Below are 72,089 nucleotides of genomic sequence, written 5' to 3' on the forward strand. Positions count from 1 at the left end.
TAGATCATTTCCTGCTTGTATCCATTTCCTAGCATTTCCATTTCAAAGCATAATAATAAGAGAATATATTCCTAGAGAAATGGGAAATCATCTCACAGATAATTTTGTGTGGCACACACAAGATTCTGTGCCACAACTTCTTTGTAGCTCAATAATATTTATCAACCCCTGCAAATTAGGTTTTGTTGTACCAGGAATGCTTCAATTTTCTTTTACTTGCTGTGAATGAAATTGCTATCACCCTCTAAAAGAACAAATAATCTGATTGCTTGAGGAAAAACTACCTGGGAGTTAAGTTATAGCTCTTCTGATTCAGAAGTTTCAGTTTGTGTATTGGAACAGCATCCACACATCCTCTGCTGAGCAAGTGAGGTAGGGCCAGATAATCTCAGGCTGGTCCAAAGACCAATGAAATAAAAGGAAAGCCTGATTTCTCTTTCTGTTAGCCTTGAAAGCAGCCCTCAGGCTTTGAGTCCAACCCAAGTCCAAGCCCAGCTTGTGCTCTCTGCTCTGTCTAACCACAGTGTCTCAGCTCCAGGTACTGCACATGTGAGGCAATGAGGACGGTGCTGAGCTATTGCCCCATACAAACATTGCAAAATAATGTTTGTGCCCAGCTTTCTGCTGGCCTCTGTCCCCTGCTGAATTTCAGCTCTATATTTACATCAGGATCAAAAGCTGAACTCAATACTCAATAAGGAAATACATTTCTTGTTTTCTCAAGCATCTGAATCTCTTAAGATTTTTGACCTGGGTTGAAAAATGAATAAGTAAGGTCAGTGAAATGATGGAAATATCACTTAAGTAAGTTTTATGGTCCAGAATATTGGAACTGGGTGTAAAGAAAAATAAGAACAGAAACAAAAAAAAAACAACAAAAAAACCCAAAAAAACCCCAAACCAAAAAAACAAATAAAAACCCCAAAGGCAAAAAAAAAACCATCCAAAAAAAAGGAAAAATTATTTTCAAAATGGATTGTACTTTATTGCTTGGTTTGCCAGTGGAAAAACAAAAAACAGCTCATCCATTCAAGTGCACGTTATGTACTCATTCTGAGTAGTGTGTGCATGCCAAGAACATTTTCTACTATACAATTCTCTTACTATGTATAACCGTATATTTCATTTTGCCTAGAAATAACCTCACGGCATCACACAGTAGAAAAACAATGGCCAAGAAAATTAACTACCCACAAATCAGCATTGCTGCATGGGTTTGCAAGCCAGCATTTCAGATGATTGGGAAATCCAAGTCTATTTTTAATGTCATATTTGTCCCCCAAACATTGCTTCATCAGCATGATAAATACGCTGTGGCTCAAAAAAAGAAAAAAAAAAAAACCAACCTACCTGGGCAAAACCATGTTTATGTAACTCTACAAGCACCCAGAGCAGAACACGTGAATCCATAAATTCAAACAGAACAGTAATAAACAAACAAATGGGTTGCCTTCAGTGTTTTCACTTATGCTATGCTGTCATATTATCTTCTGGTATTTAGTGCAACTAGAGGACACAGGAATCAAAGCCCTTTAGTTAGTTTGTAAACTCCCACTCATTGCTGCAAGCAATTTTCTTGTCTGCCCAATGTATTTACTTTTTTCTGTAACAAAACACGCTGTTTGGTGAGCTGTTGAGGAGGCAATCTGTACTGCATCTCACTACTAGTGTGTGCAGTGTTTACCCCAGGCTTTCCTAGGAAAGGAAAGCAGGCAATGCTGAGTGAGAAACCTGAAACGTGTTGATCCAAGGTTATATGCTTCATCAGCTTAAACAGCCACCAAAAATAAACCTGGTACCCGAAGCAGCCAGAGGGAGGAAACAGAGCTGGTGAAAGGATGGAGCATGTAATAGAAATGGCTGCACAGAAATGGGGCCTGAGTGCTACCAGGGTGATGAAATCACAGCAAATAGGCACAGACTGAAGCATTTACCTGCTTGCTGTCACCACCATCAGCCTCTTGTCAACTATAATCTGGTTTTGTACAATATTTTGGCTTTTCACACAGAACTTGGCAACCATTATCTATGAGACTTATTTTCTTATTGGATCAAGCTTATGCCAACCATGAGCAGGTTTTATTTATTTTCCTAATTTAGATTTCTAGTAGAGAGGAATTTGGCATCAGTAAGCTTTGATATTTTCTTACTTTGAACAGTCAAACAATCTCTACAGAACCCTCTCCACCAGAGTTCAACAAGGCCACCAACCCTGCACTTCTGCCACTTCATTTCTTCTATTTACCAAACACAGAGAAGAGTGAACTAAATGAATACTCCTTCTCCTTACTTCAAATCTCCTAGAAGAAACTGTACCATCCTAAAATCACAACAGAGGAGCATTTATTCAAAGTCTGTCTGGATATTTTTTAAGCGAAAAAAGAAAGTTTATGAACCAACGCTACTCCTAATACAAGATAATAATAAGTATTTGTCGCTTGCACAAAAGTATATTCAGTTAGAGACAAAACCTCTGGATAGGGAAACATCTTTCTTCACCTTTCTGATACAGTCCTGTAAGTGTCTTCATCAAAGCAGTGGAAAACACCTTAGTGCTATTATTTCTCATTCCCAAACTAGGGTGCTAAAAATATGAATGAGCAAAGGAACAGAGGAAATCACAGAAAATCAACAAAGTTAATCAAAAGTCCATTGGAGAATATTGAAAATTACTTTCTAATCTCTCTCACCCTCCTCTTCACCCAGGCTGGTATCTCCAGTTCTTTTATCTGAAGAAAGCAAGGCTGACTGCTCTGGAGTTTTGACTTTCCTTTGGGAAACCTGGAAGCCCACTGCTCACCTAGTGTGCAGCATATCTGAAACAGTACCACACCTCCCCTTGGTTAGGGAAAACCATGCCAGGGCAACTGCTCACTGTCACCCCTTCTCACCAAAAAAATGAACATCTGTGCAGAAGGCTGCAGGGCTGCCTGATCCTGCCTTTTTATTTTTGTGTGGAAACCACTTCCTAAGGAAAAAAAATATTGCAAGGTGATAATTAAAATGCAGAGTCCCTGCACAGTCAGCATTTTGAGAACAGCCTAAATACTTCTGTAAGAAGATTCCCTTTTTTAAACCTCAACCTTTAAATTGTTAAAAGTTATCACTTTTCTCTTTACAGATTTCTTTTTTTTCCCTTTGCCTTATTTTCTCTTTGCTTCCTTAACAGTAGGCTATGACAATGGTCAAGCATGAAGAAACAAACATTGCCTTTTAATACAGAGCAAGAAACACTGGTGGTATGAGGAAAACAGCACTTCCCTAGAGGTGGTCTGGTTTTTGCACATCTTCTCACTAAGGGAATCTTTTTCCTTGTTCTCTTCTGCTCACATTCATGACCAACTGGCTGGCCAATATTGTTTTAAAAATTGAAGAAACAGTTATGGTATCTTCACAGAAGGTCAGTGGTATTTACAAATGTATCTCATTTTTACTCAGCTTCTGATGAGAAAACCCAGTTATTTCTGAACGCTCCTAGCAGGAAACTTTTCCTGAAAAGAACTAATGTTTTTCTATGTCAAATTTACATTCTTCACTAAGTACAAAACCACATCTAAAACACTGCATTTCTTTTAAATGGAAGGTGAAACTGAGCTGCACTTAGTTATTTTATGACATTGAGAAGTAAGAATAATATAAAAAAAAGATCTGACCACGAATTTATAGCACTTTTCTCCCAGTACATATGTGACTCATAAAGAGCTGAAGTTGCCAAGTCAAACACACAGAAAGTCAGAAATGACAATATACCTGACCTTTCTTTGGTCTCCCTGTGAATATATAATAAAATTATTACACAGTCAGGTTTGGGGCTTTTTTTTTTTTTTTGAGTGGGTCTTTGTCTCATTTTGTGAATTAAAATAAAAAGTGCTCACAAAAATACAGTGCTCAGTTGGCTGTTTTGACTTATTTTCAAGGTGTAATCACAGCCCTTATGTGCTTCACTTTATTCAAAAGCTATTCTCAGGATAGCTCTATTAATTTCCTCAATTTTTTCATGTCATATTTAATACAGTAATATCTTAGTGTTTCCTATGAATTAATTATCTTCATAACAGAGTTTCCATCTTGCAGCTGAAATAATGGTAACAATTTTATTTTTTTAGTTGTGACCCCTGGGAATGAAATTTTCACAGTACCTACATGCCCACAGTACAATCCTATTGCCTTCTCCTACATCCCTAAACACCAGAAATAAGAAACAGCTTTGATAAAGACTGGTTTTAGTGCCTTGCTTGGCACCATCTCCCAGGAATTCTAGAAGAAATGGGCAGAGATCATCCTTTTTTTCCAGCAGTCCTCTGCCTCACTTAATGCATATGATGACATGGATGTTGAATCCACATCCAAAGGCATTAGACCTGCCTAATTTCACAGCTCTGGTGCATCTGAACAGCAGACATATCCTCAGTGCTGACAAGTGCAAGGGAATAGTGACTTAAAAAAACAAACTACATGATCAAAATGCAAATGTGTGACCTGAACTGAAAGTGTGCATGCAGTCTCAAGCTCCACTTTCATAATTACTTGCCTCAAAAATCTTAATAATGTTCTTTTAATGTGGAATTTCACACGCAGTGCACATGGATAATACATTTAGTGGGAAGTCTTGCTGAATCTTGCAGCCTATCACACCTTTTTAACCAAACATGAGAAGCCCAAAACTGGAGTAAAATGTACAATGTAGGCAAAATTATATCCACCAAGCATCAAATTAATCTCTATAATGCCATGATAAGTCACAGTACTAATTCCAATGTTTTCTATTTTCAGAGTCTAAATAACATTTAATTGCGAAAAGTATCCTGTGATAGGATGTAAAATTGTACATTATTTTTATTAACTAGCTATTATTTAAAACCTTCTCTATTAATACAAAATATTATAATATAATATTTATTTAACACAATGCGAACACAATACTCCAAAAATGCACCCAATTAAATGAACGCTGCATTTGTACACTCCCTTCAGCTTAAAGAGTTCTAAGTACTACACAAATATGAATTTGCTCGACCTTCCTGTGAAGTACCCCAGTACTTACTTAAAAATGGAGAAAGGTAGGCTCTACAGAGGCACAATTACATTGGTATAAACCTGACTATCTTGGACTCCAAAAGCAGTAAAAGGAAACTAAAAAAAAAAAATCTTCCTGTGATGAAAAGAAAGGTGCCAAGTGGTTTAAATTTGCAGATGGGGTTCAAAGAGATTTTTGCAATGTCTGTAATATCTAGGCAGCTCTCAATCCCTTGGGAAAGTACAGGAAGATTTCTGTGTTGGAGAGAATAAATATCTCTCAGAACTTCTTCACAGGGAACCTACAACGTGGTGTCCCTGGAGGAGCTGGAGGCTACACACAGCTGCAGTCTGTTCCCACAGAAGCATCCAGGGAGCCCCACATGATGTGTGCTCCCCACTGAAACTATAAGCACGGTTGCTGGAAGTTTCTTGCTATACACAGTAACATGAGTGAACTCATTCCACAGTCGCAGATCCCAAATCTTCTGAATGGCTTAATGTGTGAGCCTAGACCCAAACTGAGTGTTAAAACTTCTCCTGTCTTTGTAACTGGTTTAGCAATACTTTCCCTCCTCTTACTGCAAATACCCCTGCAATTCAGTTGGTTTTAAGCTTGAAGGACAGAACTTAAATCTGTGTTTTTGGGGGGTCTCTGAAAAAGTCTGCTACCTCTGCGTACCTGAAATTTCTTAGGAGGATATGTTAGCTAGTTTTCTTTTACTGACAGTAGAAACTAGTATATGAAAACTAATCCTCACTTCCCAGGACTGCAAGAAAAGTCTAGTTTTCCCAGTGAAATTTTGAAAACAAACCAACCAACCAACTAGCATAGATTTGGGTAAGAATAGCTTAAGATGCATTTATTTAGCCTGGCCAAATGGAAATAACATGTCCAAACGTGACAAATTCTCTTCCAGCTGCAGCAAAAGGGTTTAGGCTGCTGCTCCATCAGTGGTCATTGCTGGCACACACAAAGTGGGTTGGTACTGACCCACTTGTTGTAGTAGTCCATAACTTTTTGTAAATACACTGTGGTATTTTTCAAGCAAGAAGAAAAAAGACGGATATCTAGTCCTTACATCATAATCCCAAAGAAGTGCTGTAAAAGAGTTAACAGCAGGAGCTGAAATTGATTTCCTTCCCATGACTTGACTAGGCCATGCCTTGGCCATGTGACATTACAAACAGCCTTTTTGTATCTGAAACCCCAAAGCATTAGGAGCACGTTTTCTGCTATTCTGAAATATAAGGCTCCCTGTTGACATTGCGATATTGCAGCTGTGAAACCACTGGGCTCTTTCTTCACTAGAGTACAGTGCTAATGATCAAAGATTAAACAGAATATGCTTTAATATCCATAAGAACCTGTAAACAACTAGGAAAAGATGACAAGCCATTTTGTTAGGGAGCATGCTGAGTGTTGCACCAAACTCCAGCTACAAAAATACTGCCCAGTCCAAAGGGAGCTGTAGACACAATGGGACTGACTAGGTAGGTTAGGTATTACCCCACCAGACAGCTTCCCAGATCCTTACTCATTTTTAGAACCAGACTGGGACCAAATGTTCTTAAGCTCTTGGAATTTCTGAAGAAGTGTTTTTTCGATTCCACTGTCCAGCTAGGATGGGAAACAGAAGTGCTGAAAGCTACAGGAAAAATGCTGCTCCAGCCCAGTTTTACAGTCTCAGAAAATCTGGACAGCTTTTATGAACTTTGAATCATTGACTGCAGCTCTTTCTAAACCAAACCTCTGAACTTTTGAAGTCTGGCCAGGGTTCAGATTATTTGTTGACCTTCTCTGTGAGACAGCTCAAACGGGGAACGTGCATGTGTGCACAGCTATGATCTGACACAACATAAATGCACAGAGACCGCTCCCTCCTCACCTGGAGAAGATAGTGGTGGTGGTGTCATTGTGGTCATTTCCTATTCCTCAGGGAACAGCCAGCAGCACACTACATTTGAGCTCAGCAGTTATGGCTACATGAATCCGCCTCCCCTGCCGCTCTCTGCCAAATGGGAGTGAGCACAATCCACGGGGCCTTTGAGTCACAGCCCTGCGATATCTACTGAAAGAGACAAGGTTGGTAAAGGCTTTTCTGCCAGTCTGCTTGCATCAACAGGTTCTGCAAGCCTGGAACAGTTCGTCCTGGACACCCTTGGTCCTGGTGCCTCCAAACACAGCGACAAGAACACTTGAGTTAGGCCAGGCTCAGGGCTGTCCTGCCAGTGAAGCATAACCAACAACACACCACTGTCGGATCATCACCACCTGGTACCTGGCTTCAGGCTTGAGAAACACACTGTGACTTTGAAAACTGGAACAAACAAGCAGCCTAAAACTAAGAATCAAACTTGTACCAAATATTTGCACATCCATGTTTATAAAATGCTCTACTAAGAACTTGATTTTTTATTTAAATATGAAAAGATGGATGAAATAGAAATAATAAAAATAGATAATTTGAGCAGAAATAGTTATTTGCCAAAGTGACCAAAAGGGTAAAATTCAGGGTTTATCTTTTTTTATTCTATTAAACCATGAAGAAATAGCTCAAATAACACTCAAACTGTTGTTCACTTATATTTCTACAATATTCCATTATTTTAATGAAGAGGTCATTGTGCACAGAGTGTAATTACTAGCTCAGGAGAAAATTAGCTATGTTGACTTAATTGATGCTATTTACTTTTGCAGCCCATTGGCAGCCAGCCATTTTCTGTGAATACCAGTTTTCCAATTAATCATGATTTTCCTACAGCTTGCCAGAGTTTTCTGCAATGACAGCTGCTATCTGGGAACAACTATCATATAAGGAAAAGAGCAATCTTTAAATTTAAGAATTGATTGTTTTATCACTCAAAGAAATGTCCTGAGTCATGATCTTCTAAAGCCTCTTTTACTTTCATTGAGTTGATAAGATTTTAGTCAGGAATACATCACACAAGAGCTATCAAATAAACCCTGTCAACCCTTGATAATGGCTCAGGTAGTATCTATTAAGAAATGGAATACATTTCTAATTAGTCCATTTTACAATTGTTCAGCAGGGTCCTGGGAAAAGATCAGCAGATCATGGTGTAGGAGGTGAATGGGAAGAAGTGTAAGAAAAGTGCTGCTTTTCTAAATCCAAGAATTTCTGAGGCCCATGCTTGTTCCTCTCAGACACTGCCGCAGGAATGAATGCTGCCATAGTTTTCTACAGGAAATCCTCAAACCCTCTCATTCTGATGGCATGTTATAATGATCCAGGAAGGCAGTTTTTGCAGAACTGAAAACCAGGAAAAAATACATCGCATTTTGTCTTTGAAGAAATCAGCTGGATGTGGGCTGTCTTTTGACTCACCTTCAGCTTTCTATGTCTGATTTCTGTTCTTGCTGGCTGGCTAAAATCATATTTTAGTACTGTTGTTGTTATTTCGCTGTTTAATGTCTAACAGATGTGAACTGGTTCATCCCACTTCCTGTCACTGCATATACAAAAGTAAATGTCTCTCTTTAGCCCACATACACAGAGATGGAAGCACCACCTTCTGGAGGGCTGGTAAGGCAGAGAAAATGGGTTTACTAATATACAAATATGCATACATTTACATGTTTATACATGCAAACATAAACATATTTGTTTATTCATTAAGAAATGTAAGCTGAGCAATGAATTGATCTCGCAAAGAAATTAAAGACTAAAAATGTATTTTGCAAATGCATGTACTGATTCAGAAGCATTACTTAAGACACCATATGTGTCCTGATCCTTTTGGGAGTTATCCAGCTCAGAGTTTGGGCCTGATGGAATGAGGGTGGAATAAAGATGAAGCCAAGACATTCTCTTTCCATTAGCTGGAAAAACTGACTAAGTGAGGAAAAAAAAACGATGCAAACTGCATAACCTCTCTTAAATTTGCTGCACAGAAACATGTTGTGTGTCAGGCCACAGTAAAATTACTTACTATAACACAGTTAGATCTGGAATTCTTTCTGCAAAAGATTCCCAGTCTAGTCCACTGGATTTTGCTAACCCTTGGTGCTTTAGACACACTCAATTCAATTAGTACTGGAAAAGAACTTGAAACTGGTGCTCAAAATAAAAAAAACAAACAGTATGAATGAACACATCTGTGGCTCTCCACTAACTTGTATATTCTTCTCAAACTTTTCTGCTAGAAGCATGCACATTTCTGTGTTGGCTATATGTTGGCACATATACATAATTCTCTGTAAATATATACGTATTCTCAGATCTATGATAATTGGCAAAAGTTCATGATCTGTTTGAAGTTAAACACAAGCTGTTTAATGCTGTCTCTATTCTAATGCACCAATAAAACCAAATTAGAGAAAAACTATTAAAAAAAAAATCTGTTTTCTGAATATAACCAAACTGCTCCTTAGAGTGCTTACATCACCTCTCTGCTGGAACGCCAGCTGAGATGGAAAGTATGATAAAATCTGTGCTGTGCACACTATTCCCCCGTGTAGTCTGAACTCTGAATGAAGCCTTACAATGAAAATAGTGAAATACTAAGGTAAAGTTTATAAGGTACTGAGTGTGGGTGCAAAGAGAGGCACCTCTCTGTGTTATTAAACACCACTAGCCCTTGAGAAGGGATTTGCAAAGTCACTGAACTGTTCCTGCTTACCTGCAAGTGCTCACATTAATCATGGACCTTTTCCTGTGTTTGCTAAATTATAGTTTTTATTGTTTCTCCCCAGATAATGCAAACTTGCTGAGCATCTTTGACAATGATGTGTCCCAACAAAACTGCTATGGGTTATCCTGTTCCCCTCTCAGGGAAGAGAGGGAAACAGGACAAGAGCTGGCTCCAGAGAAAGTGAGTGATTTTCTGATTAAATGAAGTTACCTTGGAAATGATCACTTGTGAAACCTACTATGTTTAATTTAAAGCTCATGAGGTGTTTGCCAAATCCAGCACATGGTCTTGGGGTCAGAAGTGGAATAAATCATGGAAGATATCAGGAGAAAGTGAATAGGGATAGAGAAGGAAAAACCAGAAGGATCTCTCTTGTCTCTCTCGTGACATCTGATCCAGGACCACACCTGACTCTGCTCAGTTTTGACAGGAAGGCTGTTGTTCCTCCTGCTAGTCCTGAACACCCAGGCCTGCATTTGGGATCCCTGGCTCTCAAGGCAGAGCTTCTGAGACCTCTGCAAGGGATCTTGAAGCCTGAGAGTCTGAGCTTCAACAAAATCTCATCTCTACTCATCACTACTACATTTGTGTGTCTGGGAAGGTGAACTGGAGGAGAGTCAAGTCTCCAGGCAGTCAAATGTAGTGAAGAATGTGGCATAAAAATATGGACAGACTGAAATAAAGAGGAACCCAGCTGGTAGTCTGAGAAACAATACAATACATCTGTCTTAAACTTGTTAAAATTAATTCTTGCAAAACTTTGTTCATCAGTTGAGCCTACTTATTAAGCTAGAAATACCACAGAGCTTGCCCTGCTCCAGGTACTGTACATTGTGTTATGTATCCCTTTACAAAGTCAGTGTAAAATGCATTTATGGATGTGGTGAGGCTTTTCTAGTCTTGTCAGAACATTTATATTACCAAAACACTAACTCAGAGAAATTAAAACATTTCACCTTAGAGAAAACAGTTGTGTTATGCAAGCCCCATAAAAGGAAGGTAGAAAGCAAAGGGCATTTAATTTCTATTTTCTTATTACTAAGCCATTTTCACATTAAAGTAGCTCATCCATGGGCACTCTTAGTCTTCACCCAAATGATTTTCATGATCAAGATCTGTCAGTGGTAATTTAGTTCTGCATTGATTCAGATGTGATTCTTCCCTCAAAACCTAACCAGCATTTTTATATTTCTTGTGACACTCTCCAAATAGGCTCCCATCAGCATATAAGCCACATTTTTCTCTACAATAATGCATGTTTCAATGCAACTGGTTTATATATATCTATATGTGTATATATATATATATCAGCCAATTTAAACATTTAAAACTAGCTACATCCCTTACATTGCATAAGCCTATTTCAGCATCATTATCATGACTTCTTCCACGACCTTGAGGAATTTAGAGATCTGCCAGATGTTCGGTGTCTCAGCTGGAGATACAGGGAGTTCTCCTCAGTGCTAAGGAGTGAAATAAGGAACAGTGGAATTTCAAGCATTTGGCAGTGTGTTTTTTTCTGTATGACACAACACTAATTGAGATAAACAGATGCACTCGAGTAACATCTCTTGCCAGGTTAACTTTCAAAGACTAGTGAGAGAATATTCCATTCAGCAAAACTTTCCAAGCCAATCCTCTCAGCATATGTTTTGTTAGCATCCATGAGACTAAAGAAAAGGCTTTGCTAGTTGAGGGTTGATACAGAGAAATGGTCAAGCACCTTTCTGAGATGGGACCAAAACTGAAATAAGCAAATAGCAATAAAAAAAAATACCATGTAATATGTAACACATTCTCATTTCACTCACCACTTTTTAAGACATACAGAAACATTGTCCAAATAGTCATGCAGCACACTGGCTGCCTACTCTAACACAGGTCAAAATGTTCTGCTTAAAAAAAACATAAAGTTTTTGGATACCCTGCAAGTTTCCAAGGCTCAGGTTACTGTGGAGGAGGTACAACGCATGGGAATTTTCTGTTATATTTTCTTTTAATGAGTCCTGTAAGCAATTGTTTCACAATACAGTCTGAAAGGCTAGAACAATTAAATGACTACAGATGTGTCAAATGATGCAGGAAAACCATGAGACACTTCCAAATGAGTAGGCGGAGGGTGTGAGGAGACCATATCCTGTAATATATGAATCTCAGATTCTTTGGAATGCAGCTTATTTTTATGGAAATGTCCCGGTAAGCCTGGAACAATCTAATGGTTTTCAAAGCATTTAAAACCAACAACATAAAAGCCCTTTTGAGAACAATTTTTTTTACGCTGTGGTATTTTTGAACTGGCTTAGGAACAGCATACTAAACAATATGCAGGAGGTAAAAGGACCAAATTATAATTGCATTTGCAAGCTGTAGGTGAGAACCAATTTCATAAACATAATAGAGTTCATTAGTGTTAAAGGCATAGAGGAAACAGTGCTGGTTGCTTTCATCTGTTTCTGCTGACTCTCAACTTGGATCTCAGCCATGGACACAGCTTGCAGTTATAAAGGGTAGCTTTAAGTTATGCCATCTTCAAATGGGCCTCTGTGGAGGCATGTCCTGCAACTCATTACACAGGAGCCAAATTTGTCACTGTCTTCTGAGTCTCCCAGTGACTGAAGACCCCTTGTAGCTCGCTTCTCTCCCATCTAAACCTGAAGGAAAGCAGGTCTTGTAGTTGTGATTGTATGGCCCAGTCAAAATCCTAATTTGGACTATGTCACCCTTGATATCAGTGGTGGGAGGAGAGAAAGCACAACTCTCTCAGTAGCAAAAATCAGACAGGAGCTCCTTTGCAGAGCAAGGCCCCACAAAAGACTGTGCCAGAACCACCTGAAAACAAAACATAATGCACCAAAACCCAAACAAACCTTAAAAACTAATCCCCACAAACCCCAATCACCGGAAACAAGGTTAGTTTGAAATTAGCTCTTCTGTACTATTGAAGGCTTATGGAAAACTGTCAAGGAAAATCAGACATGTGAAAAGCTGATCTTCGGTGAATGTTTCCCAGCAACCTGGAGTCAGAAGGCTCCTGGATCAATAAGGCTGCAGATTATTATGATATACCACTGGGAAGGGAGAAGTTTTGTGCTTGAGCTTCTGAGCTTTCTGCTTTAGGAGTGGTCCTTAAAAGAGGATAAATGTCTTGCCAAAGATACTTGGAGACCACTAATGCCTGCCTCCCCTTCTTCAAATATTTTCTTTTCAATACATCCCTTTCCTCACATTTTTCAAAAATGAAATTATATATCCTAAGCATTAGATATGCTAAAATCTCTGTTATTCTAAAAGCTTTGATATAAAACTCTCTAACAAAATAGGCATATATATATATATATATATATGGGAGAAATCTTCAAGTCAAGTGACATACACACAGCAAATTTGTATTAGTTTAAAGCTCTGTAAAAAAACCAGTCTGTTTAGAAAAGTTCTATAAAATGATGTTGTACACAATTTTCAGCAGAAATAAATTACTGTAGTATCTTGTGATCATATAATGGGAAGAGTCTTCAGGTCATGGAGGAAAATCCATTTATTTAGCCCTGTAGCCATTAAAGTTATGTCACTATTCATTGAGATCAAGTAATAAGGAGAATTTCTTACACATTTTCTTTGGGCTTGTAAAGAAATCTCTGGAAAACTTATGCTATCCAGCTGAAATAAAATGAAGGGGTCCCTTCCCTCCCTGTTCAGCAGGAATGCCCTATTGGAAAAACTGAACATGATAAAAAAGTTGCAACAAATTCTGTAATAATATCACTGAAAGAGCCATCCTCCTCACCCAGTGTAAGATCCCACACAAAAGGCAGGGAAAAGTATGGCATTGCAACAGTGAGAAGAATTAAGAATAGAGGAACTATACATAGTCAATATCAAGAACAGCCCAGTTACCCTGCAATCACTTTATAAATATTTCAAACACATGCAGTAGAAATCAAATTGTTCAAATTTTGCACCACCCTTTCCAAGACATAGACAGAAGCTACTGAAGATGGGGTTTCCCATACAACAGCCCATTACACAGTCCATTTTCTGACTTACAAGCTTGTGATGTAAATGAGACATAAACACTGGCTTTTCCCACCTTTTGAGAATTGGGCTTTATCTGGATCTATTTTCCAGATCACAGAAATGAATGCAGCATACAGTCCTCAAAAAGAAATTAGGTTTTGAGTGTTTTATAATGCAATTGGAAAGATGTTACTTGTTCTCAGTATATAATTTTTAATATTATAAAATATTAAACTAACTCTGTAATTTTTTCCTTCATTTCCAACCTATCTTTGGTGGCGCATGATGAATTAGCTCAGAGTATTTTTCTTTAAAACATTAGTAGATTATTCCTTTCTGATTTGCTCAACCATAAATGTAATTGAGGACATTATAATATAAACAGATAGGTTTGTATTATATGAAATATCAAATATAAACACTAGCAGAATCACCTTTAGGCTTGTAATATTTTAAATGGAAATTATTTTTCATTGTTGAAAACCACATAATTTATATGTTTGTTACATCACCCTCTCAAACACAGACATACTCCTTTTATCTAGCCTCACTCAAGTCAATGGAAATATTTTCAACTGTGAAGAAGTGGGAAAAGCTTGAGAAGAGTACAAGCTGTAACAATGGTTTCCAGGTACAAAGCTCTGCTGTGAGCTGCAGTCAGAGGACATTTCCTTGGCTTCCTGGGTCACACAACAACCTACAGATCACTGTTACAAGTTGTAACACACTTCATTCAAAAGAGCCCAAAAGCACTTCACAGATTTAGAGCTAGTCTTGAAGTAATTTATACATATGATCACCCCATGGACTAGTCCTGTTCTTATAGGACTGAAATGAAAAATATATAAGCTGTGTACATGTTACTGAAAACATGTTACATGCTACATGTTACATGCTTCAGCCTTGTCTTATCTGAAAAAAATTAGAGGATGCAGAAACCCTGCTAGAGCAGCATCACATCTAATAATATGTATTGTATGCTCAATGTTTCAACAGAATATCTCTAATTTCTTACACACTCCCCATGGAAAATAGACTCAGAGAAAGAAAATAAAGTTCCTCAAGGTCATCAACCAGGACAGTAACTTGCTCAATCTGATGGGAAAAGCAAAGATGAGGTTGAAAACCAGGATCTCGCTTTGGCTGAGCCTGATCCAGGCTGTGTGGGGAGGATGCTCTCCCTGCAGGGGAGGGCTCTGTGCTGCACAGAGTGACATAGGGTGCCTTCAACTCTACAACTCAGTTCAGTGCAAAGATTTGGTGTGGATATACTCCCTTTGAGTTAAAGCAAAGGCACTCCAACACTTAAGTTAATATTACCAGTGGCTGCTGCAGTATCAATTCTGTGAGTGATAAGGCCAATCCTCAGCATCTCTTCCCTTCTGTTCATTCCCTATGAGGCTGCTGCCTCCTGTGCCACTGCCCCCCGACAGCAGCTGCTGCTCCAGCTAATTCCTGCTGCTCACCTGAGCTATCAGCTCACAAGAGATTCTGCCAGCTTTCAGCTTTACTCTTTAGTGAGCCCCTTAAGCCACTATCAACCGGGTGCCATACGGCTGAAGTAAAAATTAGAAACTTTAGCACCAACTGCATAATATTTACACCTAGAAAGGAGACACTGTAAACATTGTATCCCTCAGAAAGCAAATTTTCAAGGCATTTTCCTACACAGAGTCATCCAAACTTACATTTTATAATGAAAAATTGGGAGGAAAATACTGCATAAACAACAAGGAAAAATTCAGTGCTTTCTCCATGAGGAGCAAACTCTACAATCTCATGAATGAAGTGAGTGATGTTCCTTGTGTTCAGTCAATCTACACATGCAGTTTCTCTGTTGGTTAAGAAAACAACTGTCTCTAAGCTAAATTCAACAGAAATTACCACATTGAGGCAGGTGATAAAACAGTGAACATTTTAACGAGCAATTTGGAAAGAAGGGTCAAACATACTTTTTAAAAATTTATCATAAATTTTCCATAGTTTTTGAATTTGTAATAGAAGTTCTCTTCTCCAGAAAAATGCAGAGACTTTCTGGAGAGAAGAGACATTATCTGGTCAGATCATTAATAAAGAAAAACCAAACTTCCTTCTAAAAAATTAAAATTTTACTGAAACAAAAAAAATGACAAATGACAGCCCTTTTTGTTTTCTGAAAAAATATTAAAATAAAAATTGCAATCTGTTTCCCTGTGAGGAGTTTACCACACTTGGATTAAGTCCATACAGCAGATGTAGGATAGAAAATGTTTTTAAAAGCATAACACAAACCTCATAGGATAGACATTTTGGGTTGTAGGAAAAATCCCTAGACTTTACATTGGAAACCAAAATTCAGTATATGTCCATGTCTTTGCCAAATTTGCTCAGTCTTGCAAGTCAGGGACAACAGTCTTACAAAACCAACTTCAATTTTGTATAGTATATCAAAATGTACAAATAACAAATAAATATATATGTTTGTGAATTTCCTCTCTCACTTCACTTTATCAGTTAGACAAGATTGACTTCAGTACAAATTTTTGAATCTTCTTCCTTCTTAATCACAAGAGTTTCATGGATCTGTAATTTAAAAATGTACTTTAAAATGTATTTTCCTGGCTATTCTATACAAATATTTTAAGTATTTGACCAGATGCTGAAGACCAGCCATTTTCATGAAAGAGGTCAAGAACTTTTAGCAACAAAATTAGCAGAATTGGAATCTTTGGGAAGTCACCATATCCATATTATAATTCATATGGAGGAGAAAGGTATTTAACTTAATTTCTTTAACAAACTAGCAGACATTTGAGAAGAAAAGAACTCACTTCCTTTCTTGGGGGGAGTTGTTTTACTCAGTATTTCATACTGAGCTTATTCTGTATCATTGCTTAAAGAACCACTGATTTACTGCATTCAGTCTGATCAAGTTGTATGTTCCAGGAAAGGATTGCTCACTTATCCTTTCCAGTTTGAGGCCTGGATATATGACCCTGATATCATCCTGCTAATGAAGCAAGATCTCATTGTAAAATTTTCCCCCCTACACCAGGAATTCAGTAACGTACAGAAGTGAAAAACTGTCAAGAATAACTATTAATTGAGATTCACAAAATCTAATTATTCATATTTTGATAATATTAATTAGAATTTGCACCAAAGTCATGTACATTCTTCCTCTTTCCCCCCTAAAAATGTTTTACAAAGTCCATGATTTTCTAAGGCATATAGCTAAATATTCTGTCATGAAAAGAGGGACAAATAAGTACAAAAGCTCATGTCTTGATAAATAATGCCAGTTTAACAAAATTAATGAATACTAAACACAGTAGAAATTTAGGTTTTGCCTTCCTTATTATTTTGATGACGAAATTAGAAAATTTCATGTGAAAAGTGGTAATTGAAGTCAATATATAGATTTGAACACCATGTTTTAAAATGTGCTTCCAAACAACTGGACCATTGGGTGCTTTAAATCCATGTACCTGGTACACATTTGGGCTCAATTAGGGCTACACAACTCAATCTTCCAAAATAGCTATTTAAAAAAAATAAAAAAAAAAAATGCTACATAAGCAAGCTCCAGCTAAATGTTCTGAAATTAGGGATTATTTTTGTCTCTTTATCCTTTTTATGTACTTCTGCAGCCAGAAACATCAAAATATTTGGGCTAGTCCTGTGGTAGTTCATCAGGCACAAGTCTTGTTGACTTGGGCTTTTGCTGAAGTAAGGAACTCCAGGCCATTCCCATGCTACAATGTGTGGTGTTTTCTCAAGGGTACTGAATATAGCTGTTAAAAATTTTTCCTTTTCTTTCCACAATCATGAAAATGTGTCCCATAGCTGAAAAATACATTTTTCTAATATGCTATCAATTGTTAATTAAGATTATTTCTGAATGAAATGATGAAGACCAGGTTAGTACTGAAGAAGATACAAAGCAGTTCAAGGTAACAGAGAAAAGATTATTGTCATATCACTGCCTGAGGAGGAAGTCTGAGGCTGAACAGAGTTTATTTTAGAACAAAACCCAGAAACTAAACCCTCCAGAGATCAAAAGTGGCATTCAGAGTCTTCCACATGAAGGTCAGCAGTTCAAACCCAGTGTAGGTCACTTACCAAGTGGTCATTACCAACTCATGGTTGGTCAATGAGCTGGTGATCTCATGGACAGGAATCAACACCACTAAAACCTCTGCCACAATTGGCACCTTTACTGAATTTTTCACTAAGGAAACCAAGGACTGGGATGAGTGTAGAGACAGAACAATATTTTCACCATAGGAGGTGATGCCTCAAAAAACAGGTTCGTAGGATTTATGGTAAGCTTTTCTAAGCTAAAAGTTACTGTTCACATTCATAACCAATAATCAAGACAGAAAACATCTGTGTCAGATTCCTTCTGACCTGTGTTAGTGTTGTGATGCCCAAATAAATTCCCAAATATATTCTAGATAAACAAGTTATTTCTGTCTCTTTCATCAGGGTAGTGATTTCTGTATTGCTTCAAGAGAAGAAGACCACGTAATTATGCCCATATGGAACTCATTTCTTTCCCTCTCCAAATGATAATTTTAGATGTTGACTTCATTGCTAGGAAGAATATTCAGTTTGCAACTAGATGAAGAAATGTTTTCTAATAGTACTTGACTTTTTCATATTTTCATACACAAAAGGATGTTCCAAACACTCCCAGAACTTTTCAGAATGTGTGCAAAGTAAGTGAAACAAAAATATCAGGAAATCACATTGTTATGATTATGAGATTAAGAAACACACTGCAGAATCCACTCCTGCTCCACAGCTCTCTATTTTAGAGCATCAGCTTAGTTCGGTATTTTACCATAAATTTGTGAAGATACAGACATGAAAATTGACATTCCTAACTGATTCTTCAGACTCTGGAAAGTTAGCAATTAGCAGGATGTATAGCTCTGATCATCTCATACACACTGCAAGTCCCATTACTGTATAGGTCAAGAAATAAAGCATTTTCCTCAGATTTTATAGAAAAAAAATTTTACAGAAGCTACAGCCTCAGTTTGTTGGTCACACAGTCAGGGCCCTAGCTAATAAGAGAATCTGTGGTCATCTCCTACCAGCTTCATTTTTTGGCCCTTGGTTTTGACACTGAAGAAAATGGTGATCAGTTTTGATCACTATCAAATCTCATGCTGTTAAAGGTTCTGTAGAGCTCTTTTGTTTCATTCCTGAGGCTGGAGTAACCCTAGCCTTCTCCATCACTCTTCCTTTGTCAGCTGCTCTATACCTCTGGTCATCCTTCTCTGTGCCTTCTCAAGTTCTAACAGAATCACTCCTCAGAGGTGCTGTATTGCACTAAGCACCATTCAGGTTGTGAATGAACTGTGCATAGTGCTCTTTCCATTTTTTTCTCATCCTTAAAGAAGCATTTTCTTTGCTTGGAAAACTGCTACTGAGCATTAAGCTGATGTTTTGGTGTCTATCAGAGCATCAAGGTCTTGTTCCTGAGCAGTTGAATTCAGTTCAGAATCCACTGTTTTATCTGTTAGAAGATGAGTTTTATTGTACACCATGCTCCTTCACTGGAACCATTCAGACAAGAAGTAACAGCTTTAGTCCAGTTTGAACACATGAAGAAATGAAACATAAAACTGCAGTTTAGACCTGGATTGCTAACAAAATAAAACCAGCAGCAAGGAAGCTGTTAAGATAAACCTTTGAGACTGACTGGGATCCTTTTTTATTTGACTGTCAGTAGTGATTCTGGAGCAAAAAGAACTCTGAACTTGGCCACAAAGAAGACATCATAAGTGCTGCACTGGGATTTTAATGTCTGTGGAAAAAAATAATACCACAGTTGTACATCCAAGAACATTTTCAGTTACGCAGTACCGTTGTGTTTGTCTATTTTCATGACAGAAAATAGGAAGTAAGGAGTTCTCATTATCTTACATAGTTGACAATAATGAAGATGTCACTGCACTTCACTGTGCAGCACAAACAAGCTTTGTAATGAGAAGTATCAAGGCTGAAAGATGAGGCACTGTCTAAAGTTCCCAAGAAATTCAGTCTGAGTCTGGGACATAGGAAAACCACACTGACATTTTGGTGAAGAAAGTTTTCCCAGCAGCTGGGGCTTTTGGCAGGTTAGTTGCAAATCTTAAAGATCAATTGAGATTTTATTGAAATTTGAAATAGTATATATGTCTTTTAAGAGTTGGCAATTTTGGCTATTATGACATTTCTACTAAATTCTATTTGAGTGGAAAGACAGTCTTCTTGTTTCTAAGGCCCTTGATTGGCTTTTGAAAAAAAAAAAAAAAGTTAACACTTAAGCCCATTTGATGTGATCTGGGGCCAGTAATTCAAATTAATTTCTCCTCAGCTTTCCATGTGATTTAGGAGCAGTAAAAAGACCCTTGTTCACATGTGGGTTTTTCTCACAATATATGACTGGTTGCATCAGAGCTATTCTAGCCAAAGCTTTCTCATAGAGATTCCATTTCATTATTTTGTTCTTCGTTGTCATCTCTTCAGCTCAATTTCTCTTTCTACTAATTTCTACCCTGCCAAGTGCACAGTCTTGTGTTCTGTGCACAAGTACCATATGTGCCTAGTTTTAGGTGTTCTCTTCCTTTAATGTTGAAATGGCTACAAAACCTGCTTTTTCCTTTCTTCTCTCTGCCATCAATAGACTGCCATGGATGTTTCCTCAAAGCTGAAATAGATTCCAGATTGAGACTCAGGGCTAATCCACAAAATAAACAAAATAAAGCTGCTTATAGACATTCATATGAAGCGAGCCATTAATAGAATGATGAAAATCTCTTTCAGTGTTTAGGCATCTATTATTTTTCACATGTATTTGAACCAGAAGTAGTAAGTCATGTCCAAGAGTGGGTCGAAGCAACATGGCAGATTGTAGGAGGAGTTTCACAACAGGGCTTTCAAATGTTATCTCATCTCCTCTCTACATTGGCAGTGACTATCATAGCAAGATTCTTCCTTGACTCTATATTGACACACAGCAGCTATTTTCAACTTATACATATACACAATACATTGTTAGAAAACCATAAAATCAAGTAAGACATTTGAAAGCCCCTTCTGGAAGACCCTCAGTAAAATAGGAAACTTTAATCAACATCTCTTACAACATGTCATGCACCCAAGTTCCCTTTTCAAGGGAAAGATAACCTGCACATTTCCCAGCTCTGCTATGGGCTCACATCACTAGAAGTACCACGGTTCATGACTTCTCCTAAAAGATTTCTTGTGAGTACACCTATAGATGAATTCTCTGCTTACACACAAGTCTCACCTCTTCCCTCTCCTTCCCCTGTCATTTGCCAGGCTTCAGCAGAGAACACATTTATACCTTTCTAATGGAACTCTCTAGGACTGAAGGATGGTGCAGGCTGCAAACCGGGCACACTGCCCATCCTACACTCCCTGCTGTGGAGCTCTGTAAAGGATCAAAGCAAGAAAAAGCCAAATTAACCAAGAAAACAAAGTATTTTCTTTCTAATGTCTCATGAAGCAGTGGGCTTAACAAAACTTCAGTTAGCACTTACTCCAGAATTCTTATTGAGTACCCTTAATTTTTTCTCAGGATAAAAAAATCAGTTTCTGAGCATGGTCAGGCTAATCCTAATTTGCAGGAGAGAGACAACCAAAGCATCTTGAATGATTACTAACAATTCCTTTCTTCCGGATCTGAAGAGTTTCTCTCTAGGCTGAGGCAGGACTCTCTACCAACATGACACAGGCTAAGGACCAACTTGTGACTTCCTGTTCACCTTGGCTCACCGGCTTGTTTACTCAACATTTTCATGTATCAGTTACTTAAAGAAGTGAAACGTGCTCTAGTGTTCTTTTCTAGGAAAGCATTTTGAAACCAGGACACATTTCTAGATGCCTCCAAGCCTGGGTATCAAATGCTAGTAAAGGCATGCAAAACTGACACTGAGTGAAGACATTACAGATGATAATGATCCTAAACATATGCAGTTTACCAGGCAGGCAGGCAGGACCCAAATGCCCCCAGTATACAGCAAAAGGCAAGTTATTATTTCTGTAGTACAAAGTCTGACATGAAGTACAGTCAGCTCACATGACTGTTTCTATTTATTAATAAAATGCAGATGTGTTCCTCTGGATCTGAGTTTTGCACAAAACCAGATTGTGTTGGAAATAGGTCATCTCCATCAGACCTTCCATAGTGCTATGACTTCTTTTTGTTTGGGATACGCATTTCTTGAGGCTTCAAAAACATTTCTGACTTTAGCAAAAACAGCATACTAAACAGTCACATTAATTTATGTGAATATTATGTGTATATTTGTATCACATTGGCAAGCAGTCGTTCGTCATCAGTGTTTGGCTCACACAATCCAACAGCCCTGTGTGGCGTGGAGACTTTTTGGAAGTTTCTTACTTTGTTCAGTCTGTTATCATGACAGAATCTTGATCTGAGATATTTTGAGTCTCCAAAGGTCTGTTAGGTAAGACTCATTTGGGCGTCAGCAGTGTTAGCTGTCTCCCATCATTGTTTTTGGCAGGGCCACCTAATCATAGGACTGAGCTTTCCCATTGTGAATCCTTTGGCTGTGAGATAGCCATCAGATGTTTTCACAGCTCCCACACTAGCCATAAGCAGCAGATGAATACTTTGACACAGTCAGGAAGATGCACTGAAGCTACAGAGAGTTGTGACACTCACTAATGCTCTAGTGATGTTTTTGTTCAGATATACACTGAACACATGGTCAATCCTGGAATGGATAAGAAACTTTTAAATAGCTTTTTATGACCATCAATATTTGCAAAATTCATCCCTGCAGGTCCATGCAGTATCATTTCCCAATCATTCCCCAGAACACCACAGACCATCCAGCTTCACCTCTGAAATGTGTATCCCCCAGCTGTTTTCTGTAGTGACTCACTCAGAAAGGGTTAGTATTACAGCTCATCATGGATAAAGGGAGCCTTGGGCAAATCCCAATGGCTGCTTCTCTCCCTCTCAGAATAATTAGGACTCAGGCCAGTCCTTCCCCTGCACACCAGCTGTGTTCTCACTCCTTAGCCATTGCTAAGCAGACAGATGCACAATCTGGAACTGCTAGTTGCTGCCAGTCAGCTGGCTGTGGTTACATCAGGCACAGGATAATCTCCAGGACATTTTACAAGGCAAGGAGCTCCCAAGAGAACTCCTTGACTGTACCACATAAGTCGAGCGAATAAGTCAAGCAGAGAGAAGCCAAAATAACATAAAAAAGAACAAGTTCAGTTTTCCTCTAAATAGCAAGCCATTGAAACATGCATAACAAAGGTGAGTAAAACCTCTACATCTGAGCCCTTGTACAAGGCTCCCTAGCAGAAAATTATGTCCCTGAGCCTACTCAAGGGCCTCTTCCTGCAGCCTGGAACATTGCAAGTCACCACTTTGTGGAAACCAGTGTCACTGCAGTTACCATCCTCCTTTTGCTGAGGTTCATCTCCTTATCTAATTAGTCCATGCCTGAACCAGGTTATTCAGGTATGAATAACCCTCTCCAGGGTTATGCCAGACAATTTGTGTGGCTGTATCTGCAAAGATATGACTCTCACAAAGGGCACCTTTGAAAGGCTGCCCAAGTAAAAGGGCTCACAGCATGAACAGAGGGGGAGCAGCTGAAGCCATGGGTGTTCACTCAGGCTCTGCTTTCTGTGCAGGAACACACACTGGCTAGAGACCTTGCCTTCCATGGGCATCCCTCACCTGGCCAGAGCTGTAATGCAAGAGCCAAGAAAGTAAATACATAAAGAAACAGATCAGCTCCCCTCTAGGAAATGCAGTGAAGTGAATCAAGTTGACATTTCTGGTTTGGATCTTGTCATCATCCTGTCAGCGTTACAGTGAACAAACTTCTCAAAACCCTTCATTTACCATTATGTATCTGACCATGGTGATTTACAAACTGTCAAGCGCCCAGTAGTCTTTTGTGAAAAGCATGCAGATTTTATAAAGAACTCAGCATGCACTTTTAAAAATCTATCTCTGTATTTTGAGACTTTGATATTCCAGTCCAAAGGAAGTGGCTGTATGTGGAGTTCTAAGCACTGCTGGTTCTACAGCATCTTTTATATTCCCAAGATGAAGATCTCTATATTTCAGAAATGACATAACATACTAAATATCAGCAAAATAAATTACTCCTTTCAATTCACTTTGAAAGTTAACAGGCAGACCTTAAAATTCAGTGCATATGCATAACCCTTCATAGCTAAAACAATCTGTCAAAATGTCATTTATAAGGTAGTTAATCTTCCAGGGAATATTAAGTTTAAGACATATTTAATAGTAATTTTTTAGTCAGGCTGAACAGTACAATTTGCATGACTTTTTAAAAACTCTTCATCAGGAAACAATATCTCTTAGAAAAAGAAAATCTGTGTAAAGAGAAATACTTCTTTTACTAAAAAAATACCTTCATCAGAAAAAAATCATGAGGTGATAAAACTATAAACAGGTCATAGACATTGGCTTTTTTTTCCTTTTTTTTCTCCCAGCTGGAAAGAGTGACTTCCTGGATTCAAGAATATGTGTGGACCTGCACACAGTATCCACTTATCATTTAAAACTGGAACTCTGGAGACAACTACAGTTCAGAACTTAAGCACAACTGTGGCTGTGGTGATTCAATTGCCTTTTAATTAGAGCAGGTCGGAAAAGTTCTTACTCAATAGTGTTTCATTGGAATTCAATGATTTGGCCACTTTAGAACTTTTCACAGACATGGTTTAATTTCAAGCACAGTGTGAGAGACCCTAAGCAGCCTCTAGAGTAAGCCTCACTGCCAAGCAGGTATTAAAACTTGGGTTCTTGTCCAGGTTGTTGACAGCCCATTTAGCAATCTGCTGGGAACCTGGACTTGCAGGGCCTGGAGGTCCCCAGCTGTCCTTCCCCAAACCAGGGCAAGAGCTCTGTCTCCATTAATAGCATATTCCAAGCATTTTCCTCCTATTTTTCCAAATGGAACAAAGACGAATATCAAATCAAGAAAAAGCTCTGAGAGAAAGAATTGCCACTTTTATCTCTCAGTGATCCCAATATTAAGCATCAAAACTAAAATATTAAAATTGCACTTGGCAGAAACTGCAAATAGGGACTATCATCATTAATAAATATAAACCAGATAATATGTAAAAAATTTATGTCTTCAGCAGAGGCTTTCTGTTGATGTATTTTTACATCATTCATTTGTAAAGTATGATAATAGGATTCTGATTCTTTTGTCAAAATACAAAATGAAATCAGTAATGCTACACCCCAGGGTGAAGTAAAATCATTGCCCTACCATCCTTCTTGGACATTAAAGGCAAAACCAAAGTCCTGTTAATTAGCATTAATATTTATGTAGCACCCACAGGTCCAAACTGACATTATATTCTCATTCTATTATGCCTCATAATTTTCTATTCCAGAGAGCACTAAATTGGCTCAGATGCAGCCAAAGAATGGAAAAAGAAACAGAACTACAGGCTGAGATCATAGAAATACTGAAGTGAATTGTTGCCCAGTTTTCAATTTGAATTTATGAATATGAAAAAAAAAATCACTGACTGCAGAAGTTCCTCCCTTGTTTGTAACTCTTTTGGAACACTCCAGACACAGAAATTTTTTTCCTGTATTTCTATTTGCACTGAGCTCTTGCATTTTTTAAATTTTGAAAAGTTAAGGGATAGCAAAGAATTTGCACCTGTGCAAATAATTTGAGTTAGTTCTTTTAAATCCTGTTTGCCATTTGGTGCTGATCAAAACTTACAAAGAAGAAAATAAAAAAATCATCAACAAATCATGACCTTTTAGATTTTTGTTTTTGAGGAATGATAAATACATTTTTCAGGCAGATTTAGCGGTTTATGCTCTCTGTCTACCTTCCATGCCTATAAAATGGTATATTACCAACTTGTTAGCATGGTCTTTCTTACAAAAGTTTAAGATGTAAAGAAAATTAATCTTTAAAGTGTTGCCCATCAAACACATACAGTGGAATGGGGCCTTAGATATTCCTTGTGCTCTGTCTATTTACCCTTTGCATCCTTTTTTTCTCCCACTGAAACTGCTCCCAGTGAGAGTAAAAATAGTTCCCAGCAAGAAAACAGAGCTGGTGTTGAAAGTTCACCCACACTTTCAGTTCCAGCCACACCAACAGCAATGAATTTAATTTCAACTGATTTTTATTTTTTTTTTTTTAACAAGCAGAACAATTTCATTGCTTACAGAAGGTGACAGTAGCAGCATTGGAAGTTGTTCAGATACTGGAGACACTGGGAAAGCTTTGAAAATAAATCCTTCAAAGTACACAGGTGCTGCCCCATCAGTGGCAGCCCCAGTCAGCTGAGCTTGGAGCACAACATCTGGGCTTTCCCTAATCCTCCTCCACCCTGGGCACCCTTCTCCAGTGCTTGCCAACAGAAGGGCAGCATTGGATGCTGACTGCTCTCATTTCATACAAGACCTCAAACAATGCTGCAGTCGAGATCCTGGAAGGGCATTTAGCCATAGTGGCTCTGGATTCAGTCTAGATCCCAAACAGGCATTTTAGTCTCTCTGGATAATGTTGCTCAAAATGGTTTATACAGCAGATTTCATGGAAATTACATGAGTTAATCCATCAGATCTCTGTGTGTTTCCCTGGTTGAGTCCCCCTGGAAGTACCTCAGTGCAAATGCGGGACCTTTCATCCTGCCTGTATCCTATAGATTCATACAAATCCTGGGTGACTTCACCCATACTTCAATGAGAAACTTTGTTTTCTAATTTTAAAGCAACACTTCAGGAACTGCCAAGTGCTCACACTGTCATAGTTAAGCTGTATACCCAGATTTTTTTGTCTGTAAATATGTCAGTAGCTTCTATTTATAACTCATAAGTAATAATAATGGCTGTGGATTCCAGAACTCCAGGTTTAGTCACATGCCTGTCTCAGATACCCTGCCACAAAGTTTCATTATTTCTGTATGTTCTAAGAAATATTTTTCCTTGTCACAGAATCTGACAAGAAAAGTAAAAAGGCAATAAATTAAATTCTTAACAGAAAGAAATTATTTAGCCAAGACAGAATTTTGAACCAAAGATGATTTTTTTTTTCTTCAATGGTCCTGTGTTTTTCAATGTGAATTTTTTTATCCTCTCTTGCAAATTAGCATAAATAATTTGAGAACTGCAGTTCTCGGGAAGGAATACCATTCAGTCAACTCTCCTCTAATTCCAGTATTCTTAACTTCTATGAGTGGGAGGAAGAAATTTGCTAAAACTGCTGGTTTTGCTCATCTGAGTCATCATCCACACATACAGGCTACATTCTTGCCTCTATCTCAAATGGATGCAGGTCTTTCTGATGAGTCACAATAAAGAAAGGGAATTATGTAAAAAATATTCCTCCTTCAACATATCAGGGTGAATCCAAAATAATAAGAAATGCTGTTTTTATGACAGCACGGAATTGTGCTTTGGGGCATGGAAAGGAAACCTGGCTATTCAAAACAACACACTCATGCTACAGGCAACTCCCTCATATATTTCCTTTCCCCTATTTTAGGATCATATGCAAAAACAGATGAGATTTTGTGGCAAACATGCTGAACTGGAAGTAGTCCTAGTTCTCTGAGGATGTGTAGAGGACCCCCATGGAATGATCCACCACAAAGCTGCCACGTGTGCAGTTATAACACTGCAGGGCTGGCAGATTTTCCTTTACAAAGTACAGTGTGCTAGCAAGAGGCATGGTTTGTAGGTGGGGAATTGTATATAGTTGAATGACAACGCTTGGTGTAAAGATTCATTTACATTTAATGGGTCTGGTTTTGCCACCAACATTTCCACGTGTCTTTATACTGCACATAAATGGCCCAAGTAAGTCCATTGCAATTACTCAGGTGCATATGGTTGACCAAACTGGACTCTGTACAGGCAATAATGGTAATTTATAGCTTTAATTTCAATTCTATTTAGTGGCTAAGATACAATATTTCAGTATGATGGGATTAGTGGAACCAAGACGTTTGGCAGTCTTCGTTCTTCCCTGAGCTTTCCCTTTCTACTGCAGAAAAAATTCTCCTGTAATTGTGCTGCTTTTAAGGGTTTTATTTGGGTGGGGGTTTTGCCATTAGTGGTGGGTTGGTTGGAGTTTTTTGGTAGGGGAGGAAGGCATATGCAAACCAAAATGTTGCATGTCTTATAACAATGTATTTAAGAATGAGAGTCATGCTAAAATTAATCATGTAGGTATGAGAACTGGAGGGACAATGATGAAATGACCATTAGCTCTTCGGATCCCTGCCTTTTCTTTCCATCACTGCACTTAGAGACATTCTTATGAGGGCAGACAGCTATTTACATTTTCTTTCTCTCTATTCCCACGAAAGGGGGATTGTATTTGTAGTAAAAGAGACGAATTTTATGTCTTTCTTTTGGTACCTGCTTGTACAAGATTTTTAATCTGATCAGTTGCATTTTAATCTGACCATATGCTGTATCTAAGTTCCCAAATTCTTTTCCTGTATTCGGGGTTTAATTAAGAAACAATTGCATGAGGAAAGGGCTCTATTAAGCTTCAGAGCTGATAAATTACATTTTTTTTAGTTTTGATTAAAATAATTCAAGTACCTAGGGTTGTCCCTTCCTTTTTTATTGAAGGAAATGACAAAAGAGATTGGTTCCCTTGCTCTTTAATGTCCTTTTCTGAAGAGAAAATGTACTTGAAATTCTTATTGCTGCCTAGTGTAATTTTCAAGTGACCACCAATTTTTTTTTCTGAAATAATGTGTTTGAATCTTTCCCTGGGTTTTTAGATTGCCACAGACACTACACTGAAATAATCTGAAGGAAGGCAGATTCACATGGATGCCATGCTCTTTGTAATGCCTGGGTTACCTGGTGTAGCTTCCTATCAAGAATGGTTATTTTCTGGAAACTAGGGCTAAAATTATATTTTGCTCATTTCAAAACAACATGGAAGGAACATAAAAGCTGATTCACTGAAAATTCTGAAAATTCACACCTACAGAAGTGGACAATCAGAATTTCATTTGGACATGAATTAGGGAAGGCAGCAGAGAACATTTAGGTGACTCTCTGTGGGACTTACCATAACAACCTTGAATTCCATGCAGTCCCTCTCTGTGCAGGGTTCACTGAGGTTAACACATCTTTAACCATCTTTTGTGCTCTCTCTGGTTTCTTTGTTATTTACTCTGACTAGTTTAAAGCTGTTTCAGTTTTGGAGAAAGCCCAGAGCTATTCTTGTTGTCCCTCCACTCTGTGTATAAGCCATCCATTCAGGAACATTGGAGATGGAGTAAAGAATAAAGTTGTGATTTGACATTCTGTAGCACAAGAATGACAAGCACAGTGATTTTTTTCAGAGTTCAGCAAATAACTGGTCAGTGAAACTCCTCACTCCACAGAATATAATGTCCTGAGTATTAGGCTACATAAAATCATTAATTCCATTAATGAACTATGGTCCTTTCAGGATGATTTTCTGCTTTTGAGGCAGACGCAACTCTGGTTACTATATGTAACAATTCAGAGAAAAAATTCAAGATGTAAGTATAACATAGTCAGAAAGAAACCAAACAATGAGGGAGAATTTGGAAAAAATAACTGTATTTCTCAATGTCTGAGTTGCTTCTGATTTTTTTTCTTTAAACAAAGTTGTTTCCTTAACCTCTGACATTGTGGTTACTTCTGTGGGCTATTTCATCAGAAATCAGTTGAAATAAAAGATGATTCCCTGTCCTGACAAATTCCAAAGAATGTGTCTATCAGATATTATTCAGACTAGTGGCAACAAAAAATGTAAACTATAAAGTATTCCTGATGTTTCCCTTTTACAGAAAGCTCTGGGAAACAAAACAGCTGCTGTGATCTAGGCTGACTACAAATACAACTGAGATTCATTCTTAGGACTATGCAGAATTAAAATGAAGCTACAGAGAAAATGGAGACCTGGACTTGAACAAATGAAACCAACTACTTGCCTGTATAGGTGAAATTCTGAAAAAACACAAATGTTATGTAAGAGCTGACTTGAAATTTTCAAATGTGAAGGTGCTTAAACCTCTTGTTCTGCTACAGTTTATGCTGCAAAGGGCATGTAAGTCACCTCAAAACTTCTGGAAACTCTGTAGTTAGGTACTTCTGAAGACCCTTTTCTGGCTGAAACAGCAAGCAACATGAGTAAGCCTTTTTCATTCCTTTTGAAAGCCACACAGAAGAAGCTATACAGGTTTGTATGGGAAAGGCTCCTGATGGTAAAGGGTAAAGTCTTTCTGATGGGTAAAGTCTCCTGCCCAGCTTGCTGCTCCTCTATCTTTGTAACAGATAAGTTATTTAACACCTCAGTGTAAAAAACCCACAACATTTTTACTTTGATTTAGCACTATCTCTAACAGAATTTCTTTATTTAGGAATGATAAGGTTTTTTTCTGCTTTTGAACAGAATGTTTCATATCTAGATAGGCTTGTGTTACCCTTAGTAATTGGAACACCTTTGATTCTTTTGTGGGTAGAAGAAACTAAGTTTGAATTGCAGCTGGCATTGAACTTCCAAGGAGCTACACAGGACTGCATGAAGCTGCTGGCAACTGTGTGAATTATGGCCAAGCACATGGATATCCAACAGCAACAGTTCAGTGTTCTTTAGGTTCCTATACTTTGAAATTGTTGAGTTTAATATAAAAGGAGACAGAAGAACACATCTTACTAACTACATAACACTTTTTATCTTTTTCATGTGTTTTCCCAACATTTGGCCAGCTCTCCTAGTCTAGTTCACAGCAAAGCCATTGAAAAAGCTGTCTTTTTGTTTTTCACAGAAAGGATCATGTGGAATATAGATCAAAATGTGGAATATGTGTCAAAATGTGATTACACACTACAACAGACAGGGAAAAAGGGAAGAGCAGAAACAATTCTGTTAGATTAGCAATTTTTCTACTGTTAGATTTAATTTGAAGTTCACTTACAAGTGAACTCAATTTCAATCCAAGTTCAGTTTTAAAATGAAACTATTGGATTTAGTGCCACAAGAAGAAAGGAAGTGGCTTTAAAATCTTGCAAAGGAATTAATGCTATGCATATTTCATTGCATAAGAGTATATGGTTTATCTCTTCTATGTGATTATTAGGGCTGGACTTGGCATAAAATCTATTCCCTGCACAACTTCAAAACAGCCTTGGTTAACTGCTGGGGTGTTTTCCAGCCAAGTGCAGGAACCTAATTGCAGACACATCACACTATAAGAAGTCGTTCTCATGATATCTCTTTGCAGGCAAAAGGAAATGAGCATTGGAAAACTCATAAGAAATTCTGCTCATGTAACATTTCCACTCTGACTTCCAGACCAAAGAGGTTTGGACAAGTTTTGGTTCAAGAGACTAATTTCTGGATGCTTATCTGAACTGAACAGTCTGAATTTTTTGAGGTTCAGTGTTGGTTGCTATCCATTTGAAGAGATATTGGCACTTCCATACATATAATAAACAAAAGCCTTTCATCCAAAATGTTTCCAGCTTGTTCTGTTGTGTTTCCAGTATATGCTCATAAACCTGCAGTGTTGAAACAAGCTGTCTTCTAGCACAAACAACAAAAGAAAAAGCATAGCTGTTTCAACCCTGGGCTGTTCTATGAATATACTCAGTTTATGCAACATGAAAGTATCTTTTGGGGATTTGGGGATGCAAAGTTCTTAGGTTTTTTGATGGGATCCCAGGATATACCTAAGTAAAGCACTAAATCTTTTAACATATGTTGTTTTCCTGCACTGGGTGAGAATATAATGCCACCTCTAGAAAACACAGCCTGAAAAGGAAGGCCTAAGACAGCAACAGTTGCATTAAACAGTGGTTTTTTTAATTACCTGATGTCTAAATTTTTGATCACATGAAAGCCTCATGCAGCATTTTAGATCCATTTCAAATGTGAAAATTCTAAACCTTCATCTCATTATAAATCAGCTATGATTTTACTGTTCACCATTTTAAAATATTCTCCATAAGCTATCTCATTATGGTCTTCACTAATTCCCCTTTCAAAATTCCTCCTCTGAGGTCTATCAGTCCAAAGACTTGAATTACACCCTATTGGACTTTCTCTAGTTCTCCCAGATACTTTGGTAAGACCATCACCAAACACAACCAAACTAATCTTAGAAAGTATTACCAGAATCCAGCCAGGGCTCTTCAAAGACAGAATTTGCTGCTTGATCCATGGTACACTGAGCAAAAATTCATTAATAAGGTGTTCATGATAACCACCATTTTGGATCTTGGCATTTTTTAGGTGGTTTTTTTTTGTTTTTTTTTTTTTTTTTCTGACTACTAATGTTGATTTTAAAACACTTTAGTCCCTGGAACCCCAACAGTTCCTGGCAGCTCACCTGGCTGAACCTCATATTACAGTATATCCTGTCATGTTAGTTTGTTTCTTTTTCTTTCATTCCAGTTTGTATAAAAATAAATCTTTCCCATTTTAATTTTCTTCCCCATCTTTTTCTTACCCTAGTTCCTCCTCTTAGTTGCCACTTGACACTATGGAAACTTGCAGTACTATGACTAACTGTGGAGAGAACAAGTCATAAATTAGTCACTAGCAAGACAAGCATCTTTGCAGGCCCACAATGACTTAAAATATTAGACTGGTTTTTGGCCAAAGGTCAAGCTCCTAGAGATCCTTGAGTACATGGATCTAAAAAAGCACTAATTAAAATTTTTGGCTCTTAACTGTCCACCTGTGTAGACTCCGGTTACACAGCATTCTAATGCGCCACCAGCAAACGGAGCCAAGCAGCTGCTCATGAAGATGTTGCATTTTCTGCTTCTTCTTGCTGTGCCAGGAGGTAAACACAGTGTTAAGAATTTTCTTTTTTAATCTTTGTGACCCAAGACATAAATTGCAGTGTATTACTCCTGCTTTTACTTAGATCAAATCAGATTTTGTTACTACAAATTTTCAAAACTCTTCAACTGAAAACACCCCATTGTATATCACTCCAGACAAGCATGAAAACCAGGCTAATAAAGCAAAAACCACTTCCTTGCTCAATGAACTGTTCACAAACAGGCTCACATGTCTCTGAATAGCTCATGGCACTGGGCACACCGACACACACCACATGCCAGAGCTTTCAGCTAAAATCCATGTGAGGCAGGAAGTTTAGGGCTGTAGACTCTCCAGCATTCTTCCAGTGAGAGCACAGCTTTCAGCATTTGATTAGACATGAAGTTGGTGTATTCTTTCCAAGGAAAGCTGTCTGCAGGCAGGCCCTGCTCAGAGCAGTAAACTCAATGTTGGTAGCAGAACTAAGCTTCCACCACCTCCACCCCAGCTCAACCAAGGCTTGAAATTGTGTTATTTGGTGATGCATGTGCAGGCAAATGGGAAGTAAGGGTAGGGAGGAATCCACAGCCTGAGTGATCAGATTCCCTGTCCAAAGACTCAGCTTTCTCCTCTTGACCAGTGCTGCGCAGTCATAACTGGTTCTTTGCTGGAGGGAAAATACCAGTTGTGTCAACTGACAATTTCTGTGGCAGCAGCAAGTACAAGAGGTCATTGAAAACTGAAAGTGAACACTTTTGTAGGTTATTATTAGTGGCTGAGAGATGGAAATGTGATTCTCTGAAAAATAGCAATTTTCTGACTTGGACTCTCTTTGAGAAAGCTATTCCCAAGCACTGCCATCATGCCACTCTTCAATGCAGCACAGATGAAAGAAAGAAGGGGATTTCTCAAGGAATGTTCGTAGTTTTTCAACACTTAAAAAAACCCAAATCAGTTCCTGCAGTATTTTCTCTGAGATGCAAAGGCACAGGCTGCCCAGCTCCACATCCCTAGCAGAATAAAGACTCTTTTTCAGCTTAAGTACTCCCACTTCTGCTCACTGATTGATTTTGTTTTGCTTGACTTGACAAGACCGGGTTGGACAAATCTGAATTATCTGTATATTTCTGACTGGATCAGCTGCAGAACCTTTAGTATGCTTGTCTTTTAGTCTTATAAATTACATTAATGAGGGCTGTAAATCTTAGCTCTGTGAGGACATAGATGTACAAGAAAAAATGATTCAGAGTTTTAAAAAAGCAAAGATGCTCCTAGGACACAGGCTGCTCTTCATATGAAATATATCCTGTCTTGGAATTTGTCCTGGACTTCTGCTGTTTAGTTTCCTAAACATAAGTTACCTTCTTTAAAGAAAAAAACCAAACTTGCTTAAAAGGCAGAAGAATAGAAGGAAAACCATTTCACATGGATCTATTCAGTTTTACATGGGTAGAAATATGTGACAAAATGTTTTGCAAACATGTCTTAAGAGTGGTCTAAAACTTTTTTCTGGTATATTTATCCATAGATTTAATGCATGAAAATAATACTAACTACTAAGCAAAAAAACCCAAAAAGTAAACAAACAAACAAAAAGCCCCATCTAACAAAACAAAAAAAACCCACCCCCTCCAAAAAAACCCCCAACAAACCAAAATTATATTTTTTTTGTTTTGTTTATGTCTTAATAAAACCAATAAGAAAATGAAAGAAATAGGGACTGTCAAAAAATCACTGAATAGAACCACTAAGTTATTAGCAGAAAGAACCATGCTTAAAATGCAAGTCCTCTGACATTCATGACTGCAAGAAACTCAAGAGGTATTGAAGTGCCAGTTTTTTCAGAGATATAGAAGGGTTGTTAAAAAGTGATATAATGCTTACACCTTTTTATAAGTACTCTTTTAAAAGCATTTAGAATTCAATTAAATGTATTAAATGAACAGTCTGAGTCATATACTAAAAAGTGTAGGTCCCAGTTTCTATTGAGGAGCCTAGCATAAAATGCAAAGTCAATATGATCTCAGATGGTAGGAATTTTGAAGACATTTGTCAACTGGCTTAGTTTAGATAAGACAAGCACACTATATATATATTATTCCCACAAAGTAATATGCATATTTTTATTATAACAGATCTGTAAGCCAACAAAAATATTTTAAGAAAGTTAAACAGCTAAAAGAAATTTATTACTTGTCTGAAGTAAACATAAACAAGTACAAGTAATTTTTTTTTTTTTTTAAAAACATACTAAGAGATGATTCATAGGATATGCATATTAATTTCTAGCAGTATTAGAATTCTCTCTGACATTCCCTGATTTAAACATATAAAATTTCCTTTTTCATGATCTTGGCTTTTGATACAGCTTTTTAGCTTGCCCACAAGGACTAGAGTCTATAACTAACATACATGCACTGACTGTTTGACAGGGCCACAAGCATTTCACAAAGTCCAAGATCCTTTTCAGCCCACATGATTTATTCACACACTGAATGATGCTCTGTCATTTATTACTCAAGTGCAACTTGTTAGACGCAAACAGAGTTTTTCCTCCTTTCTTAGCTATTCTGCATCTGATCTGCAGGTTCTAATATATCAGATGTCTTCTCACACCTCCAGCTTTTTTTTTTATGGACTTTCCCCAAGAAACATCAACGGCTCCAAAAATCCTTCAACTTTCTGCACCTCTGTGCAACACTAATAACCCAGACACTTTCCACAAGCTCTGCAAAGGTCTTGTTAACACTCTTCATTGTCTGGACCAGGCTCAGTCCATTAATCACATGGATCTCTGGTGAGGACTGCTGATGACCAGGCAATAATGGATGGGCCAGCACTTCTCTAGTGCCCAGCAATTAGTAAGTTCCCAAGTAAATTCCTGCCTATTCTGAGAATTACTCATTTCCCAAGGACTTTCCAACTCCCTTAGAAAAAAGGAGTACGAAAATGTTTTTTGTCATAACATTTCCATGCAGAAGAATTATTCTCAAAATGCTTCTACTTGAAACTGTGGTATGGCTTTTACTGTACTTTGATGGTTTTCAGAACATCGTCTGTGAAAATGAGCAGGAGGAGGACAACTGACCAGATCACTACATATTAGAATATCTCTTTCTCCCAAGAATATTGCAAATTAATCCAATCATATAATTTCTGCTTGATATTCCAATATCCCAGGCATTTTGAATTTTTATAGTTTCCTTGAAGCAATTTATTTTTCTCTTGTCCCTCCATTACCTCATACTGATGTTTCAGGGTTCAGCACTCGGATGACACCAGCAGGCTGGAGGAATCTCCTGTGCTCCCAGAACATGCCCTTCTGTGTGGTTTACATTTAAACATACCATTTGCACCTCACAAGACACTTAGTGACTGTGTGCAGTTCAGATAACTGGATGCACAGGTTCAGGGCACAATGTCACAGAAGGAATTGACACATGCAGGCCAATATTTTTTCTCTATCAGCCCATGCTACCTTCACATTGCATCTTGCTATCAGTGTAAGGCACCCAGAATATTTCAGCTAGCACCATCTCTTAGGATCCACAAAATGCAGTTAGGAGCTCTAATAACACATATTTTACTAAAAGAATGAGGTTCCACTCAATCTCCATCCCTATATGTTTTCCTACAAGGTCTATACAAATAGCTAAAGCTGGTTGGATCCTTCCCTCAATCAATCCAGCTTCATAACCCTGCTGAAAACTACTCAGTAAAGACAAAGGAAGGGTGGAAAGAGTGACAGAAAGACAAGAAAGAGAAAAGTTCAGCTCATTTCAGTGTCAAGAAACTGATAGATTTTTCAGCTGCTCGCAGCACTGTAATCTCAGATATGTTTCAGAAATGGTTATGCCTTGTAAAAATTAGTAGCTATAAAGGATGGCATCAAAATGTGCTCAGCAGATGCTGCCACAAGTCTTGCTGACACATTTAAGTGCTTATTCCAAATGAGATATACTGGCTCTGCAATTACCCTTCACAAGTTCTTAGTCTTTTAAGTATTAGTCTTCCATCTCCTTTGTAATCTGATTTAGTGACTTCCTAGAAATTTCTTTTTCCTAAGCAGTAACAGTTTGTTTTTCCTCAATAACACAAAACAGGCACATTCATCATCAACATTTTGTGGCCTCTTCTGCCTCATAATGACACTGGAGCCTGGGTATTTCAGCTTCATGCAATATTCTGGCAACATCCAGAATTGAAAAATCAATGGGAATTTAGTCAGCTCTCAGAAGGGTGTGTTACAAATTATGGCCCAAGATTACACTAAATTGCCATTTAAAGGAGTATCACTGAAATTAAATGAATGAAAAACGTTCTCTGTACCAGTCCTTCACTGCTTCTCGCAAACAGATCTTTACCACAGATGTAAAGGTATGTTTCAACCCTGTCATGTACCTTAGAAATGTTGTAAACTACAGAAAAAAAATCACCAGAGCCATGTTCATGCATGCAATAATATTGAAGTATGACTAAAACTGTAGAAGTGCTGTTTAGGAGGAGATTGTAGCACAGAGAAAGCAGTGCTGCCAAGTTGCATAGCAGCCTATTTGCCTTAGTTTTTTACCACTATCAGTTATTATCTTGGTTCATTTATACAGGATTTCTCTCTTTTTAAGTTTTTTGGGGGCTTGCTTTTTTTTTTTTTTTTTGGTTTGGTTTTTTTAATCCTTTTTTAAAAAATTATTATTATTAATATTTTTATTCCTTAACAAATACTTATAAAACAGTTGGATGAAATGTGCTTCTGGCCATGAGGGCAGTAAACTAATTTCCTGGAATTACAGTAAAACCACTTATCTCATCTAGCACCTATCATTATCAATTACCATGTTCCAAATCCTGGAACAAATAAAAGGCCAGGAATGTGGAAAACCAGGTTACAGGGCTCCTCAGACATTTTGTTGTGGCCTTCTCATGAAGTCCAAGCATAATTACAGGTATTAGGAACAAAGACAGCAACAGTAAATCTGCTCAATGAAATTACATAATTAAATGGTCCATTGTAATTTGTTATGGCACCGTCCAAGAAGCAGAGATTGAAATATGTTAGAGCAAAGTGGCTACATTGGGTGCCTGACTGGGACACTGATCATCACTTCTGCCATAAAATCAAGTTGAACTTATCACTTACAGAGTATAGAAAAGGTCTATCTTTGTCTGGATGCTATGGCAAAACTAATTTTTGCTGTAATTATAAATCCTCAAAGTTTAATCTCGTAGCCATCCAACCTGGAAAGAAACCTGACTTTGTCACTGTGATCATCTACCAGAAAGGTCAACAATTTTACTTTAATGACACACAGCTGAAGGAGCCAAACTCACATCTTTTGTTCACTTCTGCAAGGAAAAACCTGCCAAAGATCAATGGGAATAAGGACTGAATGAGGACTCATTTAAAATTTTAGTCTTTGGCCCAACACCAAAAATTTTAACACTGGGCTAATTTAATCTTTGATGTAATTCCATCTATCCCAGGTGACAATTGGTCCTGTCTCAAATTGTACCAATAATTTTAAAAGCATTTAAGCAGTTCTTCTTGTGAAAAATGTACAGAAATCACCTAAGAAATTAATCCTGGAAGCTGGTTTTTATGAGCTTAATGAAATGTTGCACATAAACATCCATACCTTTGTACCAATACAGAACTTCATGAGAAAAATCAGAAAGTTACATTAGATCCAAGGGAAAATATATCTGATAAAACCTACACCGAGATTTATGTGTTTCCAGAGAACACACTGAAAAAACCCCAGAGAGATTTTTGCTTATTTTGACTTCTTGCCTGGTCTGAGGGTTTGTTATACATCTAAAAGTTGAACTGAAATATTAGAAACCCCAGTGAACTTACACTGTTTTCAGCAAGGCAGGATTTGGGGCTTAGACTCATTAAGGAATGTCAATCTGAAGCTACAGTCAATCTTAGGGAAATTTTTTATCTGCTTGGAGTTTAACTGGCCTCCCATAAAAGAAGAACCCTGGATTTACAAATTCACAAAACCAAAAATAATAATATATATAACTGACACTATTTAAAAGATCAAAACACATAATCTCCCCACTGTTTAAAAAAATAAATAAATTTACAGGAAAAAAAAAAAGATTAAAAAGTGGTGGTGGTGGGTTCTGTATTACACATGCTTTTTAAAATATCTTCATTATATACCCAATACATATCTAGGGTTGTTTTGTGAAGTCATGAATCTTGGCAAAATAACTTAGGGGAGCAGTTCAGGTCCACAGGCATGCAAAAAATAATTCAATTACCCCAACCAATTTTTTGTTTGTTTGTTATGACTTAGAATGAATGTGCTTTTCTTTCCAGAGCAATCTTTTCCATTTTGTTCTGTTTTATTTTGCTATTTCATTGATGAGGAATGCATCCAGGGACAGATGAATTAATCTCCAATTCCATATGTGTACCTGGGAGTACTTCAGTGTGTTCAAGAAAACAAAGCTTCCATAACCACTGTCCTGATTGATAAAGGCACTTTTTCCCCCACAGTTGTCCTAAAAGTACACCATAAACGCTCTCTTTCGTAATTCCTGAGGGCCCCGTGCAGGACCCTGGAATTCCCATCTGTACAATGCACTCTTTCATCTGTGTGATCACCAACACATGTTGAGTGTATTTCTGAAGGTCTGTTTTAAAGCTAAGGCCATGGGACATCATGTGACCACTGAATCATTTTCTTCCAGCTGAGGGTACATTTTATCTTGCCAAACATTTTCATAGTTTGTGCAAGCAGTTCCTGCAGTCTGATTCAGCTGCTCATGATGTGGCTGTCTGCTTGTCTGAGTGCAGGGGAAGGTTTAGGGTTTCATATTCCTCTCCATGCTCTGACTTTTAATCCTCTGAAATGTTTCCTGAGTGTTGAATATATGCCTGTTTGATTATTCCTGGCAAATGGTGTTTAGGAACAGTTTGTTGATTAATTCTAAGGCATGCTGTGATGGCTTTCAAAGAACACCTTAATAATTTTAAGTAAGCCATGAGGAAAATAACTTTTTCTTCATTCCAATATGCATTCTACAGCAGCATTTTTCATTTTAATGAAAATAATATTTTCATGGTGTATTAAGAGAGATTTTGGGGGTATGTAATATTCTTATCTACAGCATTTAGTAGGATTTATTGCATATACCCTCCATTTAATGAGGTCAAATACACACAGAAAATTCTGTTAACCAAATAAAATAAGTCAGGCAGCTGCAGACTTTCAGTAACTGAATCAGTAGAACCAAAAACCTAGTAGCAAACTAGAGTTATCTCTAGAGGTATTCTGTTTGGGGTTTTCTGTGGCCAGTTCAATGTACATACAATAAGTTCAATCTACTAAAGCATTGATAACCAGGGAATCATGTTAATAGTGAGCACTGTCAGCTGAAAACTGCCCTCACTCAACCTCTGCTTTTCATACCAGCAGCTCAGAGTGCCACCCAACACCTTGGACAGCCAAGTGATTACACCACAGTGACACAAACTGGCAACATCAGAAGGTCCAGGCATATTAAGAACCCTTTCTGGGCCACAAGGATTTTGTTTTCACCTTATTTTGGTTTCTTTTTGCTTGAACATTCTCCTGGGTAGCCTTACATGTGGGTTACTGAAAACTGTCTAATGTAATGTCTGATGTAAACTGTTTAGTACTATCAATACCACATCTAAGCCTAGGCATCCACAAGGCTTTCCTAAAATTGTAAACTCAAAAATCTTCTAGGCATTTGAGACACAGAAGGCCTAACTAGTGAGCAGGCCCATTTTCCAATTTCATTTAAATGCTGGGTTTTTCTGTGCTGCATTCAATCTAGTTTTAAACTTCCTCAAGTGACATGGCTTCCTCTGCCTTCTGCAGGAGACAATTCCATACTCTAATAGATCTTCCTCTAAGAGACAAATGTTTCCCCTGATATTCTATAATATTCTTCCTTTTTTAATTTAATCCCATTAATGTAAATTATTTTCCCTTTCCCTTGATTTGTATCATTGTTTTTCAAAGGGAAGATAACAAAAGTTTTAATGAAAAGGAGCACTGCCTATGTAAAGAGTAAAAAATTCATGTTAGAAAGAAAATTTACCTTATTTCTATGAAGCAGGGGATTAATATGATGAAAACCAACACAGGACTGTAGCTCATGCTGTGGTGTGGAGAAACAGACCTTCAGCAATAAAGTTGCAAGACTTTCATCAATTCCACTACCTATTATTCAGGTAGGCTATAATCTGGTAAACTTTTTCCACTGGTGAACCTTACTCACAAATCAAGTTTAATTAGCAATTTATGTAAGGGCTCAGCTCCAAGTTCTTTGAAGTCAGTGGGATTTTTTCCATTAGTTTCATAGGGATCTGGATGATGCCTGTAATTATACATGACAATAACATTGCATTTGACAATATGCTAACAGCATGAAGGTAAATAATGTGTGCATATCAAGAAATTAGAATTTTCAAAAATATCTTTTACATATTTTACTTCTGTGTTTCTGATGAAATCCCCTGCATCCTATATTTTTAGAAAAAGTTTTTCAAACCCTCTCAACTTTCACTTTAAAATTATTTAAACTGTAGCAGCATGCCAAGTGAAGTATCAATTTCTTTGACAAAGAATTCATTTTCCATATGGTTTCAGCAACAAAGAACTTTAACCTGTTTACAGTAGTTATAAAAGCAGTAACATGAGTACCTGTCCTCAATGTTACTAGACCAATTTAAGATAAAGTTTCACAGTGCATGCATTACCACCTTCTTTCTTCTCCCTTTCTAGTTATCTGGTCAGTTGAATTTCACAGAACAAGTTTTCCTCTGGGAGTGCAGAGGGAAGCACTAATGACATTCTACCTCTCCTGCACGAAGTTCAGAGGGGTTAAAGGCATTTCAGTGAGAGCTCTGGACCAGCCCTGCCCTCTGCCTCTCACAGAGAGCCAGACTTGGTGTGAATTGTGGTCAGTTGTCACCCAAGCAAAGCAGGTTGATGTATTGGAGAGGAGATACCAGCTCACAGCTTTGCTCAGTGAGGTATCCTAAACCTTCTGAGCCAGGCATAAAAAGATATACACCCATGCCTAATATGTGGCCTTCATCTCTCTGCCTCTCCCAGCAACTCTCTCTCCCCTTACCTATGTGAAGGCTGAACTCCCATGTTTGTGCTAAACCATTGCTGGCCCACTCAAAGCAAACAAAGCAGAGATAATGCTGCTTTTCTTTCCAGCCAGAAATGCTGGTTTTCTGCTTAAATGCATACCTTTGATGGTGGCTCACTGGCAAAACTTGCCTTAGGTAAAAGAAACAGAATGCAATTTTCAGCTAAAATAATTTTGCCCTTAAAGAGAGAGGGAAACATATCTAGTCCATTTTCCCAAGGAGAGCACACTTGTGAAATTATAATTATTTTATTGGTCTAAGCTCATTTCTATTAAAAAAAAAAAAGAAATTTAGACTAGGGCTTATATGAAGCAAGCAGGAAGCAATCTAATGGAGCCCTATGGCCTGTATGCATTCCAAACTGGGCCAACAGGTCAAATGTTCTTGGAATAAAGCATATTACATTCACAAATTACATGCATAGATGTGTATATATATAAAGATACAGATCTTAATAAGACATGAAGTACAAACAGTCTGTATTATTTCTACATTTCCATATTCCAAGGTGAAAGAGGGCAGCGCTGTCTCCTTATCACTCTGTCAATCTTAGAAGTCTGTTTTGTAGACTTGAAAGGAGTGAAGCTGAAAGGCTTGGAACATGTCATATTAAATGGGACTGACTGAAATAACTGTTTTGAAAGTACACTGTCACAGCCTAATAAAACTGCATACCCAGCAAGGCTATGCTCACTACAAAAATGTTCTCTTCAAGCCTTGTGATTATGGTGCTGGGTCACAGAGATGCAGCTCAAACCATACTAGTAGCACATGGCTAGTAGTAGTTAATGGATGAAGTTCAATACATTGTATTTATCACAATTAAGGGGTCCATGATATTTTACTGTTAATGCAGATGAGGTGTTTTCTCCTCATGCCATGACCCAGCATGCAGAACAGCAGAACCTTACCCAAAAAGGAGCTGGTAAGCAGCCCCTCACCTGAACCTCCTACAAAATGACCTGCACAATATGGAATGGACTAACAAAACTTTCCCTTATTTTCCACAGTCATATCTTTTTTCATCTCTTCTGTACTTGAGAAAGCTCTGATGCATTTTTTTGTGGCTTGGCACTTCCTCCACTGGGCAGGAATTATTATCAGTGGTTAGGAAATCTGGTTTTCTACACTGCTGTGGAAAGAGACAGTTAATTCTTGTTTCTCATCAGATCTGAACATGGAGTTCATTGTGTCTCAAAAGCAAAGCAGTCACTAGAAAAGATCTGTGCTGTTCTCTTAGCACTCAACTGTGTCTGCCAGAGCAAAAGGCCCAGATGGAGCAGAGATTTCCCTCTATTGGAGGAATGATTTTCCTGGCATTTGTGGTGATGCTGGTGCTGAGAGAAGCAGTAGGTACTGGGTTGTGGTTGGTTTAAGAATGTGCTGATCCACCACAGGTGAGACAATATTCACTAAAATCTGACTCCTGTCCTCTGCTCCTGGAGACCTCTGCTGCCAGACATCAGTGAAGCTTTACCTCTTCCATTTAAAATTGAAGCCCAGCCCAAAAGCTGGATGCTACTTTCACTCCACATTGCCAGGGTTCCCAGTTAAAAATGTTCCAAAGCTCCAAAACTGGGATGTTTCTCTGCAGAATTTTTATAAGCCTCTGCAGTTCCTGCATGGGCTATAACAACCTCATTTAAGCCGCAGGGTATCTTCACTGACATCAGCAAATTTGGCTCAATATCCTCCAATAGATGGGCAATTTGTTTTCATAATAAACAATACCACAAATCACAAGAAAAGCAGCATAGCTGCCAAGATGTCTTTAGCCCTTATAAGAAAAAAACCAAACTCTTCTACAATCAAAGGATTTTGTTTTCATTTTGGTGAAGTAAAATACTGCATTCTCTCTGAGGGTTTCTGTCTCTGATTCTATCAGTCTTTTGGCATTAGGGACAGTAGAGACTGCACTGCAGTGTGAGACTGCAGAAAGCCACCTTGGAACAGGAAAAAAGAAAATTATAAGAAAGATTTCAAGCAAAACTGAATGTGAAAACTATGAGAAAAACTTAATTCCCATTATGAAGGATTGACCTCATTAAAACCACTTGTTTGTTGCCCCCTTCTCTGAGTTAATATTACCATTTTAACTTAATCTCTATGGAGGAAGGAAAAACTTCTTTTTTTTCTGAATAAGCATTAAATGCATAACAAATTTATGATGAATACAGCAAACAAACTAAATAATAAATAGAAAACATGCTTGTTTAAATGAAAGTATGAGTATTTCTCAGGTAATGAAGCTCATGTACTGTGAAAACACCTCAGAGAGATGTTATTTAATGGTGAGTATTTCTTCACTCTATATTCAAAGTAAATAGCACCCATAAACAGTTGCTATTCACCAAACATAGAAGGACTGGATTTGGATGCATTTCCATGTACATTTCCTTAGTCTCTGATGTGCCCTCTTCTCAAGCAAGTAAAAGGGAACAGAGTACACACTGTCTTGAGAAGTACAATTCGCTTTTCAAAAAGATCCCTGAATGCTAGCAGTGCCAACCTCCCAGAACATCTCCTTAGTTAGGATTTGTGACAGAACTTAGCAGAATTAATTATTCGTTTTCACTTTCTTCCTGAAAAATAGTAAATAGCTCAGCAGACACATGCCTTTTACCTGCCAAGGATATATTATTTTACTTGTAGATCTTATTTTTATAGCTTGGTTTGTTCTGAGACTCATAGAAAACCCTCAAGGACAATCAAGATAAAAGTGTCACTGAGACTGTTCCTTTCTGAAGTAAACAGCATATTTTAGCCTACATATCTTACCACTTGAAGTATGTTTCAAATAATGTAGAAAACACAGATGAGTGTTTTGAACTCGGTTCAGGAATCAGTTTGAGAGTTTGGAGTATAGAAGAAAGATCTAATAGTTTCTTTTTTAAGTACAACTTCTCTCCCTTCTTTCCTGGCTGTTAACAACCCACAGGTTATTATTATTATGGTGCAGGATGTCCTGTGGTTTCAGAGGAATGTGGGAAGGACATATTCCAAAGTGTCTGTGATGATCAGGACAACCTCCTTTGAACTGAGACCTGGGCTGTCATTGTAGGCAGCTAATATGTTTCAGAAGTCATTTTTTCCTGTAACATTTACTCAGCATGTCATGGTTTTGGGTTGGTTTTTTTGTTGTTGTTTTTGGGGGTTTTTTGTTTAGTTTCATTCATTAGAGGGGAACCATGAAGAAGAAAGGAAGAAAATATAATCTGAAAACATATTTTCTTTTGTTTTTGTCTTTAAAATCTCATCCCTGGCAGGCGAAACAATAATGTGAAATCTTTTACATGTATTTAAGAGAACTGGGTTATGTTCTGACTTCGCACTTGACTAGCATTCGAGCCACTGCATTAGTGAGGATGCGGAATCAGGTTGCTCCTTTTGGTATGGAGAGCAAAAGCAGAAAATGCCTGTCCAAGGAAAAAATGGGAGAGTTGTTATTTGAAAACTGTCTAAGTTCATGTGCATGTCAGAGAAAATGAAATGGCATTTGCTTGCACTCACAAAAATTACTTGAGTGTCATGAGAAGGTACTCAAGTAAGATTTAAACTAGAAAACTTTGATCACAGAAAATCACTCAGAGAACTACAAAGGTGCATTTTCTCTGTTTTTTGGTTTCCCTGATGCCCCACTGACACTGCCCTGATTCAAAATCAGCTGCCCCAAACTTGTCTAGGCTGGACTGCACTTGCCTTTGTGTAAACTATGATATGTCATAACACCAAAATCACTGCAGGCTTTCAGTTTACTTTCAGAAATGAAGAACCTTGCTGGAAACTTAAAACTGCTCAGTAAATTCCAGATGTCACCACAAACTGGAATCAATGAATCCAGTCATTCACTTATTATATATAAAAGGAAAAATGTGTTTTTAAGAAAAGCAGACATGCAAAGAAAGTGAGAACTGCAGGAGTGTAAATCACAGACTGCAAAGGGCAGTATTTATAGCCTACTTTGAGATCAAGAATATCAATTAAGAATGATAAGAAGCCAGGACTTTAATTTGAGCAAAATGTTCAACTGAGGAAGCAGGATAGACATAAGAGGATTCCTTTTGAGCTATTAGCTGTTTGAATTGATTGTTAAGAGTCTGCAGGGATGGTATCACTGCGAGCATGTTTTCAATCACTAAACTCTCCCTGACCTCAATAGTGGCAAGATGGGGCTCCAAGATAGAAGAGAAAATACCTGTAAGATTTGACCATGATTCACACTGAGGCAAGGCCTTTCTAGTGTTTTCATGAAGAAATACATGAAATACTTGTCTGTCTTTGCCTGTCAGAAACTGGCCACTAAATACCATGATTTATGGCACAGTACCCTAAAATGCAGTGTGTTACTTCGAATAATTGGTAGATGCAGCCACTCCTTTCACTTTCCAAGCTGTTTGATATAATCATTCATTTTTCTACTGAAGAACATCAGCTGAATTTTAAAACCAGTGTGGGGTGAGGTGAGGTTAAAGCTGCCCACTGGTTGTTCTTTCCATGTTCTTCCATTCAATAAAACAATAGCAGAGCTTTACACAGTGGAATGCCTCTGGAAAAAGCAAGTGAGAAAAGCCTGGCTGCAGCTTACAGAACCACAGGGGGAACTTAGCTAATTATATGATAGAGCCATTTATGGTTTTTTTTTGGTGCCATTCAGTAAAATAAAGATTTCAGGAAGTTACCATTCTGAGCTTTAGTTTTTCCAAAAAGTGAACATTCTGTAGGTAATGGGTCTGGAACATACACTATATTTGCTGACTCTTTAAAGTACTCTAACATCAAATGAAATTAGAGTTTTGCAACTCTAATTGCAAATTTGATCAGGAGAACAACTAACTTTGTTCATGCTGTCTACATAAGATTAAATGGTAATATGGAAGGTGGGGAATTTCAGGAAAAGGAAGATTTAGTTTATAGGGAAAAAAACAGACTTCCTTGTTAAAACCTCTATGGTAATAACTGTATAGATTAAAAAGATATTGTGTTTCATGGATCACATATTTTAATATCTCAGTACACTTAAAAGATAAATCCGGAACCTTATTTTTGTTGTATGTAACAACAATCAATTTGCACATAGAGCAACATGCACTGGAAAATGTGCAATACTTGATCAAGATGTGCTTGTGAACATTATTTTGTGTGTTTATTTTCTGTGGCTAACAGACTTGGTCACCTTTTTTTCCTTTGGTTCCCACATAGATACTAATAACTTAAATATGGATGTTCCAAAGGAGACAAAAGAAATATGTCTGGTTAAAGAGACAGGGTGTGTTTACAACACAACAGGAAATATTACATATATACATATATATATATATATGCACATAACTAGGAACTCAAAAGAGCTTGGCTACACACGTCCAAAAGTGAATGTAGCTAATTGACTATAGTAATGAGTTAGTAATTGACTATAGTAATGAGTTAGTAATGAATATTAACTAATGACTTAGTACCAGGCATAATACAATTTTCATTCGTTTCTATGCAATAAGTTCTGTTGTGTAGAGTTTTAATTAAAATATTTCAAAAATTTTAATTACAATATTTCCAAAGACAATATCATCAAAATGCCCATTTATTGATAATTTGATAAGGAAATGTTCATCCTGAGAACATTTGCCAGCAGCAAACACTCCCATTTCTCCAGACTCCTGCTTCCCTAGGTGTGGATACTACATATATGTGCTGTTTGCCATAAACACATTAGCAAATACTCTCTTATTTTAATTTCATCATAATACTGAATATTTTCTCACGATGAACCCTTGACATAATAAGAAATTGCTTCAATTCTCTTTTTTTAAGTGAATGACAGAACATGTAAATTAAGTGGCTCTACAGAAAGTATTTCTCAACTATTTGTAATATCTAGTTTATTCATTTCAAAAGCAAGAACTGGACATAACATTCTCATCCAAGAACTGTTGATTTCACCACAGAAAATCAAGGAAAGATTTATTGTGTAGAACTGAGTTTAGAGTACTGAAGCATTTTTACTGGAAGAAACCACTAAGCATGATTTTAACAGCTTGGTAATCTAAACTCACTATTAATGCATCTGTTCTTAAAGCATCCTTTAAGGCTGGAGTAATATACTGCAGAACAGTCTAATGAGAAGGCATATACTTTTACATCTATGTAAGAATCAGATTTCTCATCCTTAATAAATTTCAGGATTACAAATACTTTTGAACTCTGCAACAGAAAATAAGAAACTCTCTATGCTTCTCTCCAACTTAAACTGGGAAAAGTTCTTTATGCTTGTGCAAATTTTTTGGGTTGATACATAAGCATAATTAGTTCCTAAGTAAAAATCTTTCTGCAAAACATTTGTCTTTCAACAAAACTATATTTTTAAAATGACCTTGAATTTATGTATGGTTCCATGCTAGGCTTTTTCGGGTAATTTTCAGCTTTTATGACTTTGACTAAATAAATTTAATACATAAGGTGGCTTCCTTCACATATTTTATGAAAGTTATGGCATACCATTTAACTAAATTTTAAGTAGACTAGCATGGCCATGGCAAATGAAATTAATATTTTACAGTGACAAATTTTGGGTTCAGAGAGGTAATAATTTGTTTCATAGATAACTCTAAACCTCTGGTTTAAATAAAAGGAAAGTGTTTATTGATTCCCAGCCTTTTGAACCTGAAAGATTTTATGAGTTCACTGTGTAATTCTAATGAGACCTGTCTTAAAGGTGGGTGTTTAAATTAAACCCCTAAAAGTAAGCACCCCAATAGAGCAGCTTTGCTGGTTGGCATGCTAATGCACCTCCTGCTACCTGTGCTCTGCTGGTAGAGCAAAGAAAGGCTCAAACTACTGCCTGTGGGCAAGAGACACATTTCAAAAGACTTCCACTGACTTCCAGTTTAGAATCAAGGTATACATTAAGAAGTTATTCAGGACTGACTTCATCCTGACAAGAATGCATCGAAAAGAAAATGCAAACCAAACTGTGGGTTGGGAGAAGAAGCTGAGTTACTGTACAATTCATGTCCATGTTTGATTTGTCTGTGGCTACAACCACCCTCACAACCACCTTATTAGAAAGCATATTTTCTAAAATATTCTTTAAAATCAAAGGAACATACTTACTCTGCCCCTATTATAAATACTATAAAATGAGATACCAGTAAGAACTCTGCTTTAAAAATCAGAGATTATGTGCTTTCAGCTCCCCTGAGGAATAGAAATAATCACAAGGATGATGTACCCACAAGTAAAGGCTGTTCTGTGCCAAGAATTTTAATCGACAAGCAGTAATGCCAAGACAGCAAGAGACAGCTGTGTAAGCTAAAAAAAAAGGAGAGATAGTTTTAATGGAAAAGTAGCATGGAGTCATTCAGCAATTGCAGCATTATTTTGTAGGTTGACACACCAGTTAGTAATGGGATTTGGGCAGGTGACGTAGAGCTCACAGCTGTTTGGGAGCTTCTATAATTTCTTTTCAGTTAAGCATGCAACTCTTCAGATAAGTATTGCTAAAAGAAGTAAAATGATCAAGAACTCTTTGGAGCACTAGTTCCCTTTTCTGAATTGGACACTTAGACAAAACCTTGAAAATGCTATTGCCTACCTCTCTTGCAGGGTGACACATCTGGAAGTCTTGGACCTGCTAACAGAGGACAAGGAAACCTAACCTCCAGGAAGAATTTGTTCTATGACCCAGCTAGATGACTTACAAAGGACTAACACACAAATGTCTAGACACCTCCTTCAACAAGACAGGCAAAATGTGCAATTAGGTCCCTGGAAAACAACGACTGCTCTAATCTGAATCACAATAGAACTGAAGCTGTCAGTCAAAGATTCTGCTACTTTCATGAAGTGATAACTGGGTTGCCTTCAGCAAGGCACTGTCTCTGTATCTGTCTCTGCTTTTAAGATATCACTGTCAGGACAGCACAGGACATTACACCCATGGGGTTTGCTTTAAACATTGCCACATGGTCACAAGCACACAAAATAAAACAAACTGTATAACAAGTTCCTCACAACTCAGTAAAACAACACAACACTGAAATGCTTTTGTCTTTAAAATAGAATAATCCACAGAGCTTTGCTCTCTGCCATATGTTTTTATTCACATCTTCTGAAGCCAGTAAGTTCTCCTTGCTGTGGAGGGGAACAATTTCCAGGCAGAAAAACTGCACTTGGACACCTCCTAATACCCCACACAGCCATGCTGCTCTGGGAACAGCAGGTTCATTCCAGCTATTAGAAAGCAAGGCCTGAGAAAAGAGGACCAGCAATAGGATGGAGACTTCTGTCACATCCATGAAAGTGCTGTCCATCCTCTCATGAATTTTTTCTCCTGGGCAATTAGGAAACTTATATGCTATTGCAGGAGATAATTGAAAATTAATGGAAACTTGCCCTATGTATAGCCTAATAGCTGATCTGCAAGTAAAATCCACTTTCCTGAAGCAAGAGACAATTGACTTAATGTCTCTGGGGAACTGAGTAATTGGTAAATTTGTTCTGGCCTGCTACATCTTGTCTTCAGTGAGTAGCACTACCCCTGACACCAGCTCTTAACTTGTCCTTTTGTACAGATTTCACTGGTGTAGAAGCAGAATATCCTTGAGGAACTTGTTGTCCATCCTGAAGTAGAAAGCAGGCAATAATTCCAACACATTTCACTGTAATTCTTCATCTAACCATGCATCTCAGTTTGCTTGTGAGTGGTTATCCTCTGCCTGCCTCCTCTCCCTTTTCTAAGCATGGCATGATGAAATGTAAGAAGATTAAGTATCATCCGAATCAGTTTTTCAAGCCTTGACATCTGTTTATGACTATTGCTAGAGTGGAAAAGTGGGAATTTTCTTAAATTTCAGAGATAGTATCTGCTGCATCCAAATACCTGACTAAAGACTGCTGTTTTATACCCAAGGACAGCACATGTGGACTGCTTCATGCAGCTCTGATTTGATGCAGAGTAACACTAACACTACCATCACACAGCATCTGAATGACCTCTGTGCTGCCAGTTTTAAAGCTTGGCGTTACAGCCTCATTGTGCAATTTAGCAGCCTAGAAATCGTCTGCAAATCTTTTTGCAGACAGAAAGCAAAGCTTTTTTTTCTCAAATCCAAATACAAGCCACAAAACAGAGGCACAAGAACATTTTTTTCCTCCTCTTCCCTTACGCTGGATATCTTATTAAAGACATTTGTGCTTTAGCTTCTATATATTGACTGAACTGAAACACAGGAATCTTAAAGTGAAAATTAATTTTTTATGGTGGCTACAGGCATAGCTTTTGCTTATGCAATTTACTGGTACCCCTGCCAAGCAGCATGTTTTTCTCCTTCTGCTTTGTTTACCATGTGTGGGTGTGCAGAACACTCTGTTGCAGCAACTATATCTCTTTCCCTGTATCAAAAGGAAATTCAAAATCTGAGTTTATATATTTCTACAACTCCAAAAAATTCCTGGGCACAGCCACTGGAGCAATGGCCAATAAGTGTTCAGGGCAAACCGCACTCAAATTTAAAAATGTATCTTCAATGTTCCTTGGCCCTTTGTTTAGGTCAGGATAATTAATAGATTTGTTTTGAGATATGTTGTACTACTACATTAGTTTAATGACTTAAGAAAGAGAAGAAAAATATTAAAAAAGAATCAGAAACTTATCACGAATTCAATTATGATCTTTCTAGAGACTTGAAAAGCCAAATCTTTAATTCACTATCAGGGGTGTTACCAAGCTTACAAAACTGCATCTGGGTATCAAAACCTCAGTGATGGGCACAAAGAGTCCATAAAAGTGCAGTCTTCAATCAAGAAGCAACAGTGATTCATAAATCTGGTTTTGATTTGAAAGTAATTTTGAATCTCTACAACTTATTTAATATATAAATATTTAAATTTGATCCTTCTCCTATGTGGCTTCTTGTAAAGAATAACAGTATTTGGAAAAATTATGGAACACAGCCCATTTTCCAGCCAGTGGAAGATCACTGTACTTCAGCACGCTGCACTAGGCTTCGCTCAGAATTACTTTAAAAGCACAAAACAATTTATATTTTCTCTAAGTAGACATTCCACAGGCAATATTATCACACTGTAAGGATCTCATGTGTTTGTATCTTCAATGTCCATTTACTCTGTAGTAAACTCTACCTCATCTCTTTTGTCCGAGTTTACAGCAAAATAATTTGACCTTGGTCCTGTATAACTGCAACTAAACCAAGTCAATGGAGCCATGACAAGATGGAAAGACCTCCTCCAGGTGTTTAAGCACTAAATTTTTCACAAAAGTCAATCTAAATTGCATCCTTTTAGCTTTTAAGATTTCAGAAATAAAGTCATGCTTAGAGCTTTAATAAGGCTTAATAAGGTTCAACCCCTTCCAGTGTAGCAGCGTCTTTACTGTAGGATATTGTCTAAACGCTGTTTCTATCTCCCCCATAGTAATTTTTGCTTTTGCAACAATATGAATTTTCACAAGTAGCCCAAAACTGTAAGTCTGTTCACATCTATACTCTCTGACAAATTCATGTCCACCTGGTATACACTGACATAAACTCATGTCTCTTAGTTTTCTGCTCTCCCCCAAATAATTTTTCTGTAGAGAACAAAATGCTTCAGGATAGTTTCTCAGGTTCTGTTTGCTTACTCATTTTATAAAAGAATAAGCTAGTTCTTTCCAAGCTTTCCTCTTTACCATGACATCTTTTCTTACATCATTGACATAGACTGAGTTTTAGATTTGTAGGACTTTTGTGGCTGATTATTTACTGAGCAGCTCAGTCCTATTTCCAAGTAAGTGACAAAGATAACAAGTTCAACAAGTCCTAGCACTTGCACTTCCTACTTTCACTTGCCATTCTCTAGATGTATTTAATATAGTTTCAATTCTCATTCTCATCATTCAGCCTTTTACCTAGGCTTTCTCCTGCCCACATTTTTATCCGTGTAAAGTGGAATTAACTTTTTGTTACACTGTCATGAAGTAGTTCCCAATGAAGTATCAAAGCTGTGTATTTCCAGCACTTTGCTCTCAGTCATTATGTAAAAAAGCATTGTTTCCCAATTTCTTCCCATCCCTGGCACTCCCCCAGAAAAGCTCAATGCAAGGAAGAACAAACTGTAATGGTGGAAAAACTGAGCAAAGGCTGTGGTAAGGAGAGGATTAGACCATCCTTTTCAGCAGGAGCATGGATCAAAGGGATCATGTCACTGGTAGGGGTACAGTTCCTATTGAAATACATTTGAAAAATCAAAACCAAAAGATTGGTTTTTCTTTTCCTTGTTTTTACACTGCATAAGAGGCTTTTTAGTGACTGAAGGGTTTAGCATGGTAAAAAAGTCCCATGAGTAATGTAGCACTGGAGCAGGCTGATGGCCCTTTTAGAACACCATGTCTACATGGCATTGATATAAAACCAAGTCTAAACTTGGAGCCTTACTTAGGGAAATAAAGAGTCATAAAAGCTTGTTTTCTTACATGTCTTTATTCAAAATGACTAAAGATAAGATTAACCCCTTAGCCAAGCTGCTCTCCCACTCCTGCACAAACCTTCTCCCCAATATTTATAATGACATAATTACCTTAGTGGCAACTTTATGAAAAACATCTCTGGTTTTGATTAATATTAGCTTAACTGTAGCTTCTTCTAAAGAGTTAAAATTGAGAATTAAAGCCCTACAAAAAGCCAGAATTCATGGATCATGTTCTCCCCAGACAAAGCATGTAAGAGTTCATATGCCAGAGAAATTTTTATCTTTTCAAATGTAATTGGAATTGAGCAAAGCAAAGTGTTGTATTTGCAGGCGTTTGTCTCCAAGGCCTTCATAAAGTTAAGTCCTTTGAGAAAGTGTAAAATATTTATAGAAACAAGAGAACCATCTTGTGCTTGGTCTAGTTTTTATTTGTCAGTCTATCACACTGCAGATTATCACATGCTGCTGTTGATTATTTCACGTAGATCACAACACTGGCTGAGAGAAATTCCTCTCTCTAAGAAACTCGATGAAAGTAGGAAACAAAAGAGGTATTTTAAGTGGAAGCAGATGTCTGAAATTTCTTAGTAAGGCTGGTTCTTGGTTCATCTGCTCTGTTAAAAGGTTAGGAAATAGCAAGGGGGGCTGAAAAATGTAGGAATTAATTTTAGATGGATTGTCATTATTTCTTTGACTTTGCTGGAGCAGCTCTCAGACCTCTGAGTTTCATTCTCACTTAATTCCACTCTTGGACCAATACATCACATTCTTTGTTATTAATAACAACATCATTCTTACTATGTTCAAGGCAGCTTAAAAAGTGTTACAGAATTAATTTTTTCAATATCCATTTCAAGCTCAGTTTTGAGAAAGGGTAGTCATCCTTCCTTGTAAAAATCTCTACTAAACTGAACAGAAAAAATATCTCTTTTGCAGAGAGGTTTCTTTTAGCAAGCATGGGAGTGCACACACACCAAATCAGTTTACCACAAAGATTATTTCTTGAAACAAAATTTTCTGCATGATAAACAGCATCTTCTCTCCTTTTGTACTTTGGTTGCCTTCTTATGCTTACATCATCAATGTAATTGTGGGGCTGAATGGGAAAAATGAAATATTTCTGATATTTTTACATTATAGATATTTCTACGTTAATTTTATGTCTCTCAGCTGTTGCATCTTAATTCAGAATAAAGATAGCATCAAATGATATCTTCCTGTGGAGAAGTCTTTTGGTTTGTTTGACAAAGTCTTCTGAAAATTAGTAATATCATCATCAAAACAAACAAAATAGAAGATGTAAAATCCTATTAGCATATATGACAATGGCAATTCCCCCGATGCCCTGTTTCCAGTTTAACATAAACAGGGGAAATTTCATGAGCATAATCAAAGGCACTTCACTACCAAATGTCAGCATGTATCTCCCAGCCACAGAGGATACAGAGCTACTCAAAAAAACAAATGAAGAAAATAAACACTGTCGAAACCACCTACTCTCCTCCAACCTTCTTCTTGGAAATGAATAACCTATTTTTTTGCAAAAACTTAACAAAAAACAATAAATCTAATGAGATAAAGGAACAATCTATAGAAAAATTCATCTGAAATTATTATGATCTGACTGGGAAGGAGTGAAAGCAGAGTGCTAAGGGCAGAGAGGATGAGGCAGTGCTCCCAGTCCCTCACAGGGCTGCTCCCTTTTGCTGTCCCCCAGCACTCCAGCAGCCTGGGGAAGTCAGGACCTTCCCACTCTCCTGCTGGGCCAACACCACCGTGTGCTTTGTAGGGAAGAGGACACCAAGCCTGGCACTGGCCCCAGGATCCCACTTTGCTGCCTGACATAACTCACCCAAGCATCTCTTTCAGGAGGTCTGAGGAGTAACATAAAGCAAGAAATACTCCAATTTATTTTTCAGAGAAATCAAAGAACATTTTTGTAAGAGAAGCCTGGAGAGTATATTTTGGAGTTGGAGAATGTTTGGAATACATTTGCAAAAGTTTCAAGAGCCTTGACACTGGAAACAATGAAATAATCTTTTTTTCTTTCCTGATTCTTCCATTGCTTACAGAAACCAGCTGTTAGATGATCTTTGTAAATAAGCAGGGTTGCATTCAAGAAAATAAACTTTATTACAAATTTTTCCTCCTTTCAGGGAAAACAACAGGACCTGCTGGAAAAGCTGCCTGGGCAAAGCTGGAAAGCAGTAAAGTGTTTTGATTAAAAGACCTTTGGTTAATAAAACCCAAAGTCAGAACACTGGAAAAATGGAACTAACTGCAATATTTTAGCATGTGCTGACTGAAATGCAAAAAACAAGTCTCTGGAAAGTACTTATGGAGAGGGAAAAAAAAGTGTATTTCAAATATACTGTTATGCTAAATATATTTAAAATGTATTTAAAATATACTGTTATGTTAATTAGGGTGAGATACACAGCCCTTACTATTATGTAAAGAGTAAATGCCAGACAACTATCAAAAAAGGTCTCTGTAAGAGGCTGCTGAGCGTGGGCCTCGCTTGTGATGTTCTAATTGCAGTAATTATTATGTCTTTTTACTCACAGGTTGTGCAAAATGTTTCTAAAGCATTCATCAGAAGAGGAGCAGAGACACTGTCCCTGTGCCTGCTACAGAGAGATCCATTTTACACTCTCTGCTCACATCACTCACACATTTTGCATGTTTCCAATGAATAATTACATGAAATAACATACAAACTATACACTTTGAGTGCCCCACAGCCAAAAAATAAAGCAGTTCTCCTTCCCTAATCATACCATTGTCCTGAATACCCTTGTTTAATTCAATGGTGAAAACATGCAGACTCTTGGGGTGCATGTGGGGGCCCCAACACTTGACCATTTTCATCTTGAAATATCCCCAGCTATCATTATAACTGTGTTTCCACTGCACAGGCCCAACGTATCTTTAAGCATCTGCATAAATAAAAAACCACTCCCCACATTTTGGAACTAATTTAGACATTACTGTACAATATACATTTTATTCTTTACCAAGAGCTCACCACATAAATATAGTTATAATGTTCCAGTCAGGACTGGAACTTACCACAAAAAATTTGATAGTTATATTTACATTTTCCATAGCCCAAAATGGTTTAAGTGTAGAAGTATATTATATTGATTATGCATCCATTGTTGGGTACTAGTTTTGCCAAAGTCCCTTAAACCATGAATATTTATCTAAACTGGATGCGTGTTTTTCATTTTGTATCTTCAATAATGTCTCATATTGCAGTTAAAATAGCCACTCCAACTTATTTGACAATTATAATTAATCTTTATATATGATTTTGCCCATTAGTTAACAAAATACTGCAGAGGTCTCTCTGAAAAGCAACCCATTCATAATTTATTCTTCTTATTTTCATTTATTTTGCTAGGAAACATCAGCTGGGTGAAATTAAAGGTGGAAAAGACAGTTTTAATTAATGTCTTCTTCAGAAAAGAGTTCCTAAAGTTGCTGAAGTGATCTGTTTTGACAGTTTCAAAACAAAATAATCCCTTTTGTATGTTTGAAATGATTTTTAATTTGAAATTTAAGACCCAAAAAAATTGCTTTGAATGAAAATGAAATGTTTGAAAGGTAAAACATGCTTTCAGCAAAACGTTTTGCTGGCTTACTGAAACTGTATACTCTTGTGCTGATTTGAAACCTAATACAGATTTAAAAACTATTTTAGTACATATATATAGATACAGAAAAAGATTTATCTCTCAGTACACATATAGAGAGATAGGAAAACATATGCAAATGAAAACTAAGATGGAGAAATAAATATAAATATATAAATATATAAATGAGCACACATTTATGCCCACCAGAGTTATCTTTGAAATCTAGTGGGCAGTTTGAGACTAAGACTGGCCATCAAGCAGAATCTTAAAAATTTACATGCTTCCTGCACTCAGGTGCAACAACAATTAACTGCCAAATCAGTTGGGTACTTCCTTAAAAAAAAAAAAAATCTCAATAAATGCCTTTCTTCCCAGGATGAAAGGAAATAAAGGGAGTTTAAGGCTTTGAAAGGAATTGAAAGCGGACTCCCAGTATCCATCTCTGAGTTTACATTAAAATCTCATTATGTGCTTAGGCCTCTGAAAGGGGCTTGGCTATAAACACAGACTTTTAGAGCAGCAGCCTAAAACTTCAAGGACTGCTGCTGGTATAAGAAATAGATGATAGATATTTTAAAGAGAAAGTCTGAAGTGCTGGGAAGTTAGTTGATAAAGACCATCTTTAGGAGAAAGCAGAGAAAGGTGCTGAACAGAAGATTTAGGGCTTTTTGACAAACATCTTCCAAAACTTGAAAAACTTATTACTTTCTAAGAATAATTAAAAATTTTAAAACCTGTGTTTTACTCCTGACTTTACTCAGCTCTCTTTAAATGTGTAACTGATAGTCTTATTCTCACTGTACAGCTTAGCAGTGGGCTTATATTAGCCCAGCTTAAATACTTCACACAGCTGGAAGTTGTCATCACAAGGAATAGGAACAAGGGAGCTGCAAACATTCTCCTGCAAGTACATGCATGCTGGCACCCTTTCAGGTTTATTTGTTTTTAAGGTTGTGCTAAGGATGTTAGGCTTTGATTCCATCATTTGTCCTGGTTTTGTCCCATTTACTGACAGTGGATGATTCAGATTTCAAACATACTGCCTTCAAAAGAAAAAATACTACGTTTATCTTTGTCTTAAAATTGGTATGCAGTGAAACCCTCCACATTCACATCTCCCCCAGTGCCTGACAAGAGTTTTTGAAACAGTGAAAATTGAATAGATCTTGATCTTACAGACTGGTTGGAGGTAGGAGGAGTGGTCAGAAGCAGAAAATAATGGCTAGAAAAATATTTCCTGAAAATAATCCCTTGCAATTTTAATTTCCTTGTTCTAACTTACAGATGTGACTGGCCTAGAACACCAAGATACTCCACCACCATCCAAAAACTTTGAGAATGTTTGGATTCAAGTGTTAACATCAAATTTAAAATTTGAAATGTGTATATGAGAGTTCTTATTCAAACATAGCCCCAAAACTGGGAACATCTAAACATAAAATCAAAAAGAAAATTAAGATTCCTGCTCTTAAATAGCTCTGCAATACAAAAGTCAGTAAACAAAAAAAATTGAGAAAATTCTTCTAGAGGCAAGAAGCCTGCAGTATTTTGTAGCAATCTACTTAGTGAGAGTTTTGCAAATCATAATGGATTGAGGGATTCATATTTGTGCAATTTGCTCAAATATGAAAAAATTTTCTTACATGCAACAATAAAGCATTCATGGACTTTTTACTCCTATAGATAGAAGTCCCTTCCTACTGTTTCGGCACAAAATCAGAATATTCATGTAAATGACCCACAGTCAAAAACACGTCTGCAGGAAGTTCTGACATTTGACTTTCAACTGCTCATTGGAACAATGTTCTTCCCACAGAAGCAAAGTTTGCAAAGACAAAGTTTTCCCTACAGCTACTCCACAGTCAGAAGCAGATAAATAAGTTTTTTTCATGTCTGACAAAGCAATCAGCTCACAACAACGTCCAAAATAATCAGGCTTTAATCTCAACTAACTGAGAAGTGCTCATCCACCAATGCAGTTTAATGAAGTGCTCTATTCCTCATCAGCTTCTGCACTAAGAGAGGCACAGCACCCATTCCACCAACAGCTGGGAGCAGTCCTGGCTCTCTGACCCCGCGAGACACCAGAAGGATTTGCCCCAGATAAAAAGTATCCCAAGACATTTAGTGTCACTGACTTTAGAGAAAGATCAAATAAAAATCCAAGAAGCACTCCTTGAGTACCAGGCCTTGCTAGGAATGCATCAAATCCAAGTGTTTCATATACAGTTATTGAGGTTTAATGAATAAGCATCCAGATTTAATGGCACTGGAAAGTTTCTAACTTAGTCTAATTTGCTAGCTTTTATTTTAATGGTCTGTTCTCCTAGTAGATCAGTTAAAAGGGTGGGGTTTTGGTTTGTTTGTTTTTTTTTTTTACTTAACAATTTCTGAGAAAGTAAAAGTACTCATTTATAGCATGTTATTGAAACAGTTTTATGCCAAGCATTTAATAATATTTATGTCAGTGTATGATACGGAGGCAGAAGCCAACACTGTTCCACTTTCTTACAGCACTAGAGAATTAGGTGTAGAAAGTTCATCTGCCAGCAAACCACATTCTATTTATGCTTTGTCCCATCATCCCTCTAATGTCTGTCTTTTTCCTCCCTTCCCTGCCTATCAGGCAGCAATGAAATGTATGCCTGTGTCATCATCATTCATGCCAACCTTATCAAAATACTGACTCTTTTCCCCCCATTTCCCTGAAAATGTCAAAATATGGGATTTTTCTATGGTTCTTTTACTGAATGAAAAGTAACAGCATTCTCCATTTGCTGCAGCAACTAATATTTAGATCAGGAAGAAAGATTCCTGCCTAAAATTTACATGCAAACCTGTACAGGCCAGAACAGGATGTCTTAGGACACGATTTTGTTTGTTCTTCACTTTTAATAGTAAGCCACAATGTACTCATTAAAAATTGGCAAGAACACAGACAGATAAATTAAAAAAGAAAAAAAGTATTTGTGTAGTGGCCAAAAAAAAAAGTACATGCAGAGGAAAACTCAGACCTATTTTACATTGCAAAAACTAGAAACCTGTATAGAAACCAGGGCAGAAAGCTACAACACTGCAAGAAGAGAAAAGTTAAGTTTTAGAATAGAAAAAGCAAATCTGATTGCAGTCAGAAGGCATAATCATACTTTTTTCTTGTAGAAAAAAAGATATACATTGTCAAAATTGTACATGGCTGTAACTGTAGTGATTTAATTTGATTTTTTTTCATTAAGCTACAGAGTTGAAGCTTTATTTCATCAAACTCAGGGGTGTACATCTGTTGGCTAATATATTTTTCAAAATTGTGGGCATAGAACTAAAAATACAGCTGAGAGTGAAAAGGAGGGAAGTTCTGTCCACGTTTGCATGGAAGTTGCTGTAGCAATCCTGCTCTAAGCATACAAGAGGTATCCAAATGTTGTAGCAAAGACTCTTTTCCTGTCTCTGATGCAGTGTGAAAAATGGAAAAGCTTTTGGTATCAGTTCCTTTTTCCCATTCGTGAATCACAAAAGTTTGTCTTTCTATCCCCTGCTGTCGGGCTAATGTGCTTACAAGTCTAATTGCTTTCCTCTTGTGCAACAGAAAAATAAAATATGCCCTGTTTACCCACAAATGCCAACTTCCAATTTTTTCCCAATTTCCTTGTGTATGGAACATCCTTAAGAGCACTTCAAATAGTACTATGAACTTATTTCACCTTCATAGAGGTATTTTACCTTTCAACTCCTTCTCTGAATGTGCCCAGGACCTTGTTTAATTAATTTCACCACAGGCTCTATGATTCATAGAAGTAAAATTGTTTTCATACTAATGTTTCCTTGTTCACTGTTGCTCTCTTCCTGCTTCCTTTATGTCTGACCCCAGACAGTCTCATTTGGCAATCCCAAATCAGAATAGATTTGTTTTTCAAAAGCCATGGGCAGAGCTAATGACACTCAGAATCCCATGAAGTGGGTGTTTCAGAAATTGAATAAACAGCACCTAATTTCCACTGACCAAAGACAGGATCATTAAGGTGAAAAGAAAAAAAACCCTTACAAACCTCTACAAACAAAGCTCTTTAGATACCCTTAGAACAGTGGGAACTAGACAAGAATGTGATAATATATTTCCCAACCAGGGGAAATTGAGCTGGAAATAATGCCAGTCAGGAAAGCATACTCCACTTTGAACTTTTCTTTCAAAGGTGAGAGCTTTCATGCAGTGAGTTCATGTGAATGGGTGTGAATTCATGGGAAATAGCTTCTGAAGTGGTAGCCAGATTAAATTTAAAATCACTCTGCCTCTGTCTGATGTGTAAACGCTGATCCGAAAAAGTGGAAGTGTTCTGATGGAGCAATCTTTTTATCTCTCCTAAGATCTTAACATTGCTTTCTCTGTGATATGTGAAATTCTGCATAATCTCTTATTGCAAAGCAATAGTTATAGAAACACTAATAAAAGTCAAATTAGAAGTATCTTCTGATAATTTTCCAACATGGCTACATGAGAATGTCAAATATTTTTCCTTTCTAAGAACTCCTGATGGCTTATACTCTTCAGTTCTTCAGTATTTTTCAGTTAACTTCAGAGTCAGCTCAAGTTTAGTTTAGAGAAGACAGCATTGCATTATTAAGGAGAAAAATTAATGTGTGAATTGAGTCTCAAGAAAATAAAGAGTCTATCAAAACCCAGTAACTACTCACATATAGACATCATACACAATAAAATAGCAAAAACATGAATACATCTCAAATGGAAAATTAAATCCCAGATATCTTCATGCTTGCTAACATTTTGCTTCCTGTGTTTATCTGGAATAGTACAAGTGTCTCCAGTGTCTATTAGCCACGTTCAGCAAACAACACAAGTTTCTAGAACATTGACATAGAAGTGAGGCCCAGATGTTCAAACTGAAATCCAAAATACTTCTTAGAAGTATTTCCATACTCCAGAAGGTGTTTAAACTTACAGCTCTCCTCTTGATCTGAAAGTTTCCTAGGTATTTGCTTTGTACATGCTCAGAATTGCCCCAGTCTAAATAGCTCAAAGCCTTTTTCTCACATCCCTCCCAAGATAGGATCTAGAAATTTGGCAAAGGAATGTTTAGGCCCCCTAAGGCATCCCAAACATTAGTCATTATGGAATAATACCCAGAGCACACTGACAAGATGAGGTTCCTTGGAAAATGCAGACTTGCTCACTGTCTTTAAAAAGGCTGGGTGGGAACCTGCACCTTTCACACAGCAGCTTAAGGCTTGCAGGACTGCAGGTGAGGGTGCTGGATCCAACAGGCTCCTAAGCACACAGACATTCAGAAGCCTCATTTCCCAGGAGACTGCCCTAAACACCTACCTTAGCTCCTGGACAACTGATGCCAAGCTGTTCTAGAGAAAGGAATCCACCACCAAATGGACCAGCCAGAGTAACCAAGGGACACCATTGTCCCTTGCTCCACCTTCCTGGTTCATCTGGGAGTCAATTTATCAATTCACATCAAAGAGACAGAATTTAACCTCCAAGGAGACAGCTACTAAGCGATTCAAGACCCTTCCTTCTCCTCCAGCTCTGCCTCAGAAGGAAGAAGGAGTGCTCTTTCCTCTGGCAGACAGGTGTGAAGAATCCCTCTGCTGAGGCCCAGCCTGGCTGCTCTGCAAACTGTGCTGCATTCAGAGATACTTAAGCCAGCTTTAAAGTAAGCTCAAGAGCTTCAAGGAGTTATTTAAAGTGACATCAACTCCTAAAGCAACATATTTACCCTGGTAAAAGTTTGTCTGAGGTAGACCCACTGTACCACAGAGTCTGAACTCTGTATGAGTGTGGCTCTTGTTATACTATTGCTCCAAGATCTTTATTGCTTCTGTTGGTTGGTTTAATTGTTTTCTGGATTGGAGGTTTATTGGGGTATTTTTTGCTAGCAGTATTACACTCCCTAATTAGCCACCACCTTGTTTGGTTTCAGCTTTAAGGCCCTGCCCTGTGTGAGGAACATCAGTGGATAAATAAGAATTCACTATTTCCACCCTAGAGACCAGAAAACATACAATTTTGAGGCACCAAGGTCATTTATTAAGCCCAACCTTCCAGTTTTGTCATTGCTAAAAATCAGAGAGCACCCTAGATAAGGGTTTGATTAGAACTAAAACCTCACCAGCAAAACCATTGACCAAATCCACTATTAAGCGCATAGTGGGGCATATTTAGGAGGCAGTGAATCCACACAAATGCCACCAATAACAGAGTATGAAGGCAGTAGAGCTCTATGGATATCATTAAAGGCACAAACAGCCTCCTGGATCCTTATTGCTGATGTGCAAAATGAAAAATATTATTGTCTTTCATTCTTCAAGATGAAATTTCAGAATCAGTGACTTGAAAATGAGCAAAAAACCCATCTCAGCTTTGTGCTTACAGAATAAGTATGGCTTAGCAGAAACCTGTGAGACACAGCATGCAAGGAACATTAGAAAAGACATTTTGACAAGTTGCAAATATAAAAATATTTTAAAAATACACCTCTGGCTTATCTAGATATACACACTATAATGAGAGATGAAGAAAGAGAAGTTTTCCTGATTCAGCATGAGAGTTCAGGTAAATTAAAATGATGTCAGCACTAATTCTTCCCTTAGGACTGTATTTGCAAATGTTATATATAAATTAAATATATGACATTTGTACTTAAAACTTGATGGTAGGTTTCATTTTCAATTCAAAGTAAGCATTTTTAATGAACTTACAGGGAAAAAAGTAAAAGCAAACAAAACCCACCCAAAACCAAACAGGAGAATATTGACATTAGGGTATATATGAAATGACTGGTGCAGGTTCTTAATGCAGTGTTTTATTTAACTGTGTTGATTTGTTATGGCAAAACATACTGATTTCTGGGTGCAGATGAACTCTATCTCCTTTAGCCACCATGAAAGACAACAGAAGTACTTAAGAAAAGCAATTTTTAGAACAATACATGCAATTTCCTGCATTTCCTTCCAGGAAAAACATATGTAATAGAAATTACTGGAATTAAATCTATAACCAGCATGACGGGTTCAGCTCAAAAGACTTGAAAACTTCTTGTTTTAGCTGTGCAGATCTCTTCTCTCTGAGGCTTCCTTTCAGTATGGTTTTTCCCTGACAAAATAAATGCTCCTCCAGCCACCACATTTCACAAAATTCAGTGTAATAGATTTCTGCTGCATTCTGTCAAGATCACCGTCAAACCTTAGCATTTCTTCTCTCAAGTAACAAGCGATAGGACAAAAAGGAATTGGCCTCAAGTGGCACCAGGGCAGGTTTAGGTTAGATATCAGAAAAAAATTTCTTCCCCAAAAGGGTTGTCAGGCACTGGGACAGGCTGCCCAGGGAAGTGGTGGGGTCACCATACCTGGAGTGATTTAAAAGACATGGAGATGGGGCACTTAGGGACATGGTTTAGTGGTGGTGTTGACAGTGCTGGGTTAATGGTTGGGCTTGCTGATCTTAGAGATCTTTTCCAAGAAAAATGATGCTGTTCTCAGCACCAAAGAAATTGCCAGCAGCCCAGAATCTCCAAAGCTGTGCTCTTACACTTGTGGAGCTCAGTGCACTCAAAGGCAGAGCTTGCCCAGCTGTATCATGCAGAACAAGAAAGTCTGATGTATTTTTTTTTTTGAAATAATGAGAGTCTGTCCCTTCTGAGGGACAGCAGACCTGCCTCACTTGTTTGTCTGTCTATTATACAGGGTGCTCTGCCACAAGAGCCTGACCCCAGCCAAAATGAAGGGGGTTGTTTACAGTCTCAGCACACTGGTAGCAGGGCAAGACAGCTTCCTGCAAGGTCTTGGCTTTTGCTCAGGTGGGGAATGCTCCAGGAGGACAGGGAGTCCAGGAGACTTCACTGCTCATACTTGACGCAAAAGTTTTGTGAAGTTGAGAGGCCAGGAAGAAAGACTGCTCTACATGGTTCTTCCAAGACCAGAGGTATGGGGGAGAGATTTATTTTTCTAACCTTTGGAGTATTTCTAGCTCAGGAGGTCAAAACTTGTTTTCTATAAAAATTGTCTCAGTCTGGATAAGTATTGCTCTAACAAAAATTAATTCCAGACTCTGACAGTCTTCTAATGTCTTTTAACTCATCTGTTTTAAGGAAAAGGAGAGTAGTTTTGCATAAAATTCAACTTGTCTTCCAATCCATTAACAGATTTGGAAACTGCTAGAGATCTTTAACATTTGAAAATAATCCATGATTTCATAAATCCAGTTTTGGAGCTGATTGTTCAGAAGATAGTATAACTTCAGTGAGGCAAGAAAATCTTCTCATAAATCAACAGTGAGTGAAGCCAAAGTCTTCATTTTACCTTCTAATTTCAATATTTAAGTATTCAGGTTTCTGACTGGTTACTATAATACAAAACATAACACACACACACGCGCATATATATATATTTAAAATATGCTATCAAACACAGCCTATCCCTAAAAATGAAATGACTCATAAGAACCTGAAGTCCTACCCTAGTAATTTAATAAAATCCCTTGGGAAAATATCAAATTAAGATCTGACTTCTTCCTTTATTATTTATCTCCTGTCTTGTTTACCTTTCTGAGTTACACTCAAGACAGACAATGAAGAATCAGGGAAGTGTAAAGTGATGGCATATAAGTATCTAGATAAGGTCATATCAGACAACTAATAACAAATCAAAATACAATGAAGTTATCCTTTTTTTTTTGAAGTGCCATTAGAAAAAGCAGTATATAAAAGAAGAATATATTTTTTAAAATGTACTGAATTAAAGATCAAAAATGAATCATTAGGGTTTCAATTTTCATCTAAAGTGCCAGGTTCTTTGCAACAAGTTGGACAACAGGGAATTTTTATATGCAGTCTCATTTATAGAGAGTGTCTCATCTTGATTCTCAAATCTTGATCCCTGAAGCAATAAAACTGGAGAGTAAACCTAAACACATAAACTAAGAAAAATTATTTGCTACAATCTCTTTTTCCCCTTTTCTCAGCAAGATTAAAATGGTCCCTCTGGGCCTGTTGTATCTGAACAGATAAAACCTTTGGCAATGCACTTACGTATAACTGCAATGCAGTTGTGTTCCTAAACCTTCGACAGCTTATAAAAAGTTCAAGGTAACTTAAAAAGTTCATGTAGAACTTCCTGGGCATCAGTTTCTGCCCACTGCTTCATGTCCTATTGCTCAGCACCACCAAGCCTGATCCATCTTCTGACACCTCCCTTCAGACACTGACAGACATTGATGAGATTCCCTCTCAGTTGTCTCTTCCTGAGGCTGAAGAGGCCCAGCTCCCTCAGCCTCTCCTCATGAGAGATCCTCCAGTCCCTTAATCATCTCTGTTGCCCTCCACTGGACCTGCTCCAGGAGCTGCATGTCTCTCTTTTACTGAGGATCCCAGAACTGGGCACAGCTCTCCAGATGTGCCTCACCAGGGCTGCACAGAGGGGCAGGATCACCTCCCTCAATCTGGTTGGCAATGCTCTTCCTAATGCACCCCTGGATACCTTTGGCTTCCTTGACCTTAAGGAGGGCACTGCTGGCTCATGGACAGCTTGCTGTACACCAGGACTCCCAGGTCCTTCTCCACAGAGCTGAGCCCCCAGCCTGTGCTAGTCCATGGCTTTATTCTTCCTCTTGTGCAGGACCCTGCACTTCCCCTGGCTGAATTTCAGGGTGTTCCTCTCTGCCCATCCCTCCAGCCTGTCAAGGTCCTTCTGAAGGGCTGCAGAGCCCTCTGGGGTATCACCCACTGCTCCCAGCTTTGTGCTGTCAGTGAATTTGCTGAGGAGGCACCTGCCCCTTCACCCAAGTCATTGATGAAGAAGTTAAACAATACTGGGGCCAGTATTGACCCTTGGGACACCACAAGTGACAGGGATTCAGCTAGACCCTGTGACACTGCTTATGACCCTCTGGGATGTGCATTCAGCCAGCTCTCAACCCACCTCACTGCCCACTCATCTAATCCACACTTCCTGAATTTACCTATGAGGATACTGAGTGTCAAAAGCCTTCCTGAAGCTGCAGTAGAGAGTATCCACTGCTCTCACCTCATCCATCCAACCTGCTCTACTTGCCCTAGCCTTGAGCAGAGGGGTTAGGGATTAGGCATCTCCAGAGGTGATTTCCAGCCTCAGGTACACACTGTGATTCTGTTGAAAAACAGCAACAACAGTACTGATCTGAAATAAGAAGATACATAATTTAAATTTTGAATAAACACCACCATAGCCCCTGCTGCAGAACACATTGCAAAGCTAGAGATGCTTGGGATGATCAGAGAAAGAACAAAATGAATCTCATCTGGACTTTCTCTCTGCAAAATTACTGTGGAATTTATTATGTTTCCTTTGAGATACATAGCTGCTCAGTGAAAAGAGAGCTAGGTTTAGCATTCATTTCTTGAAACTATCACTATTTCAACACTGCTGCTGTGCTCCCAACTAATGAGCCACACAGAAAGTCAACAGACTGTTTACTTTTGCATTAATATTTAACTTCTATGAATTAATTGGAAGATTTCTTGATAAATTTCTGGAGTGGCTCATATGTACACAAGCTACAGCCAGCTGCCAGTGTAACTAAGTTAAATGATTGCCCTTAGCAACTTCTGAGCAAACACAGCACAGTCTTCCTCAGTTCAGTCTGATTAATAAGCAAAGACCTGGCTTCTTTTCCTCAAGACCATGAAAGCATAATATGAAGCCCTACATTTTCCTCTTCAAACCTGAAAGGTTTTTTTCTTTTCATATCCTAACATCCTTAGTTCAAGTTCAGTAAATTTTATGTATTACTGCTTTTCTCTTTATCTATTCCTCTTACAGTCTGAGCCAAGATTTACTCTCAAGTAGATTGCCCCCATTTATTAAAGGGAAGCAAACAGGAAGGACTGGATGTACAGAGGAGGCTGTGTAGATGTTTTTGGTAGAGACTTACTTTATCGTTGTCCAGAACATTTCTATTGGCAACCAAAATAACAAAATATGTCCGCCCTCAAACCCTTCTGATGGCATTTCACTCACAGGGGTCTGAGATCCAGCTCTGTTCCCCCATATTTCCACTGCAACCAATGCACTCAGCCTGTGTGCACACAGCAGAAAAGGTTAACAGCATTAAGCTATCCAACATTCTGTGAGGAAATGTAGAGTTCATTTCTCTATCATGGGTTCTATTGATGTACCTGAAGGCTGTCTCTGCAGCTGCCCTACAGTATCTAGGGGCTCTCCCTGGATATGGAGACAGGATAAGTCTGAAGCACAGGCTCCCCTGCCTTTTGTGTATGAAACAGGGAGATCTTCAACTCTGCTTCAGCTCAGTTCCAGGAAAGGCTACAGAGAATGCATCCAAAGCATTTCAGGTTGGATTCTGAATATGTGAACATTCAGACCTTTGGAGTCATGAAGATCACATTGCTATTTTAGATCTGTCACTACCTAAAGCTGTTTCACTTCCAGATAAAGAATGAGCAAACAAATATGTAATTAATGGTAATTAAGATGTAATTTCTATGAACCAATACAAAAGTGAGTATTTCATCATTCATGTAGAATCACATTCACATACCATAGAAAAGGTGGGGAAAACAATCCAGAGAAGGAAATTATCAAATAGTCTTAAAACTCTTTATCCATCTTATGGAATAGTCTTACTTCTGACCAATATTTAACAATGCTTGAAAATTGAACCTACAATTCAAGAAAAATAGTTAAGGAGTGAATGATGAACAGATGAACAGATGATTTGCTTTAAGAAATGGTATCTCAGCTAATAATTTTAACAAAAAGTTTGTTGTTTATGACTGCTGTCTTCTCCTTTGTACAAATGTGAATGAATTTTGTGTTTGCTTTTGGGAGATGTTGGCTCCATGGCAATACCTATACTGCTCATGATGATAGGTATTGTATGTGAAAAGAAATGTTCCAAACCTCAAATCTAATTAGGTATTTTTTTATGTCATTACTAAAACAAGGAAAATTCCTTCTTGATTGAGTGCTGAACTAACAGAATAAATCTGTCTTAAGAAAGTAAACTTACTATGGGTTTGAAGAATGCATTCGTTTTTCTTAACCCCTACATACATACATCTCAAGAGTTTTAAGAGGGACATGGCATAAAAGCGTGGTAAGACTTCCACTGTCAGTCCAAAGGAAATCAATAAAAATAATAAATTATTAATATCACAAAAAGCACACCCCATTTTGAAGACAAAACAGAAAGAAAATACCAAATAAATTTCTGGGGAATTGTGAAATTCAATTCTTTTACCACAAACACCTTCCCTTCAGTTCAGATGTTTTAGGACAAACCCACTCTAATCCCCTTCCATAACTGCAATGAGACCTTGTGACGCACATATCTGAACTATTTTTTTCTTAGTCAACTATCTTTTTTCTTCTAATAAGACAAGGGTATATTCATTATTTGAGAACACATAGAAGAAGCAAATTTAAATCCCATTTTTCTGAGAAAATGTGCCATTATGACTGATACTGCAAAATGCTGCCTTGATACTGTGAACTACCAGTGGCAAAATCCTTCCCTGAATCTTCAGAACTACAAGGCAACACAGGGTGTCTTGTGGTGAAGAGTAAAACAATTGTTCTTAATTTCCATATGGTCCTTAGCAACTTTACCACTGTGCATGGAATCTGTAGGATTACAGGTGCTTCTCCAACTGGAAAATAGAAATAGGATGTACCTGAGCAGTACCACATCAGAGAAAATAAATTCTTTGTAAACAAGAGAATGGTTGCTGATGATTTTCTGTCTCTGGGGAGAAGGGGCTGAAAAGAAATCCTGCTCTGCCCTACCCTTCTCGCTGTTTTACAGTTTTTTAGTGCCCCATTACAAAAAGTAATGTTGCATGAACAGAGGCAGCCCTGGCAAATGAGCAGGAACTGTCCCTGGCATGGCTGTTACTGAACCATAGCAAGGAGCAGTTTAATCTTTGATGGAAAACAGTTGTTCGGCCCTTTCTGCTATACTGACCCACAGGGTAGCATTACTTGGAAGAATTAATTCCTCTCTGTTTGTACCATTCTAACTGGGTAACACTGGAAATTCACTGCAAATTGACTGACATTCTGGAATGCCAAGAAAGGGAGGTTTGATGTTAGAAAAAAACAACACACCCCCAAAAAACAAACAAGCAAGCAAACAAAAACTAATGATTCAGTATTCAAAGCCTGAAAACATTCAAGACACACTTCCATTGCTTTTAGGACACTTTCCCTTGCAACACACAAAAAATATCTCTGTTTAAAAGTATTATTTTGGGAAATTCAAATTTTCTGACTCTGCTTCTAGTTCCACCTCCATACAGTGACTCCTGCCTTGACACCCTTAATTGTCCATATCCTTCTCCAGTAGTATCAACTTCCTTATGGGCATGTTTATGTTTCCCTCTCATCCCCTGCCTGATGAGCTCTTCTCTGTGGTGACTAGTGACCAGACTTGAGGGACTGGCCTGAAGTTTAGGGAGGTTAGGAAGGTTTAGGTTGGCTATCAGGAAAAGGTTCTTTGCCCAGAGGATGTTTGGGCACCAGAACAGGCTCCCCAGGGAAATGGTGACAGCACGGAGCCTAGCAGAGTTCAAGACGCATTTAGACAATGCTCTCAGGCACTTGGCATGATTCTTGGGGTGTCCTGTGCAGGGCCAGGAGTTCAACTGGATGGTCCTTGTAGTGTCACTTCCAACTCAACTCATCCTGTGATTCAGCTTCAGCTCCTATTCTTTGAACACATCAGCTGTCCCTTATTTAACTCAGATTGTGAGAAAGCCATCACTGAACTTCAAATGTGAAAAACATGTTTTTCACTAAATATGAAATAAATTTATCTGCTTTATTTCCTGTAGGAAATATATTCAACTATACGATTCAAACAGTGCAAAAAATATCTATCAGTAAGACACCAGCAACAAACAAGTAAAACAAAGTTATTTGTCTTAGTACAACCTCCTTCTGTTCTTTGTATGTTTCTTTCATTTCAATCCTGTCATATCCCAGTTCCTAAGCTGTCAGCTATATTCAGCTGCAGAGAATGTGATAGATTTGTTTGCAAACAGGAGCTGGTTAATGTTTCCAGAATCTGCATATTTCAGTCATTATAGATTCTGTTTGCCTGTTTCTTTTCAGAAAACTACAAAGACATGGCAAACAGCCACACCATGAGTAAATTGTTAACTGCATATTGTTAACTGGATCAAAGGAATGCATCACAAAAAGGTTTTCAAAAAAGACACACTCTTGTTTGTACACCTAAGTAAATCCTTTTCTAGTGGTTTAAATACCAATGGTCACCTCAGTAAATATTTAGAGGTAACTAATTTTTTTTATAGATGTATACATACTTCCATTTAAATCACTTCTTGATATAAACCAAAAGATCATCATCACATACCCACAGTCATTTTTCATCATCTAGTTCCTTACTAGCAGTACATTTTGCTGTGGAAACTAATCTTACTCGGGCTCTGAATAGTATATGTACTCTATTTTATATTTCATTTTATTTTTATTTTTTATTGGCTCATACTATGACCTTAGTTATTTCTTTTCCACCGTATTAAATACAATTTTCATGATAGGACACAAATAAATAAGTTTGTGAAAATAGGCATATGTACAGGAAGATTTAGAAATCATTAGTATGTTGCTATTCTCCTAATATAAGTGTAACAAACCAGAGATGGACTTTCTCCTCCTAGATTTCACCAGATAATTTATGTAGGTTCTTCTAATTCACTCCTGGAGATTCTCTCCCTTGACCAGAACATTAAAAATTCCTCTGTGTGTACTGCAAGTGAAATGCCTCATACAATGCTTTTTCTGATCATCCTCTTTGCACCACAAACATCTGCACCCAGCCTTCGCCATTCTTTAGCTTTGGTCTTGAAGCTCTGAAACCCATTAAAAATATAGACAAAGAAAGACTCAGTTTAATTTGCTTCCAAAGCTTGTAAAAACTTCAGGACAAGGAACCCAGCCTGTTCAGGTATATAAGATATCTTCCCAAGAACTCAACCATCTCTGAAGAGTGAGAAATCCAATACATTCCCCACCATGCAGCTGGAGACAACCAGGTACACTCAGATTCACACCTCCATTAGCTTTCCAGCAAAACAACAGAGAAAGAAGTGCAAGAGCAACATGTTGCTTTGAATCATACCCTGACTGGTTTTATGGATAAAATCCATAAACATAAAACAATATCACTACATCGATAAAAAAAACACTATTTGCCTTAAAAAGATGGATATTATTGTATAAACACACTTATATGTCAATACTAAATGTTACTTTGTCCATAAAGATAAAGGGGTCCAAATTCCACAG

The sequence above is a fragment of the Agelaius phoeniceus genome, chromosome 3, assembly GCF_051311805.1.
Source record: "Agelaius phoeniceus isolate bAgePho1 chromosome 3, bAgePho1.hap1, whole genome shotgun sequence".
NCBI classification, from domain to species: Eukaryota; Metazoa; Chordata; class Aves; order Passeriformes; family Icteridae; genus Agelaius; species Agelaius phoeniceus.